The 72,089-nt window shown below is 42.1% G+C and overlaps 1 protein-coding gene across 2 annotated transcripts; it reads right to left on the reverse strand.

Annotated features, from left to right (window-relative positions):
- Positions 1–4,579: 4,579 nt before the first annotated feature.
- si:ch211-71n6.4 (para-nitrobenzyl esterase) lies at positions 4,580–44,925 on the reverse strand. Of its 2 annotated transcripts, XM_042485266.1 has the most exons (10): positions 44,832–44,925; positions 33,900–34,170; positions 31,443–31,863; positions 18,028–18,135; positions 16,569–16,765; positions 11,941–12,140; positions 11,798–11,856; positions 10,988–11,155; positions 5,213–5,271; positions 4,580–5,086 (listed from the first exon to the last, which is right to left on the reverse strand). In XM_042485266.1, exons 2-9 carry the CDS (start codon positions 34,161–34,163, stop codon positions 5,237–5,239), a joined length of 1,452 nt encoding a protein of 483 aa, XP_042341200.1. In that variant the 5' UTR covers positions 34,164–34,170; positions 44,832–44,925; the 3' UTR covers positions 4,580–5,086; positions 5,213–5,236. The 2 variants fall into 2 exon arrangements, with proteins under 2 accessions (XP_042341200.1, XP_042341192.1); XM_042485258.1 differs by having other exon boundaries at positions 4,580–5,271.
- Between the last annotated feature and the right edge of the window lie 27,164 nt (positions 44,926–72,089).

Below are 72,089 nucleotides of genomic sequence, written 5' to 3' on the forward strand. Positions count from 1 at the left end.
CCAGTAAAACCGCTGTCTAGCCAAGTAGAGCGACCTCTTCTGCCCTTGATGCCCCGCCTCATCGTGGATACCTTTCAGGACCTTGTCTTTCAGGTGAGTAGGCACGACATACCTGAAAGTCTTTCTCATTGTCACAACATCTTTTGATGTGCGATACAGAACACCCGCTTTGATGGTGAGTTGTTCCCAGTGCCGGAGAAGCCGCAAGGCTCCAGCCGGCTCATGTGGGCGTTCACGTCTCGACGGTCGTCTCTGACGTTCCACAAAGTGGAGCACCCGAACCAGGCATGGATCAGCGCGTTGCAACGATGTCAGTTTGTCTATAGGCAGAGGGCAGACATCAGACGGGTTGGAAGGCAGAAGTGACTGAGCGTGTTGTGGCAAGCAGAATGCCTGAGGGGGCAAGCAGTCCTTCTCCAGGGAGTGTTCGAGGACAGCCGACACAGCTTTTGAGGAAATAGGCGGGTGTTAGAGCACTGCCACCGCCCTGTTGGAGGCCACAGTCAAGGGACGATGCTGCAGGCGGCTGAGAGGATCACAAGACAACCGGAAAGCATCCTGCACACAGTCAAGTTCCATGGCAGCTGCTTCCTCCAGAAGAGCACCATAAGGGACCGTAGTGAGTCGGTGGAGAACACTGGGGTGCACAAAGGGCTCACGGCTGAGGGCGTCTGCCACCACATTCCTAGGACCAGGAATGTATCTGATGTCAAAGTCATATGGGGCCAGTTTCGACACCCACCTCTGTTCACAGGCGTCCAGCTTTGGTTTACTGAGAATGTAAGTGAGCGGGTTATTGTCGGTCCATACAGTGAAGTGGTGACCCCTCAGCCAATGGCTGAACTTGTCGCACACAGCCCACTTAAGTGCGAGGAATTCCAGCCTGTGTGCTGGGTAGCGAGACTGGGCATAATTCAGTGACTTGCTGGCAAACGCTATGGGCCTCGCAACATCGTCACCATCAGCCAGCTGAGAAAGCACAGCCCCGAGGCCATTGGAGAAGGCATCAACCGACAGGAGGAAGTGCTTCCTGAAGTCAGGGTGGGCGAGAGTGACATTGCTCAACAAAGCCTGCTTCAACTTCCTGAAAGCCTCACTGCATGCAGGAGTCCAATCAGCAGATGAGAGGGTCCGAGATGTAAGCCGGATCTGCTTACCCTTGGTACGCCGCAGCTTCTTCCCACCAGACGTCAGCGCGAACAGAGGCTTGCTGATACCAGAGTACCCCTCAAAAAACTGCTGATAAAAGCCAACCATCCCAAGGAAGGACCTGATCTTCGTGGGGGATGGGATGTCGGTGCCCTCCACCATTAAGTCACTCTCCTGCAAGTCCACAATAGCTTTGACTTTCTCTGGATCAGTCGAAATGCCCTCCTTCGTCACAATATGCCCCAGAAACTTCACCGAAGGCCTCATGAAGTGACACTTTTTGGGAGAAAGTTTCAGGTTGTGCGCCTTTAACCTCTCAAAAACCATCTCCAACCTCTGCAGCGCCAGCTGCTCATCGGGGGCAAAAACAAGAATATCATCAAGATAGCGCAAGAGGCTCAGAAAGTTTTGATCACCGAAGATAGTCATCATCATCCTCATAAACGTGGCTGGGCTATTGCAAAGTCCCTGTGGGAGCCTGTTGTACTCATAAAGCCCGAATGGAGAAGTGAACGCGGTGAACTTCTTGTCCTCCTCATGTACCTCCACGTTGTAATAACCAGAGGTCAGGTCCATGGTTGAAAAGAACGAATTCCCCCCCAGGGCGGCCAAGGCGTCAGCCTGGTGAGGCAAGGGATGTGCGTCACGGACTGTGCGTGCGTTCAGCCACCGAAAATCAGTGCAGAGGCGCAGGTCGCCGTTCTTTTTCCAGACAAGAACAAGGGGTGATGCGTACTCACTTGTAGACTTCCTTATGATGTCACGCTCCTCCATCTCAGTTAAAGCCACCCTCAGCTTCTCATAGTGTGATGGGGACAGTCGCCGATAGGGGAGTCTGAAAGGCTTGCTGTCACTCAGTCGGATGCGGTGGACAAAGTCTTTGGCTTTACCACAGTCCAGCCTGTGGCGAGAGAAGATGGACTCATACTTAGCCAGCAGGTCAACAAGCTTCGCCTTCCAGAAGGGAGACAGGTGAGTCGCGTCAATGTCAATGTCCTGTAGTCCAAGGTCAGAGAGCGTAGGGCTGAGGGTTGGTCGAGCAGTACAGTCAGAGTCGACAGTCAAGCTCTTCTCACTGGCTGTGTCCGATTTGTCAGCTGTCTTTGTCACAGTACACTTCACTTCCTCAGGTGAGTCAGTCACATAAAGGTAGTCTGTGTCAAAGTCTTCCAGTGCCACACAGGGTGACACATCAGCAATCTTGCAGTTGCGTCTCAAAGTCACTGGTCTGGGGGAGGGGTTAATGACTCTCACTGGAACCCATCCGTCGCCCCATAGCGGTGTCACAACACGGCCCACCATCACTGAACGTGGCACTGTTCTTGACTCACTTGGCTCGACAACCACCGTGCTGCCAGCTGAGAGACATAGATGAGCAGGTAGGCGACCCCAAACTAAGTGTTCTGTCAAGGGCTCCAGGGTCACAGCATGTTTGAGCTTAACAGTGCCAATCTTATCAGGACACTCATGACCTCTCCATGTCTCCACAGTGGTCAACAGCTGCAGCAGGCTCCCTTCCTCCACAGGGATCTGACCAGACAGAAACGTACTCCCCCCAAAGTCTCCAGAATGCTTCAGCACCCGAATGAGATGTTTCATGACATTGCTGCCAAGAATGAGATCATCACCTTGACCCTCCACGATGAGCGTCGGAACCGAGAAGCAACAGCCAAACACCCTCATCTGCAGCTCACACACGCCAACAGGGTTTGTTCTCGAACCTCCATATCCAACAAGGACAACTGAAGTAGGGGAAACAGAGTCAGGAGAAATAACATTGTTCTGCTCCAGGAGGGGGAGCACCTGAGAGCTCAAGGAACAGGCCATAGAGCCGCTGTCAAGCATAGCTCTAAGTTTCACAGTATCTTGGATCAGCACATCAGTGTGAAACAGGGTATCAGTTGCAGACAGTCTTTGTGTATTTTGAATAATCACAGTGGGGTTATCACCTGCTAAAGAGCAGAACTGTGAGTATACTGACTCAAGATCAACATCATCAGAACCTTGTGGGGACATTTCACTTGGCCCTACACTACTCCCCTGCTCATGTGGGCCAGCTAGTTTCCCTGCTGGTTGGAACCACCAGGCTGAGCAGCAGGTAAGTCAGAAGGAGGAGCTCTATGACAGGTCACAGCTTGATGTCCAGTAGCATAGCAGCGAAAACAAAGCCGCTCTCTCCTGCAGTGAGACATGGTGTCATGGTCGTCGCCCCCACAAACAGCACACGGACCCCGAGACCTGCTGCGGCCACCAGCACCTGACCTTGGCGACCTGGAAGGACGGGACGCCTCTCGCTGCAGTAGCTGCTCAAGGAGAGTGATAACATGCTCAAGTGACTGCCCTTCAGACTGTGATGTTCTGCTGGCTGTAACTGGTTGAGGGGCCGGGGCAGGGGCCCCCCCAGCAGATTGGGCGTGGCACTGCAAAACGTTTGCAGCCTGGTTGGATTGCAGGTTACCGGCCGGGTGTGAAGACTGACGCTGCTGGAGGCGCCTCTTCCGGTGGTGTTCGTCCAACCTCACCTGAACATCAGTAGCAGTCCACTCCTCCAATGGTTTGCAGCCGAAGACTAGAGACAGCTCAGTATCTGGACAGTGGGTGATAAACATGACTGTGACTTCACGGGGAGGATTGTCGAGAGTCTTCCCCTGTCTCTTCAGTCCATCTACAGCAGTGTCCATGGCTTTGTTAAGCCGAATCCAATAGTCAACAGCTGACTCAGCGGGTCGTGGTTTTGTGTCATAAAAGTCAGCAAGGGGCATGAAAGAGGTCACACAGTCACCAAAGTGCTGCTTAAGAATGTCAAATACAGGCTGTGGGCCTGACTTTAAGTCTAAGGAGGGTTGACTACGAAGCCCAATGGTCACCACATCACGTGCCCTCCCCCTTAGCTTGCCCAAAACCTCATCCACCTGGTAACACAGCTCAATGCCCCTCCTACTCAGGTAAAGCCTCATAGCATCCTCCCACTCAGAGACTGAGATCCTATCAGTGTCATCCCCCCTGAAAGGATGTGGTTCATAACTGTCATGTGTAACTGTTAAGTTAACTTTAGAAAGATCAGCTGTGGTTGACTGAGTCATGTTGGCATCATTAGTTGGAATGGACTTAAGACATGAAACAATGTTCTCACCTATACTGGTGCCTATCTGTTTCACTAGGTCACTGAGAACGTGGACATCCTGACTGGATAGTGCAGACTCCCCATCCACCCCAACATGCGCAGTGGCACATGCGCTATGCCTCCCAGGACAACTGTAAGGAGTAGATGCAACATGTCTGCCTTCACTAAACCCATCAAGAATAGGCAACTGACTGAACCACTGTCTAGAACCCCTACCAACACTTGACATGTTATGTTGATCCATTGTCACTGAAAAAGTGAAACAGAATCTCACAATCCACAGCTAAGATCCTGTTACCCCTTTTTATTTTTTTATTTTTTTTTTGACAGTTATCTCAAATGGAAAGAAAAAAATATCTTGGGGGATTTATATATTAAATGAGCCTCACTTATGATAGCGAATGACAAAAAGAGAAATATATATCCCCACTAACACACATTAAAATGCATCTTCATATCAAAAACATGTTCATTACTGCAGCACACAACGAAACTTTTTTTTTTTTTTTTTTTAATGGCACTGACAGGCCACCATATAACAAACAAACAAAAAAACACAGTCCAAACCCTGGTTCAATGCAACAAACGGGCTCAGGATACCGAGGGAATGAATGAAGAACAGGCGACGCAGATGCGTGAAGAGCCACCGGTCCCACGTCGAGCTCACGGCGTCACCATGGAGACGGACAGACGCCGGTACCACTGCAGTCACGAACGGGTCACGGCACCATTGTAGCGGTTCTTATACTCCTCTTGCGTTGTGTAATCAATGGCAAGGTAGACTTTTTCACCGTGGCGGCAGTTTATTCTCATCTGGCATGGAAATTCAGCACACAGTCAGTCCAGCTCGCCCCATACATACACATACACGGCCCGGAGGCAGCGAGGTCCGACTGTTCAACCAATCCACAAATGAACACAAAACAACACAAAGCGTACCTGGCATGGAAATTCAGCACACAGTCAGTCCAGCTCGCCCCATACATACACATACACGGCTGCAAGAGCAAGATGAAAAGAAAGTGCAAGTTAGCTAACATGTGTAACTTTAGCCATTTGCGAACAGAAATAAAAGACAAATATCGTCAACCTTTCAAAAAAAGGCTCGACCATACGGGAGCTTCATGATTCAAAAACAACTTAAAACCACTCCTCAACATCAAAATGAAAGCAATTATATAAAACAAAGACAGAGGTCACACTCATGCACCTACCCCGGAGGCAGCGAGGTCCGACTGTTGTTACCCCCCGGGGTGCACAACCCCAAACCACAGGGGTGCTGCCTCCACTTACAATTGGAAACCCCAGCTCCCGTGCTCCGCAGTGTGTTCCATATGGCAAGTGGGATCACATTATCGCTTAACTCCGTTACATTCCCCTCTACTGATCTTCACTTGCCCATACAACCAACCCAAAAGAAAAGAAAACCGAGACTGGACCGCACATCACTCAAACAACAAACATACCAGGCACCATAAACATCATTTCAAGAGGAGGGAATGGATAAAAAAATAATAATGATAATTTCAAAGGGTACAGTGCTGCTAATATCACAGATACCAAATACTCCAGTCAAAAGACTATTCCCGAAGAATTAGAATGAGGAAGGGTTGCAAAGCCTTCCGACACCCATAGGAAAAACATGCCCATATACATGTTAAACTACTTAGAAATCATGTCAGTAAAACAGCACACAAATTTACCACCTGGACATACCCATCAAGTAGTCACACACAGGTGTCAAACCATCACAGAAAAAAAAAATAAAATAAAATAAAATACATATATATATAAGAACCAGACCCTCCTCAAAATTGAAGGAACTCATAGGCAATATTTGAGCCCATAATCACCTACACATGTGTACATTATATGAAACAATACTAGCGACCAGCAAGAACTTTCTGGTGCATGTTCTGAATAAACCTGATGACTGGTCTAACAACTCTCCCATATCTTGTCCTCATTTTCTGCAAACTATCACGGGAATGGTCCTGCCCTGCCTCTGCTGCAGGAGGCAGCAAGTCAGATGAGAGAGCAAAGAGACAGAAGGTTGAGAGTCAGGTAAGTCGGCAGAGCAGTCAGCATCAACAGCAGGACCACAATGGTCAGAACTGGTCTCATCTGAACTGTCAAGTCTTTTCTCAGTGCGACTGTCAGGGTCAACTTGATCAGGTGCGTCAGATCTGGTCTGGTCATGTTCATCCACATCGGTCATAGAGGTCGACTGATCTCTGGTGGAGTCTGGAAGCTGAGAGATCCAACAGACAGTCCTGTCCTCAGGTCCACATGTAGGAAGAACTGTCGAACCATCCTGTTCAGCACCCATCACAGACTCATCCACAGCCTCATCAGTCAGGTCACTGGCAAATGAGCCACCATCTTCCGGATCAGTAGGAACAGGTAAGAAGTTCACAGGCATGATGAGGTTCCTGTGGACCACTTTCTCCTGGTTTGTCGCACAGTTCCTGAGTCTGAAGGTGTGAGTGTTATCCTGTCTCTCCACAACTGTGTACAGATGACTCTCCCAGCGATCAGCCAGCTTCCTCCGACCTCGTTGTGCTTTGTTAGCCAACAAGACTCTGTCTCCAACCTCCACTGGTGCACCCCTCACCTTGCGGTTGTATAGCTCAGTTTGCTTCTCTTGTTGTTTTGTGGTTGAAATCTGAGCAATCCTGATAGCCTCTGCCAAGTCACGCCGGAGACACTGCACATAGACATCATAATCCACCACCCGCTCATCCATGAGCACAGACTGAAACATCATGTCCACAGGCAATCTGGGAACCCTGCCGAACATGAGTAGAAAGGGTGCGAATCCTGTGGTTTCATGGACTGTCGCATTGTAGGAGAAGGTGAGTGAACGCAGAAGCTGGGGCCATTTTCGTTTGGCTCTGGGTGGGAGAGCCCTGATCATGTTACCAAGGGTGCGATTAAACCTTTCGACTGCCCCATTGCCCATGGGGTGGTAAGGTGTTGTATGAGACTTCTCCACGCCAGCGACTTGGAGCATCTCCGCAATCAGGCTCCTTCCGAAGTTCGCACCTTGGTCTGAATGCACTCGCTCTGGGAAGCCATACACACAGAAGAAGTTGTTCCAGAGTTGATGAGCGACAGCCTTGGCGGACTGGTTGGGACAGAGGTAGGCCGAGCGAGCTTGGTAAAATGGTCAGTGACAACGAGTACATCTAGAGATTTGTTGGAAGAGTCTTCAGCTGACCAAAAATCAATGCAGACCAACTCGAGAGGTCTAGAGGTCTTAACACTCTCGAGTGGCGCCCTGGCCTCAGGTTCGGGAGACTTACTGACCAAACACCGCCGACAGCGTTGCACGTATTCCTTGACATCCTTCTCCATCCCGATCCAGTAAAACCGCTGTCTAGCCAAGTAGAGCGACCTCTTCTGCCCTTGATGCCCCGCCTCATCGTGGATACCTTTCAGGACCTTGTCTTTCAGGTGAGTAGGCACGACATACCTGAAAGTCTTTCTCATTGTCACAACATCTTTTGATGTGCGATACAGAACACCCGCTTTGATGGTGAGTTGTTCCCAGTGCCAGAGAAGCCACAAGGCTCCAGCCAGCTCATGTGGGCGTTCACGTCTCGACGGTCGTCTCTGACGTTCCACAAAGTGGAGCACCCGAACCAGGCATGGATCAGCGCGTTGCAACGATGTCAGTTTGTCTATAGGCAGGTGTTCGTCCAACCTCACCTGAACATCAGTAGCAGTCCACTCCTCCAATGGTTTGCAGCCGAAGACTAGAGACAGCTCAGTATCTGGACAGTGGGTGATAAACATGACTGTGACTTCACGGGGAGGATTGTCGAGAGTCTTCCCCTGTCTCTTCAGTCCATCTACAGCAGTGTCCATGGCTTTGTTAAGCCGAATCCAATAGTCAACAGCTGACTCAGCGGGTCGTGGTTTTGTGTCATAAAAGTCAGCAAGGGGCATGAAAGAGGTCACACAGTCACCAAAGTGCTGCTTAAGAATGTCAAATACAGGCTGTGGGCCTGACTTTAAGTCTAAGGAGGGTTGACTACGAAGCCCAATGGTCACCACATCACGTGCCCTCCCCCTTAGCTTGCCCAAAACCTCATCCACCTGGTAACACAGCTCAATGCCCCTCCTACTCAGGTAAAGCCTCATAGCATCCTCCCACTCAGAGACTGAGATCCTATCAGTGTCATCCCCCCTGAAAGGATGTGGTTCATAACTGTCATGTGTAACTGTTAAGTTAACTTTAGAAAGATCAGCTGTGGTTGACTGAGTCATGTTGGCATCATTAGTTGGAATGGACTTAAGACATGAAACAATGTTCTCACCTATACTGGTGCCTATCTGTTTCACTAGGTCACTGAGAACGTGGACATCCTGACTGGATAGTGCAGACTCCCCATCCACCCCAACATGCGCAGTGGCACATGCGCTATGCCTCCCAGGACGACTGTAAGGAGTAGATGCAACATGTCTGCCTTCACTAAACCCATCAAGAATAGGCAACTGACTGAACCACTGTCTAGAACCCCTACCAACACTTGACATGTTATGTTGATCCATTGTCACTGAAAAAGTGAAACAGAATCTCACAATCCACAGCTAAGATCCTGTTACCCCTCTTTATTTTTTTATTTTTTTCACCTGTGTGTGACTACTTGATGGGTATGTCCAGGTGGTAAATTTGTGTGCTGTTTTACTGACATGATTTCTAAGTAGTTTAACATGTATATGGGCATGTTTTTCCTATGGGTGTCGGAAGGCTTTGCAACCCTTCCTCATTCTAATTCTTCGGGAATAGTCTTTTGACTGGAGTATTTGGTATCTGTGATATTAGCAGCACTGTACCCTTTGAAATTATCATTATTATTTTTTTATCCATTCCCTCCTCTTGAAATGATGTTTATGGTGCCTGGTATGTTTGTTGTTTGAGTGATGTGCGGTCCAGTCTCGGTTTTCTTTTCATTTGGGTTGGTTGTATGGGCAAGTGAAGATCAGTAGAGGGGAATGTAACGGAGTTAAGCGATAATGTGATCCCACTTGCCATATGGAACACACTGCGGAGCACGGGAGCTGGGGTTTCCAATTGTAAGTGGAGGCAGCACCCCTGTGGTTTGGGGTTGTGCACCCCGGGGGGGTAACAACAGTCGGACCTCGCTGCCTCCACTTACAATTGGAAACCCCAGCTCCCGTGCTCCGCAGTGTGTTCCATATGGCAAGTGGGATCACATTATCGCTTAACTCCGTTACACATGCACAGTTAAGTGGGGCTATGGTTGTAGTTAATGAAGACATTTAATTGGAATACAAGCACTGGGAGAGATTATATTTATTGACGGAAATATGTCTGACTCCACCACGGCAGATGTACATATGCCCCCTTTCAGCTAGTTGCTACTGGACCATTTGGTTGACCTGTGTCACATACCAAACATATTAGCAACCAGTTAAATTGGTTGCATTTTGAGCAATAAAAAACATGGATAACATTTTGGCTCTGTGCTCTAAACTTTATATCTTTGTCTTGTTTTATTTTCTTCTTCTCTTGTTTTTCTTCTTTCTTTTACAAATTTAATTCATATTAGACAGTGAGTTTGTATCCATTGCTGTGTGTTGTATTTGTGTTGTAATGTGTTTAGTCTAACTGTGAGTATGAATGCTATGATATGTGTTTTTGTAATCTTGTGCATAAAATATTGTAACAGAAAATACTGGAGATCCCAGGAAGAGTAGCTACTGTTTAAAACAGAAGCAAATGGGGCTCTTAATAAACATACAAACCAGAAAACTCCACATAGGCCTTTAAAATTGTTGTAAAGTCGTATAAACATGAGACCCCTCCTTTTACTTTAAACAACGTATTTGACTCGTAGCTTGGTCATATATGAGTGAACTGAGGCTCATTTGAGCATTTGTTTATCCCAGTCCCAACCCTGCTGATTTCACTGTAGCCCATGTAGCTCAGGGTGAATGGTAGAGAGGAGGTCATGTGACTTAGGCACTGCTTGTATCAATTTTGTCATGATGATTATTTTATTTTGTGCAAACATCTACTTCTAAATATGCAGTACAAACTGTAAAGCCCCTTGAGGCTAATTTGTGATTTGTGATGTTGGTGTATATAAATAAAATGAACATGATTTTAACTCTTTGAAACCTGGATTGACACCAGTTTCTTTTGCTGTGTTAAGACCCCTTCCATTTATTAAACCCTTTAAAACCTGAGCAAATTGGTTTGATCATTTTTAATAACATGAACAGAAAGTCAATGAGCAACAATTAGATTGAGGTGACAAGAAAATGACCTGATAATTAATTACTTATTCAAAAAGGGGAAATTTTAAAAAAAGACTATATTCGAAAAAGTCCAGAAAACTATACTTATAATCATTAATTATACTTACAAATTTAAAATACATTAAAAAATGTAAATATATAATTTTTTTCTGTTTTTAGCACATTTTTGTGATATTTTCTTGTTTGTTTTTGTTTTTTTACTTCCCTTTGTTTTGTTTATTTCAGGTAATTTTTATTGTTATTATTCACTCATTTCTAGCTATAGTTTGGCCATGTCTTCTTAGGTTGCTCATTATCTTATTCCCATGCTTTTGAAAATTAATCATTAATCAATTAATTAAACCAACTTGCTTAGGTTGCTAAGGGTTAATAATCACCAGTCGTGGATCTGTTTTACACCTGGAAAGTGCTTGATAAGTTTACCTGCAGCCCTCCAGGCCAGGTCGTTGAGGGGACAGGTGACTCTGATGTCAGACACCATGGTGGTGTAGGCCCTCTCCGGACAGCAGTCTGTGGTGGGGCAGTGGGCAGGGCTCGGATACAGTTTCAACGCCTCTATGGGGAGACTCTCACTGAAGGACTGAAGTTTCTCTGTGTGGAGCAGAGAGGTGGCAGGACAGTCAGAGACATCACTGGAGATGCATACAGATAGAATGTACGCAGTGTGTTTAAAAACCATAGGTAGCTAGCATTTTACCAAATAATAAGTAAGAACATTTTAGTGATGTAAACAGAAATATTCAAGCACTGTCTTTAGTTATAGTCTTGCATCCAAATACAAACACTGCTGCTAACTCAGAACCACATGGAAGCTCTGAGAGCCAAGTGAGGAGAAAAAGAAAATCTGGTGATCCATTATCTAAGTCAGATCTGATTTGTTGTCCTCCTTTGATTATGACTTCAGAACAGGTGAAAAAGGGGTCTTGATAGGGTATTCATATGCTGTAAAGCATCTGAGGTAAATCCTAATTTTTGATATTGGACTTATATATATATATATTATATAGTCAGTGTAAAAATGGGGTCATATAGTCTGTGACCCCATTTTTACATTGCATTGCTTGTTAGCTAAGTAATTGAACGACTGCAGTTCTGCTTCTTCTGGCATTTTCCCCAGAAGTGCCAGCAAAGATTTTTAAAGTGTGAATGAAAATGTCTTTTCATTTCATTTCGCTGATGGGTGAATTATAATTCACCCATCAGCACTGTTTTACCTTAAGTTACTAAAGTTACCTGTCACGAACCACTGGTAGTCCTCCCATGTCCACATGGAGATGTTTGCGGCCGGGGGACTGCAGAGTAGACACAGAGGACGGAGGAAAGTTGGATCACAGTAACAGAGGACAGTGATGAATCTGAACCACGCGAGCTCTCACCTGAAGTCAGCCTCCTGCTCTGTGGTCCCGATGACAAAAGGAACGTCACTGTGCTCCCCTTTGTTCTTCCACACCTCAAAAGGTGGAGCTTCAATGACGTATCCATCCACCACGGCAACAGGACCGATAAACCTCCCTTTGACAGGGAGGTCTATGAGGTCATCTGCTGCCCAGGCTGGGTACTCCTGCCATGGGATAGCCTGGGGGGAGAGTTTGGATTTTTTTAAAGGTGGTTATGAATATTTTTTGGATTAAAAGGTGCTAGGAAAATAAAGTCGGGCTGCTAATTTTATCAATTTGATGTTTTTACCCAGGTAATATCTAGGACTGTCCCAAGTCAAGGGTACTTGGGCTCTGGAGATTTGGCATGAATCAACTGCGAACAATTGGAGCTTCGATTGGTGGGGGGGTTTACACCGTAGGGACACCTTGCACCCCAGAGCTTCATCGTCAGGTGAGGGAAAGACTGTATGCTTCACAGCTTCACTGTCAGGTGAGGGAGAGACCGTACGCCTCACGGCTTCACTGACAGGTGAGGGAGAGACCATACACCTCACTGTCAGGTGAGGGAGAGATGGGATCCTGACCCCTGACAGTTTTAGCGTCAGGTGAGAAAGAGACACTGTGCGCCACAGAGCTTCGGTGTTAGGTGAGAGAGAACTTAGTGTGCCTCTGACTGTTTGTCAGCCATTGTGACACTCTGTAGTTTGTAAAGTTACAAGAACTCCGACAGTTACTCAATACCACAATCTGTGTCCAGAGTTCTAAAACAAACACTGAAATGGCATTTGTCCTCTGTGAAATAAAAAAAAAAAAAAAAGGAATATCCACATGCCTACATTGAAAACTGAAAACCTTCCCAATTAACAAATACTCATATAGCTGAATATTTGGGGTCCAGCCCCAGTGATTTTAGACACACAGTATTTTGTCCAGACTGTTTTTTTTTTTTTTTTGATTGATTATTTAATTACAATAATGTTTTTCTAACTATGTTGACTATGGAGCTGTGGAGATGCAATGACACCATGCAACAAAAAAACAAAACTACATTAAAGAAAAAAATAACATACATTAAACAATACTAGTGTTACAGTACAAACATAGAGCTGTTATAAAAAAATATAACCATCTCTATCCAACTTAAAAAAGAAACCTCTCTTGGTCTCTTGGTAACCCTAACCCTAACCCTGTATGGAACTGTGTGTGTGCATGTGTGTGTAATGTATGGCCTATGCTGTTTGGGGTTAGCCACAGGTTACATTAACAAATTACACTCTTAGCTAAATAATTAAAATAAGAGTATGTAGAAAAACTTTCAGTTTATATAAAAAAGACAATTTTTTTTCTCTCTTTATCCCTAATCAGTTGATAAATCAAAATTTTAAATTCTTTTTACTCAAGTCATCTTTCTCTTGCTCGTTTTATTTTTAAACTCCTCCGTTTTTCTTTTTCCTTTTTCAGTTAGCCACATAGTGAGTAGGCTATTTGTGGCAGCAGGATGGTGACTCAAATAAACTACAGTGTGTGTGTTCATGGTAATGAAGGAACATGTCAGCTTGTGACAGTGTAACTCACTGATGCAGTTTTAATAGTTGTTTGACAACAGTGGAGCTCTATGGCACAGTGGGAGAAGATACATCAGGATTATTACAGCCTTTAAAGGTCCTGTGTTTCGAATTTAGGGAGATATTTGGGCCGAAATGGAATATAATATCAGAAATATGTTTTCCTCGGTGTATAATTACCTGACAATAAAAAATTGTTGTGTTTTCGTCACTTTAGAATAAGCTGTTTATACCTACGTAGGGAGCAGATTTTCGTCTATGGATAGTCATGTTGCACTGCAATTTTTCAACAGTAGCCTTGAATGGACAGACCAAACACTGGCTTCAGACAGGTTCAGCCTATATTATAAAAGCCCCTCTACAATGAGCAGCGTCAGAAAAATGTTGATTTTTTTTAAAAGTTAAACTGCTTTATTCACTGTTTTAACTGGTTTAAATCACTTAATCCAAGTGTTATAGAGAATCCCAGTGATGAGTCCTAAAACCCAGAAATACATTAGCATTTCAGCACCTCTGGTTCCCTTGTCTCAAAGTCAGTGGGTTTTGGGAATGTTTTTTTTTTGGTTGGACACCTTAAGTAAAATCTGTGGTTAACACAAGCTGAAGAAACTTTCATGTTTTGGTCTACAACATAAAATATGCCGATACATATCCCACTGTGGACTTTATGTATCTTAAAAATAAGGGTTGCTAACAAGTGGCGACGTGACAGTATTGTAGTTCGTTTTAGCCTTGCATTAGCTTTTTACTTCTGGAAACTGCATTAAGGCTTCAAAAATCCTGAAAGTGTTATTAATATGTGGCAATTATCTTACTGAACAAATCATTTAAGTATCATACATTTTTGGTTACTACAGAGCTAATTTTCTGCAATGATCCTAAATCCAATTGAAATATTCCATAGGATTTTTGACGAGGGAACCAGGGCAACTTTAGCTTGGCCTACAGAAAAATATCATCCCTGGAGGACTCAATATCATAGACAACTGGACTAGCTAGAGTTTTTTTTTTAAATACATTTCACCTCTCGTCCAAGAGGCTTCCTCAGTTCCAGCAGACTAGTTAGGAATCGCAGGCTTTAAACCCTGTGTGGGTGTAAACCCTTAAAGAGTTGTTGTATGCTTAGATGTGAGCTCTGAGTTTCAGAGTCGCTGGGGTCACATGTGAGTCCTTGACCGACCTGGCCATCATGTGGGTTGTTAGGGTGAGATGGGTCCAGGTATCAATGGGTGATAAGCGGTCTGGGGAGGTCACTCAGGACTGCACTGTCAGAGGGTGATAAGTGGTGTCCTAGTCAACCTCGTCTCTTTCATTTTTTAAATCTGAAGCGAACTAATTTGAATGCTCTCAAAAACATGGGGTGAAGGCAATGAGCAACATAACAAGACATTGCTCAAAAATGGGCAAGATATTAGAAAAAGATTAAAAGAAATACCTGAAAATAAGGAAAGAAAGAAATGACCCAAATTTTGCAAATTTTCTAATAATCCTCCGTCCCTTGTAAAAATGCATTTTTAGGATTTTTCTTGTTACTTTTCACTAATTTCTCAAAGTTTGTTGGATATTTCTTGCCAAGTTTATCATTGTCTTTTTCGTCCATGTTTGCCTTTGGTTTCAAAGAGTTAATGACTGTCCATCCAGTTTGATGGAGACGGCTCCTTTCACTGTTCTTTCAAACCGCCTGTCTTCTCTGGTCAGGATATGTGCGTTACTGTCCTTGAAGGATGTAAATGGACAGCTGAGGAGCTGGCCGTTCTCTGCCGCACCGTGCGTTTGTGAAATGGTTGTTTAGTTTCACCAGTGTACAAATTGGTATATTCCTGGCTGAACTGAAACATCACAGCAGAGTGAACACCCTTTTGGTGGCTTCTGTGTGAAATAAGGAGCTTCTGTCCTCAAAAGATCTGTATAGCATCTTTGGGTATGTCTTTGACACTAACAGCAGCCACTGCTAGTTTAAGCAGCGTGCCGACTGTTTGCCCCAGTGATCTTAGGGGGCAGGGCTTAGCAATAGGTCAGTTCTGCTCATGGTAAATATACAAACACGTATTTGTTGTCATCCTTTTTAACAGACGCAGAAAAAAATTATATATACCAGCTGCATAGAAATAATTTTGAACAGCAGGGTGCCTGCCTGCGCAAGGGCAGCATCCATGATGAGTGTAGCGGCTGCAGGTGATGGACAGCTCTGCTGCAGTGCACAACATGTACAATGTATTTTAGCCATACATATTACACACTGGACCTTTAAATCAAGAATTAATCATCAAAAACCTTAACTCGTGAATAAATGTTGCTTATTTTATGGAACAAATAAAGAAAAAAAAGCCCAGTATTTCACACAAATCATTAAAAAAGATTAAAAAAAAAAAAAAAAAAAAGCAACTGGAAGCATAAAATTAAACATGCTGTTCAGGGTCTGAGAATCAATCTGAGTGGCAGCTGGAATAGCTAGTAAAGCTAGTAATAACAATATGATGACTACTCTACTTATTAAAGTGCAGTAGTCATTCTTTTAGTGACTGGGCTCGTATGTTATCTCATTTCATGAATTACATTATTCATCATTCACCCTGAGGTTATGGTGGGACATGTAGAATAGAAGCTCTTTTTTTAAATGACTAGTTTTGCTTCTCTGCAGAGGGATCTTTGATTTAATAAATCTTAATGGAGTTTCAGAGTGAAGGTGGGGAATACAGCTGTTAAGTTACAGCGGCAGATTGTAGCTGGAGTTTCACAGAGAAAAAGTTCAAATTAAAAACTTTCCATTAAGTTTAGTGTCTAATTTCTTCATTAACTCTGGCAGTAAAATTAGAAACTGTCATTCAGACGCTTTAATACCTGGATAGGACATTGTAATCCATCAAAATGTCTCATTAGATCGCAAAGATGAGCTATGAATTGGATATTTTATGAAATCCTCAAATATTAAAGGGAATATTAAAAAGAGAAGACGTACTGTGCTGTGTGATTCCTGTTTTTAGAATTGTTCTAATGACTTTAATAACACTGAAACTCCTCCAAAGTTAAGAGACAGCAGAAAAGTTGTCCGTCTCCTACCTGCAGGACCTGTTTGATGGTGAGACGTCTGAGGCAGGTCAGGTCCGTGCAGCCCGTCTTCCTCAGGAAAACCAGGTTGTTGGACTCGGCCTGCTCGAGTGTTGCATTGAAGATGTACGAGCCGCTCATGTCCACCGCTGCATGGAAGAGACCCTTCGCCAACGGAGACATCATCATGGTCCACACTGATGTCCCACCTTCCACAGGTCCAAGAATAAGAGCAGGTGAAACACTTCTGAACCAGATCAAGACAAGTCAGAGTGATGGTTGAACTCAGTGCTCTGAATCTAACTCTTCGCTTTGGTGTGGTGATGGATAAATACATCAGTTAGTGTCTTGCCATACATTTTCAAACTTTCATTGTTTAGTCCCTTTTGAACAGGAGTCTGGTATATTTTACACCTTGGTTTGACTCGTTGTCTTCGTCACATTACAGACTAGAATTGCAGTATACCTTTAAACATTCCCCCGAAAATCTGTCTTACAGTGCACATCCATGTCTATGAAAACATGGATGCTGCACACACACCTTCCACCAGCAGCACAGAGGATTTCTACAATCAGCACAGTTTTAAGAACACTGTCACCACATCAGTATCTGACAAAATGTCTTCCTTTCTGTTTCTGAGATAAGATGTTCAGCAATGGCCTGAAAAGTGATTATAGTGTCACAGTGAAGGTTTAGTCCAACCTAAACTAGACTTTTAAAATACATATAAAACAAGTTCTCTCTCTTTTTTTCCTTTATGTCATTACTGTAATTTAATTGCTATTTCCGACTCCTATTGCTCATCTGTTCATCCTGGAAGAGGGATCCCTCCTCAGTCTTTCCTCCTGAGGTTTCTACCATTTTTTTTCCGTTACAGTTTTTTTGGGGGGGAGTTTTTCCTTAGTCAATGTTAGGTTATAAGGGCAGAGGGATGCCGTACGTTGTAAAGCCCTTTGAAGGCAAACTGTGATTTGTGATAATGGGCTTTATAAATGAAACTGACTTGACTTCACTCTATTGATGACTCTATTTAATGCTGTTTTATGCACATTGGCACCATATGTATAATAAAGTACAAAAGCAATTCCCAGTGTCAATCACTTTATTTATATTATACATTTTTAGGGGGCCACCCAGCACCCTATCAGGGACCAGATTTGACCTGCAGGCCATAGAGTGAGTATCACTGCCTGAGTTAATAATGAATGAACTAATGAACTAATGAATAAACTGACTACAGCCAATAATCCAAACTATCTCTTTAACTTGACAACAGCACATAAAGGAAACATGCTCTTTCTATTTTAGAGCATAGGACCGAAAAAATAAATTGTCCCTTTGATGATAGTCAAGCTTTGCTTAAAAATTTGTCACTGCTGGTACTGTTGGAAAATATAAAAAAAAATGCAGCAGGACAGACATCAGGACCCAGTGACACATTTCATGTACTTTCTTTCACTGTTTTCATACCTGAGCTCTGTCCCATTATAGTGACTTTCCCAGGATCTCCTCCAAACACATGGATGTTCCTCTGGACCCACTTCAGAGCTGTGATCTGGTCCATGAAGCCATAGTTCCCTATTGGGGGGCAGACAGAGAGTTGGGAGGGATCGATTAGCAATGAGAACCTACTTTAATGTGGCCTTGTTTCTGGCATCCTACTTTCCCCGTCAGAAACAAAATCAGCCCGCTGCAGCCGCTCCAGCAGCTTGAACTAAATTTAACTCTGTTCAAGCTGAGGGAACGGGAAAATGGGCCATGGAAGCAGGAGAACATCACGCCATCATGTCATGCGAGGCTCACTCATTTAACGGGTCGTTTCACATCCAGGTCACAGTGGGTGTGTTTGGATTATGTAACAGAAATTACCCACTTGAGTCACAACATGCTAATTTGTGTCCCACAGAGTGTGAAAATACAAACATTAACATGGAAGAGACAACCTCAGAAATGAGCTCCATTTATCCAACTCACATTAACATTCGTTAAGTATGGACATGTTAATGGAAAGGTAAAGCCTTTCAGCATTCCATCAGACTGCTAGCAAAATGTTTACATTATAAATATTTCAACACTTTGCTTAAGTGGTAAATAGCTTATAAGAAAATGGCCACTATAGCCTTTAGCCTGTAACTTCACACAACAAACACACTGCAACAGTCCAATAGACGCTACTAAGAACTTCCAGGAGCTGCACAATTATAACTATTTTATAACCTGTGTTTTTAAGTGAGCATACAAAGGACTGTTACTTTAAAGACTGAATAGATAAAACTCAGGGCAACGACCTACACCCATCAACGTCAATACGTAGGCACAAAGTGTTGTCGCCGTCCATCATCCGTCTATGCCACTGTAGTAGTAAGAGCAAAATGTAAACAAATTGAGCCCTTGCTAGTGGCATTTATGTGTGTAAAAAAAGAGTCTTAAGGACTTCCGGTGGCGCCATGTTGTAGGAGACGGGGGGAAATCTCGCTCTCTAAAAAGTGATTGAAAACTAGCTAATTCAGGAAAAAAACCAGCAGAAATCAAATGTAAATTAAAGACAAGACCTAATAAGGAAAATGCGAACACTACATGCAGCAGCGCGACGAAGGGAGCAGCGCCAACAACAACAAAACACAATGGCAGAGACAGCGGACAAGACTGGATCATTTTAATGGAGCTACGCAAGCTAAGACAAGAGCATGGAGAGGCAGTAAACAAGAACAAGAAATCTTTGTCAAGACTTGAGGCTAATGTTAAGGAGAGAATAGCCTCGCTGGAGCAGCGTACAGTCGATGTGGAGGAAAAGTTAGGAGAAACAGAGGAAAGAGTGACACAGCTGAACCAAAAGGCTGAGTTAGAGGCTATGTCATGGTGCCTGCCTGCCTGCCTCCTCCTTCCCAGCTGCCAGTACTTTTCCACTCACCCTCCCTCTGCTCCACTCTACCTGCAAACCACGCCCACCTCTGCAGCCTGCTCACCTCACAGCTGCAGCTCATCACCAATCAACCCTGCATATAAGCCACTCCAGCACACTCACTCACTGCCAGATTGTTCTTCTGCACTATGCGAGACTTTCCAGCGTTCTTCTGCCAGATCTTCCGACGCCGACTCTGCCTGTCCCCGACCAACTCTCCTCGCCTGACTCCTCGTGTACCTACCTGCCTTCTGTCCCCGACCACGTGCTCTGTTTCGGCGTCTCGGAATCCTGACTGCTCTCCTGGTAACGTCTCCTCTGCCTGGCTTCGACAATCCTTCTGCTCTCTCCTCATCGGTACTGCTGCCATCGCGGACTGCTTTCTTGGTAACAGAACTCCTGCCTGCCCTCGACTATCCCCTCGACTATCCCTGAGCCGACGACGATCGCTCGTCGTCGGCTCGACGAGCTACGGGGCTTCCTGCTCACCAGCTGCAGCTGCTGCAAGGTTCGTCTCTTCTCCTCGTGGGATTCCCAGAGACTGTGTTTGGGCTCTCAGTCCGAAGAACGAACTTTCCACACCATTGACTTTGAGCAGATTAAACTTTGATTGTGTTGGTTTAAATAAAGTTTATAACCAACCGTCATTGAACATCAGAGTACTGCATTTGGGTCCAAAACACACCCGTTTCAGGCTAGTTGCAATGACTTGGAAGCAAGAGCAAGGCGTAAAAATGTACAGATACGTGGCATTGCAGAGGATTCTGAGAGAAACAAGATGGTAGGATTTGTTAAGGATTTCATTCGCTCGCAACTACAAGTTCCAGCAGACATGGATATCTGCATTGAAAGGGCCCACCGCTCGCTGGTCGCCAAACCGAAGGACAACATGGCCCCACCACGAGCAGTTATTGTTCGCTTCCTCGACTATCAAGTGAAGGAATTTGTCATACAGAAAGTATGGACACAAAGCATTACCGACGAGCAACGGACCATCTACTTTAATCATAAAAAACATAAAGGCATAGTCTCCCTATCCTGCGCAGCTGAGAGTGACTTTTGCTTCACTGCAGGAGGCTGCACCTCTGCTCAAAGAGATGAGGATCCAGGTGGAGGAAGAGGAGACAGAGAGGCTACAGAGGGTGATGAAACAGGGCAGCTGGACCACAGTGACAGGCAGAAAGGAGAAAAGAGGACCGCCACACATCACGGACGAGGACTTGCATGCTCTTTTTGAGTGAACTGGTTTATTAGGTTTACAAAGTATGAAGACAGAGCATGTATGGCAAAACACATTTAAAAAACAACAGTAATATTACTGAAGGATACATAAGCAACAGAGATACAGAGCTGCCTGACTAGAAAAAAAGATAAACAGGACTGAGCTAGTCAAAGGACTCATAAAATCTATAAAGACAATGAAAAAAGGTTTTGGAGAGTGAGACTTCAACTCAGTTGGAGTTTTAAGACCTTTAAAAAACATCTGGAAAGTTGCAAGAGCACTTAGTCCTAAACATCAGAGAGAATTAGCCACATCTTTCTGATTTGGGGAAATTGAAGGTCATGCTATTTTATAGTGTTTTAGTTCTTCACGAGATGCCTATTATCTCTTTTGCTGTGCTACATTTTGCACAGTTGTTTTTTATTGTTTTTATTTTACAGAGGTGCAGAGGTGGAAAATTTAGATTTAAAATTCAATGAGTAAGTTAAATAACTTTTCATATAATGTACATGCTGTTAATCACCCCATTAAGGGGAAGAATATGATGACTCAACTATAGAAAATGCAATGTTCAGTAGCTCTAACACAAGAAACACACTTAACCAAGGGGGAACACAAAAAACTGAAAAGGGAATGGGTAAATCAAGTATTTAATGCCTTATATGGTAAGAAGAGAGGCGTAGCTATACTATTAAATTAATCAGTACCATTCTCTGTTGAGAAAGATATTAAAGATAAAATGGGAAGATATGTAATGTTACTGAGCTCCATAGGCGATACAAATATATCTTTATTAAATGTATATGCTCCACCAGAAGAGAATGAGGTGTTCTTCAAACATTTAGCTAGTGTTATTACTAGTGAGGCAAATTGGATGATAATAATGGGAGGGAATTTCAACATAGTACAAAATGGGAAATTAGACAGATTTCACAGATTTGTGTGTAATTTTGGGCTGCTGGGATTTGTAGTTGTAGTACAAAAGACGGTAGATCAAAGCATGAAGTGAAGTAGCTGGGATCAGAAAGCAGAGTGATCTGTACGGAGGTGATTTGAAACTACAGCAACAAAGCTACATCAATTAAATATCAGCATAAAATGCCCACCAAAAAACGGACAGGATCAAGTGGCCAGTTTCGCCAGCAGACACTGGGAGAAACTCTCATGGAAAGCATGGCAAGGCAGTAAAGTAACTAAAACAACATTTTAAAGTGTATGTGGAAATAAATGATAATGGGGAGGTATCACCTTCAACTTAATGGGGGTGGGGGGGGTGCTGTACTAAGACGGAAAATCATGCAGACAAAGAAAGGCTTGAATGGCAAAACAAAGAAGATTAGAAAGTAAAATGGGAAAGCTTTTTGTGACTGTTTGTGAGTGCTTGGGACCATCTGTGTGTATGCTTGGGTAGTCTGTTCTGTCCTTCTGTGTTGCAGGGGCTGGGCGTGGCTTCCGGGTGCTGGAGCCTTGGGCACACTCTCTCACCTGCGCCTCATCTGCAATCATCTCCTTACACCTTAAATACTCCGGCTTCACCTCTCCTCAGCGCCAGATTATTGCCAACTACACAAGTGGTAGATCGGCCGTCTCAGTCTGAGATTCTCTCTGTGACTTTTTGATTCTCTCTAGTGTTTTTTGGATTTTAGCTCATTGTGCCTTTTTGTGTTTTCTCCAATGCCTCTCGTCTCCAAGCTCCAGCGCCTCACCACCCAGCCCCTCGCCTTTGTGTTCAGCCACCACCTTGGGTTGGGATCTTCACCACCCTCCACCTCACCAACCTTACCTGCCAATGCTGCCTGCACCATCTAAAGCCTCACCTGCCATCCGTGCCCGCATGGTCCCCAGCTCCCTTCCCCCACTACCATTCTCTTCCTCCTCATTATTCTAATTAAAGATATTGATTGTTTCTCCCTAAACCTGTCAGAGTGTTTGCTCATGGGTCCTCCCTCATCCATGGTTCCCACACCATCACAACCCTACTCTTCTTGAACTGAAAAAAGTTAGACAGGACCTTGAGGACCTATTGACTTATAAAGCAGAAGGGGCTCTTTGTTTTACAGGTCAAAAATATTATGAGATGGGTAACAGAGTCAGTAGACTATCAGCATTTCAACTTCAAAAAGCACAATCAAAAAGGAAAGTTTCATATATAGGTCACCCTCACTCCAAACAAACCGCGGTAAAACACAGAGATAGCAGAAGCCTTTGCAGAATACTATAAAAATCTGTATCATGACTCAGACTCTAATGACATAGATGGAAAACACAGATGTTTTTTTAAAAAAACTAAAGTTACCATCATTGTCAGAAGAAGAGGCATCAGACATGACACAGCCCATTTCATTACAGGAAATGTCAGATAGTATTAAAAAAATGAAAAAGTAATAAATCCCCTTGTACAGACAGGTTCATGGATGAATTCTACAAATGTTTCAAAGAGGAGGTCACACCAAATTTGTTCAAAGTCTTTAACTATGCTCTTTAATCTGGTGACCCACCGACATGGCCAGAAGCCATCATTATTAGTTATCATTATTTATTTATTATTTAGTTAATGAATCTAAATCTGTTGCAATTATGCTTTCAGGTAAATATTCAACAGAATTGGAGAAAAGGGTACATTTCAAATGGTCCAATAATTGTTTTAGACACTTGGGTATAATTATTACTTCTAATATATCACAACTTCTTGAGGCGAATTATGGGAACTCAAGGAAATCAAGAGGGATATAGCTATCGCTTAATTTGATAGGGAGAATAGAAACATTCCGATGAATATTCTACCGAGATTAATATTTTTGTTCCAGTTGTTACCTATTAAAGTTCCTAACTACCTCTTTAAAACACTGGACAAAACAATATCAAAATTTGTATGGCAAAACAAAAAAGTGAGAATTAAATATAGCACTCTCCTTTGTTCAAAAGAGAAGGGAGGTTTAAATTTACCCAACTTAAAAAAAATACTACTGGGCAGCACAACAGCGCTATTGTTATGTGGTTAACTAATGACAAAGAAGCTATCTGAGTGGAAATGGAACAGAAGTCGTGTTAAACGTTATCTTTAGAGGCACTTCTATTTCTGACAGAAAAAGCACAGAAAGGAGTGAAGATTATGAATGACTGTATTAAGGGAACAATGAAAACGTGCAATACTACAAAAAAAAATAGGAAGATCCAACTCCAATTACAAAAATAGCGAGAAATCCAGACTTTAAACCCTCCACCATGGATGCAGGTTACAACATATGGGCAGATAAAGGCTTAATTTACATTGTGCAAATGTTCACAGGACAGTACTTGAAGTCATTAGAACAACTTAAGAAGGAATTTAATTTTCTAGCACAAGATTTTCATAAATTCTTGTAAAGAAGGAGTTATCTGCAGAAACATAAAGAATGGGATAATATTTGCAGAGCACCATCCAAAATAGAAGAAGTATTTATGTATTTTGTAGATAATGAGACTGAGCAAGGGGTTATATCAAAGATTTACAAGGCGTTGCAACATGAATCTGAGGATAACAACTTAAGAGTTAAAGAAAAATGGGAACTGGAAACAAACATCATAACAGATGAAAAATGGGAGGATCCTTTTTAAGAGGGACATAAATAAACAGCCAATTGTGGAGGGAGTTTGACTGGAAAGTCAAAATGAGATATTTTAACGCCATCTATCACTTCAAGATACAGTAATACATCAGAGTTATTCTGGAGAGGATGTGGGTTGGTTGATGATTTTACACATATCTTTTGGGACTGCCCAATGCTTGTTGAATTTTGGAAAAACATACAATAATAAATAAATAACATTTTAGGCGTCAACTTGAATATGGATCCTTCATTTTTTCTTACTGGATGTAGCTCCCGACAATCATTCTGACAGAGACTTGATCTCCTTTCTGAGAATCTTGCTTTTAACAGCAAAGAAAACTATAACAGCAACCTGGTTAAAGCCACAGCCCCCCAGTTTGATATAATGGAGAAACAGACTAAAAATGCTCTCAATATGGACGAAATCACAGCAAGACTACAGTTACAAACAAATAATTTTTTAAATAAATGGAAACCCGTGATTGTCACCTCTAACACCAAAAAAACATAAAATTTATTTATTTATATATGTGTTTATATTTATATGTCTCCACACATACACATATATTTAATTATTATTATTATTTTAAATCACTTGTGCTTTAAATAAACTGAAACAAGTTTGTTAAACATATTGAATTAGTCTTAAGATTAGGATATACAAAATGGTGACATTTCTGAGTACGTTTGTAGATTTGTAGTCAGGGAGATAAATAGGTGCATGTGTGAAGAAGTATGCGTCTATATTGATATAAATATGTGTAAGTATGTGTGTGCATGAGTAAACATGTAAGCGAATATGTTTTGAGTATGAATGTATGTCCAGCTGAATGTTAATGTAAGGGAATATTCCCAAAAACTACTGATGGAAAGGAAATGTGAAAAAAAGGATAAGAAACACAGACAAGCATAATTATGTGAAAGGCATCTCCTATTGTGTGTGTTTTGTGTGTGAAGTAATTAAAAGAATAAGTTAAAAAGGTCTGAAGAAGAGGAGGAGAATGTGGACACAGTCGTGGCTGAGGAAAGAGGCCACACCAATTCTACAATGAGAGCTCAAAGTGATTGTTAGCATCTACTAGCATTTAGCACACTGATCAGTGCATCATTTCATGCTGCATTTCAATTGGTTGGTTAGCAGACATCAGTCATAACAGCAGTCACACAGTAGGTGGGTTTCCATTTCCATCCCCAACTGCGCAATTTGAAATTGTGAATATAAAATATGTCTAATGGAAACACAAAAAAACTCCCATTTATGGCAAAATTTTTACGCTACCATGAGGTGGTATTTCAGGCAATTCTAAAGAGCCATTTTTTGAAAAGCTGCAATGGAAACACTTTTTTGGCTTTTCTAGCTCACATGATGCTATGGCTATGTGCTTCTCAGTAGGAACTGGCTCCCTCATGATGCAGCAGGAGCTACAAGAGGTGTAATTGCATCGCATAACCCAAAAGTTGAGTGTGTCATCTGGAAGTTTTGAATCGACATTTCCTCTGTGAAATTATCGACTATCACCTCCCAGAAATCCCTCATACGTGGCCGCTCCCACATATAAGGGACTTGCCTTTCCATTATGGCTCCATAACTCGCCCTCGACTGGAAATAATGACGGCTAGTGTGGTGGCTGCAATAGAAATAAAGCTGCTAATGTTTTGAACGTCCATCACCATGCTTTTTGGAATATTATCACCAGAGGAGAACTCGCAGAACATCATTCTGTGGACATTTTTCGACATTTGATTGTCAGCATTTATTGCCATTCTGAAAATATTGCTAACTTTTTGAACAAATCTGTAATGGAAACCCGCCCAATAAAATGGTCATTCCAAATTTCTGACACTGTCAGGAACTCCCTGGCTGTCTTTGATCGCAAGACTGTGATAATGGCAATGGCTGAGCCTCTCTCACTGTGCGTCGTAGGACCACCGTTTTAGAGCCACGACCAAAGATATCGCCATGTTCCTGTCACAATGGTCATCTTTCATCTGCCCAGAAATCACACAGTGCGAGGCAGTAGGAGGGGGAGGAGGGATATGATTTTTTTTTTCAAAGATTATCTGTCTAATGCCCTTGTTTCAGAATATAGTGACAGATTAAGTAAAGATGACAAAAAATCATTGTATTGTCTTAAGTATCTCTTTAATTGTAATTTAACTGGACAGTTAGGTATGTTATTTGATCTATTTATTTGCCTTTATAAGTAGGGAGGGGATTGCGGGAGGGGGCAGAGGGGAGGGAAGAGAGGGAAAGGGGGAATGATTAAAAAAAATAAAAAAACATAAATCTGTAATATTGTACCTTACTAATGTGATTCTTTAAATAAAATTTGTTAAAAAAAAGTCATTTTCATAAGACTTACTGACTGTATCTTTACACCTAATCAAATTTCAACAGTTGACTTTAACAATTCAGCCCTGCACAGTTGTCATGATATGGAAGAAAACTGATTGACAAAAAAGGTTCTTATATGGGACAAACAAATGACTGCGCCTTGGTCAAGAGATGTACACGCATTGTTTAGTAACTACAGGTTTGATGAGGTATTTTTTAAAAATGAAAACAAATCAACATTTGTATGTTCAGAGATTCTGTGCTTACTTAGTATAAAGAGCAATGAGCTGGTGATAAATTGATATAAACTGCAATCATTTAGGATGATAAACATGAATATGGGACTGAGAATTATGTCTAATATAATTTAACTAAAAAGCAAAGATCCCTCTGTGCTTGGCTGAGATCTGGTATTTTACCACTTATGGTTGAAACTGGACAGTGTATGAATTTAGAATTTAGCAGATTTTAGCAGTTTCATTTTGTTTTTTTACTGCCCCTTTTTATGTGGACCTGCGCAAATTTTTGTTTAGTAAGATAAAAACAGATATTGATTGAGTACATTTGTATGATGAGATGATGATGGTTTAGGTGTTTATTTAAATATGAAACATTTAGATTAGCTCGTTGTCTAAGTAAACTGGAATTGCAGTGTTTGTCAGTTACGGCCCAAATCTCTGGAACACACTGCCTATAGACATCAGAGAAGCCACAACACTAAATATTTTTAAAAAACAAAAACACATCTCTTCACTTTAGCCTTTAACTAGTGCTTCACATTTTGCTTCACACTTACGCACTGCTGCACTTCTTTAAAACCTTGTATTATCCTTACTTTTATGCATTTTTTAAACTCTATTTAGTCTTATTTCCATGAATATTATCTCAATGGGTTTTATTTTCCATCTTATGTTATGCGTTCTGTGTGTTTAGGATTACCAAGTGGGTTTTATCCATGTGAATATGTGTTCTATGCTTATCTTATTTTATTTTAACATGCTGGTTTTCTTTTGTCTTTATGTCTTCTATGACTTTTGATGTTAAGAACTTGGTGCATGTAATGTCTTTCTTGTAAAGCATATTAGGCTCACAAGTTTATTATTATTATTATTAATAATAATATCAGGAGAAAGCATAGGAGATGAGAAAACAGTCTCTTTTTCAAGATAAACTGTAGGTTTGTCCATCCCATCCATTTTCTTCCGCTTATCCGGGGTCGGGTCGCGGGGGCAGCAGCCTAAGCAGGGAAGCCCAGACTTCCCTCTCCCCGGCCACTTCGACCAGCTCTTCCCGGGGGACCCCGAGGCGTTCCCAGGCCAGCTGTGAGACGTAGTCTCTCCAGCGTGTCCTGGGTCTTCTCCTACCGGTGGGACGTGCCCTGAACACCTCACCAGGGAGGTGTCCTGGAGGCATCCTAATTAGATGCCCGAGCCACCTCATCTGGCTCTTCTCAATGCGGAGGAGCAGCGGCTCTACTCCGAGCTCCTCCCGGATGACCGAGCTTCTCACCCTATCTCTAAGGGAGAGCCCAGCCACCCTACGGAGGAAACTCATTTCGGCCGCTTGTACCCGCGATCTTGTTCTTTCAGTCACTATCCAAAGCTCGTGACCATAGGTGAGGGTAGGAACGAAGATCGACCGGTAAATCGAGAGCTTTGCCTTTCGGCTCAGCTCCCTCTTCACCACGACAGACCGGTGCAGAGTCCGCATTACTGCAGACGCCGCACCGATCCGCCTGTCGATCTCCCGTTCCATCCTTCCCTCACTCGTGAACAAGACCCCGAGGTACTTAAACTCCTCCACTTGGGGCAGGACTTCGTCCCCAATCCGGAGGGGACACGCCACCCTTTTCCGGCTGAGAACCATGGTCTCGGATTTGGAGGTGCTGATTCTCATCCCAGCCGCTTCACACTCGGCTGCGAACCGATCCAGTGAGAGCTGAAGGTCGCGGCCCGATGAAGCCAACAGGACCACATCATCTGCAAATAGCAGAGACCCAATCCTGAGGTCACCAAACCGGACCCCCTCAACACCCTGGCTGCACCTAGAAATTCTATCCATAAAAGTTATGAACAGAATCGGTGACAAAGGGCAGCCTTGGCAGAGTCCAACCCTCACCGGAAACGAGTTCGACTTACTGCCAGCAATGCGGACCAAGCTCCGGCACCGGTCATACAGGGAACGGACAGCCCGTATCAGGCAGTCCGAAACCCCATATTCCCAGAGAACCCCCCACAGGACTCCCCGAGGGACACGGTCGAATGCCTTCACCAAGTCCACAAAGCACATGTGGACTGGTTGGGCAAACTCCCACGCACCCTCAAGGATCCTGCCAAGGGTCCAGAGCTGGTCCACAGTTCCACGGCCGGGGCGAAAACCGCATTGCTCCTCCTGAATCCGGGGTTCAACTATCCGGCGGACCCTCCTCTCTAGTACCCCCGAATAGACCTTACCAGGGAGGCTGAGGAGTGTGATCCCCCTGTACTTGGAACACACCCTCCGGTCCCCCTTCTTAAAAAGAGGGACCACCACCCCAGTCTGCCAGTCCAAGGGCACTGCCCCCGATGTCCACGCAATGTTGCAGAGTCGTGTCAGCCACGACAGCCCCACAACATCCAGGGCCTTGAGGAACTCCGGGCGGACCTCGTCCACCCCCGGGGCCCTGCCACCGAGGAGCTTTTTGACCACCTCGGTAACCTCAGCCCCAGAGATAGAGGAGCCCACCCCCGAGTCCCCAGGCCCTGCTTCCCTAACGGAAGGCGTGTCGGTGGGATTGAGGAGGTCTTCGAAGTATTCCTTCCACCAATCCACAACGTCCCGAGTCGAGGTCAGCAGCGCCCCGTCGCCACCATACACAGTGTTGACGGAGCACCGCTTCCCCCTCCTGAGATGCCGGATGGTGGTCCAGAACCTCTTCGAAGCCGTCCGGAAGTCGTTTTCCATGGCCTCGCCGAACTCCTCCCATGCCTGGATTTTCACCTCGGTGACCGCCGCTGCCACACTCCGCTTGGCCTGTCGGTACCTGTCTGCTGCCTCCGGAGTCCCACAGGCCAAGAAGGCCCGATAGGACTCCTTCTTCAGCTTGACGGCACCCCTCACCGCCGGTGTCCACCAGCGGGTTCGGGTGTTGCCGCCCCGACAGGCACCGACCACCTTACGGCCACACCACCGGTTGGCCACCTCAGCAATGGAGGCACGGAACACGGCCCACTCGGACTCAATGTCCCCAGCCTCCCCCGGGACATGGTCGAAGCTCTTCCGGAGGTGGGAGTTGAAGCTCCTTCTGACGGGAGACTCTGCCAGACGTTCCCAGCAGACCCTCACAATGCGTTTGGGTCTGCCAGGTCTGACCGGCGTCCTCCCCCACCATCAGAGCCAACTCACCACCAGGTGGTGATCGGTTGACAGCTCCGCCCCTCTCTTCATCCGAGTGTCCAAGACATACGGCCGCAAGTCCAACGATACGACTACAAAGTCGATCGTTGAACTGCGGCCTAGGGTGTCCTGATGCCAAGTGCGCATATGGACACCCTTATGCTTGAACATGGTGTTCGTTATGGACAATCTGTGGCAAGCACAGAAGTCCAATAACAAAACCCCACTCGGGTTCAGATCGGGGGGGCCATTTCTCCCGATCACGCCCCTCCAGGTCTCACTGTCGTTGCCAACGTGAGCGTTGAAGTCCCCCAGCAGAACGAGGGAGTCCCCAGAAGGAGCACTCTCCAGCACCCCCTCTAAGGACTCCAAAAAGGGTGGATACTCTGAACTGCTGTTTGGACCATAGGCACAAACAACAGTCAGGATCCGTCCCCCAACCCGAAGGCGGAGGGAGGCTACCCTCTCATTCACCGGCGTAAACTCCAACGTACAGGCACCGAGCCAGGGGGCAATAAGTATTGCCACCCCTGCCCGGCGCCTCTCACCAGTGGCAACTCCAGAGTGGAAGAGAGTCCATCCCCTCTCGAGAAGACTGGTTCCGGAGCCCAAGCCATGCGTCGAGGTGAGGCCGACTATATCTAGTTGGAACTTCTCAACCTCGCGCACCAGCTCAGGCTCCTTCCCCACCAGAGAGGTGACATTCCACGTCCCCAGAGCTAGCTTCTGCAGCCGAGGATCGGACCGCCAAGGTCCCCACCTTCGGCTGCCGCCCAGCTCACATTGCACCTGACCCCTACGGCCCCTCCTACGGGTGGTGAGCCCACGGGAAGGAGGTCCCATGTCACCTCTTCGGGCTGTGCCCGGCCGGGCCCCATGGGTAAAGGCCCGGCCACCAGGCGCTCGCCATCGAGCCCCACCCCCAGGCCTGGCTCCGGGGGGGGGCCCCGGTGACCCGCGTCCGGGCGAGGGGAACTCTGGACCACTGATTGTCATCATCATAGGGGTCTTGTGAGCTACACTTTGTCTGGTCCCTCCCCTACATTGCGTGTCCCAGTGTAGGTTTGTAAAATTTGTAAAATGTATTTTTCGTGTACAATTCATATTTTGCAAGACTATTGGTCATATATTATTTTGTAACTTAATTTATTTTACGTACTTTTTTTAAAAAAACTTTTTTATCTGTAAAACCAGATGATGACACATGCTTTGTATTGTGATGGTGTTTTTTAATCCCATACGAGAAGGGCCAGACTGGCATGACAAAGAAGTGAAAACTAACTAACTATGGAGACCAAAACCAGGCTGTAAACATGATTATTTCTGCTGTGAAGTTGAACATTTTAACATATGGTCTGTGGGGATTGACTCACTTTTGGAGCCCGCCCTAACTGGCCACTTTATGGATATAAACTCATATATACTGTATGTATTTATCCACAGTGCGCATTTCAGACTGACCTGAAGTGTTTTTTGGAGAACCTTCTCTCAGGATCTCCAGCGCCATGAAGCCGAAGGCGTTGAGTCTGTAGTTGAAGCTGACGTAGACCATCTGTGTGTCAGCGGCAAGCTTCTCTGTGGGCGAGTAGCCCGGCTCTCCTCCACTGAGTACGTGCAGGTATCCTCCGTGGATCCACACCATGACGGGCAGCTTGGCATCAGGCTGCAGCGTTGGCGTCCACACGTTGATGAAGAGGCAGTCCTCCTGGCCCATCACCCTCCCCGTGCTCGTCATTGGCCGCACCTGAGGGCACATATTGCGGAAGTGGCTTGCGTCCTTTACTCCGCCCTTGCACACCGGTGCAGCTGGAGGGGCCCAACGCAGGTTACCAACAGGGGGCGCAGCATAGGGCATGCCCTTAAAGGAGTAGGCTCCATTTTTCTAAGAAAGAGAAATTCACAAGTGACATTAACCTCTCGAAACCTGAGGCAACATCACTTTTCTTGTGCTGCTTTCAGACGCCTTTCAAGTATTTAAACCTGAGCACACTGGTGTGATTTCTTTAGGAAATGTGAAAAAAAGGCTATGAGCAACTTGGTAAGAAAAGTTTCCAAATGCAAGAAATCACTAGATTTAAAAAATGATCTTAAAAAACCTATGGAAAAATGTCTGGGGAAAAAAAGATAGGGAAAACTCTATTTAAAATGATCATAATCACATACTTAAAATTATTTTACAAAATTCTTAGAATTTTTAAACACCTTTGCCTGGGGCGTCGGTGGCTCAGTAGATAGAATGGGCGCCCCATGTACAGAGGCTGAGTCCTCACCGCAGCAGTTGTGGGTTCAACTCTGGCCTTGGCCCTTTGCTTATAAAGCAAATAAAGGCCAAAAAAGCCCAAAAAATATCTTTAAAAAAAAAACCCAAAAACCCACCTTTGCCAAGGTCATTTCCTTTTATTTTAACTCATTTTTTTAACACATTTTCATTGCTCATAACGTTCTTTCCATGGTTTTGAAAGAAATGAAGCCAATTTGCTTAGGTTTCAAAGAGTTAAATAAAGCTGTAAGAGCAAAAATACACAAACAGATGTTACAAATAGCTGTTCATAACATGTAATAGTAAAACATGTAAAAGTGATGCATGGATGTGCTTTAAGCTGATATTTACAGCAGATTTCATGCTTTTATTTGATTTTTTTTTTTTAACCTTTATTTAATCAGGAGTAGTCCCACTGAGAATCAAAACCTATTATCTGACTGAGTCCTGGCCAAATGCACACTCCCTCCTCCAGTTGACTGTAATATTATTTTGTAAGAACGGGGGAAAAAATCGTACCAAAGTATTGCAATATTTTGTGTGGCAATATTGAATCGATACATGGAAACCAAATATCAATTTTTTTATCATACAGTTTATTCATATTGCAAATACAAATTAAACTTTTGGTAGCCAACTAAAACAATAGCATCAATTGTTTTTTTTAGTCCACTAGATACATTTTGCTGCAAGAAAAATGTAAAAGTGAAAAAACATCTTTAATTTTTTTTCTTGGTAGATAAAACAAGTTTTCCTTTGGAGACATAACTTACAGATGAAAAGAGCTAATAAACTGCATTATATCACAATATGTGTCATCACTAGGGCCCGACCTATATGGGATTTTTGAGACAGATACCAATACTGATTTTATAGTAAAAAAAAAAATCACCGATTACAGATATGGCAACCGATATAGTGAATTTTTGAGCTGGAATGAAAATAGATAATTTTTATCTGGATTGTGCACTGATTTTGCACTGATCTGACTATGTAAAAGTATTTAGAGGGCTGCTTTCTTTAACAAACAACTTATTTTAAACAATTTACTTATTGAACATTACACACAAACAAAAATAAAGAATAAATAGAAAATAAACATCTGTACTGTATGTGTTCAGCATCAGTTTTTGCTGACCAATTAAATAAAGAATATAAAAACAAAATACACATCAGTACTATATGGTCTTTGCTGACCATTTAAATAAAGAAAAATACAATAAAATAAATAGTTAAATTAACATCAGTAATGTTCAGTATCAGTCAATTGCTGACTATTTCTAAATCACGCAAGCATCGCATGTCTGTAAAAAAAGTTTTCTTATCGGCACATATCGGACAAAATATACGCTGATATGCTCCGATATGTCTGTGAAAGGCTCATATCAGCTGTTAATATCGGTTGACCAATAAATCAGTCAGGCTCTAGTAATCACTGTACTCAGCATTTTGCATAATGCAAAAAATAAAATATAATTGCAATAATATTGTATCATGACTAAAGTTTTATGATAATATCTTATCGTTGGACCTCTGGTGGTTTCCTCCCCTTTTATTTTGTATATGTTATATGGTGATTCATATTTCTTTTTTAAGGACGCCTGTCCAGCCAATGGACTGTATATAAAAAAAAAACATGAGTCCATGTCTAAACTCACATGTCTTCCTCTGAACTCTCCACAGTCCGTCGACACCTCGGCAATCCCCGGCGGCAGCGTCTGGGCGATGTATCCCAGGTAGGTGGCGAGAGAGAGCAGAGCGAGCACAGCAAAGCAGATGAGGAAGATGCAGCGTCTGGAGAGCACCAGGAGCGGGCTGATGTAGTGTCTGTGACGGACGTACTGCACCTCCTCCTCGTCCTCCTCCTGCACCAGGTAGCGGTACTCAGTCCTCTCCGGGACCTCGAACGCATCCTCATTCATCTTCACTCTGAGACAGAAAACAGGAAATTCAAGTCCAGCTCACCCCGACATCAGATCAGGATAGTTTACTGAACAGATTTACTTTACCTTAATGCACAAAAGATGATTAAACGACTAATATCCCTGTATGATGCTGCTGCAGTCTTTGCATTAATGTGATAGTACTCTGTTCAGATTTTAGCTGTGTTAAAAGTTTAACAAAAAATGTACAGCTTGGACTTGATAGCATTGCCATCATGATTTTTCATAAAAGTGACTCTGGTATTAACTCAGACCTAAAAACAACAATTTAAACTGTCAGGACATTTAGGGACCAAGGTGCATGTGTGACAGGGCTGTCCGTCACCAGACTTTCCCTTTAATAATAACCTTCTTCTTTCTGAAAAAGGCTGAATGCTGAAATGCATCGAAGAATTAATATATAATCATCACTTTTAGAACCTGCCAATAAAATAATGGCATTTTTACCTTTTTCCTGAAGACCAGTGCCTTGTTTCTGTCCTGTTTTTACTAAATATGTTCATGCCCTTCACCATAGAGCACTGTCTTTTGTGCTGTTACTAGTTTCGAGAAGCTCTCCTGTTTTTTTTTTTTGCTTTTCAATAATAATAATAGCTTGATTTTTGATTTGACCCAAGGACACTTTACAAATGAAGGTAGAGAGAAATAACACAGAAAAATAGATAGTGGAAACAATGTTTGCTGGGGATAACAGAATGAACAGGAGGCCTTGGTGACAAGGTGGGTTTCCGAGAGTTTTGGGGTGAAGTGGGGGGGGCTTTGGGTTTTATTCCTGCCCCAAAGTTAAGGGGGGTAGCAACCCCCCAATCCTGAAATACTGTGGTAAGATCTGACCGTTCTGCAGTGGCAATCAAAGCCTATCCTATATTGGTATATTAACAGTAATTTAGTGAGACATTTTTTCACTGACAATTTTTGTGTGCAACATATCTGCAAACTACACAGGTAGGTCTATTATTCATTAAAAAGTACTTTAAATTAATAAGTAGCCACGCGGCCCGATGATGAAGGATGCAAAGCTATCTAACATCACAGCTGAACAATTTCGCTGTGATCCCAACATGTCCCATAACTTCAGAGTGTTGAAAAAAGTCATTTCATGAGAGACCAGGACAGCGTTTAGTGGTTGAACACACTGTCACAACATTGTTTTTCTCTTGTTCAAATATAGCAGGGTTAGCCCCTGAAACCTGCCCAATTTGCTTAATCTCTTTTAAAAGCATGAGAGAAAGGACATGATCAACTTCACACATAAATTACCCAAAATTAAGCAAGAAATTCGTAAAAAGTTACAAGAAAATTACCTCAAAATTTGTACACAAAAAAGAAAAAGGTAAAAGGTAATGGCTTGAAAGAAAAGTGCTGAAAATGTGAATGTAATTAACTTAAGATATATATTTATATTATATATCTCTCTGTCTTTCTTTTTTCTGTCTTTTAGTTTGTTTTTTTTTTACTAATTTTAACCTAAGCACTTAAACCACATTTAAGAAAAATGACAAAGAAATTTACCTTGTACCTTATTTTCTCGTCATCTCTCTTGTGGTTTGCAGTACATCTCTTTCCAAGTTGCTCGCTGCCATTTCAGCCAAGTTTTCAAAAGAAATCAAACCAATCTGTTCAGGTTTTAAAGATTTAAATGCACGAGAAAAGCATGTTCCATGTAGCTGGCATACATGGAAGGAGAGACGGAACGCGGGGAGAAAATGCAGGAACATAATTGTTGGTAAACAAAACATTGCACATTTGCACATATTAGAGCTACAGTGCTTCAACAGCTACAGAAATATATGTTCCATTATGTGGAAAGTTATCTACATATTGCTGTAAAAATGAGTTCCATTAATTTTTCCTTAACTTTCAAGGGAATTCCATGACTTTTCCAGGTTTGCCATGACTCTAACCCTCATGGTCCCCAGTCTGACTGCTGCATTTCAAAGCTGGTCGACCTGAACAGCGTACAAGGAAAGGTGTGTTTCTGTGTGTGTGGGTGTGTGTTTGTCTTTCACAATAAGCCACATAGTTTTGCTGTCAGTAAGAGGTTAGAGTCGACTGCTGCTGCTCATTAGTCATTAGTTCTGGAGGCTTTGATTGCAGGTCAAGAGGGACTAGTGAATACAATCTTGAAGATAAGAATTGTTTTAGTATTAATATGTTTACACAATGTAATAAAAAGTTGAATTGTTGTGTTAGTCTGACTAAAACTGGACTTTTAAAATACATGAAAAGATGTTAGTCAGACTGAACTCGGCCTAAACTGAATTTCTCGGAACTATGCGGTTTTAAGTCGAGCTATTCTGTACACCTCAGTCGGACTTTAACTGGACTAGGCGTTCTGTGCATGCTCCTAGCCGCCTCGCCAGCCTCCCTCTGTGGTTAGGGATAGGGACCATTTGTCATTTATGAGAGGGGAAGGGGTGCTGCATAACAGGTCAGGCATTTTCAAAAACATTTTACACTGAGGAGGGACTTTTGGCTTAGGTGAGTGACAAGTGAACTTGAAAAGGTAGTATTTTAGTAGTATCAATGAGTACTGCAGAATATGGTTGGGATGAAGTACATACACATCTGTAGCCATTAATATAATACACTATTGGTGCTAGTATCACAAGTTAATCTGCGCAGATAACGTTACCCACAGCAAGCTTTACATTACACACCAACACGTCTGTCTGTATGTGTACATTTTGTAAACAACTTACTGACGTTTGTAATATTGTAAACAGGCATCAACACGGTTACCTATGTTATCGTGTTCATCGCAATTTAATGTAAATATACATGAAATATGTAATAAATCCCACAAAGTTTGGAATCAATTGGTGATATAATGTAGCGTGGAGCATGGAGAAATCACAAAGTAGGTGTCAATCGCTGCTCAAAACACTGTGAACATCAAATCCTTTGCAAAAAGTTCTGTCATAAATCTTGTATGTGTAACATTACTGATCTGATGTCTAGATGTGAGAGCTGAATGCGTAGTCTATATGGGACTACCTAGAGGTGAAACATACTGCAGTCTGAGTAGTTTACACCCTGCTCGATCTCAGCGTGTCAGCTGTGGCAACTTGTGATCCACTCAGGTTAACTTGTGATACAACATCTGTCCACCGTATATCGTAATTTATAACCTATTGAAGGCTAAAGACGTGTATACATTTCATCCCATTTACAATCTACAGTTTTTATTGAAACTTTTTCATTTACATCAGACATGACTGTCAACTTTAATTGTTATGCAATGAGGATAATAGTAAGCACAAGTGTGATAAAATGAAATGATCAAGGGCATAGATAACGTTATCAGGGTTTTTATAAAGTGTTAGGCTATATGTATGGCCACAATATACTTAAATACGCTCATATTTTAGATGCATTGAAGTTGTATCATATGAAACATTTACTCATAAGGATATCACACTAGTACTGAGAATTGCAGGCTCCTGGCTGGCAACATTTTTCATTGACTAACGGTAACGTGTCTGATAAGAGGATGTTGTGTCATCTTTTGATATTATTAATCACCTGTTCGAATCCTATAGTGTAAGATAGATTGATAAGAAGTTAAGCTTCCTACATAAGAAGACGCAAAAAACGAGCGCAAACCAACTACTAACATTTTAGGTGTTATTTCACCGACCAAGAACACAAGAAAATGACGACTACTGCGAACAAAGCACTCGACTTACATGATTATGCTAGCTCAAAAATGGAAACTCACTGGCAAGTGCCAATCTGGCTAAAAGTCTAGATTTCAACTTCAAAGAAATCAAAGACTGCAAGGAAAAAGTAGCAACTCTAAAAAAACAAAGATGATGCTGGAAAAAAAACAAGATGCTGGAACCTCCATATTCATGGTCTGAAGGAGACTGAGGGAGAGAACACCAGAGAGAATGATCATGATCCTATCTAAAATCACACCACAGTGGTCTGAGAAGATGGAGGACATCGTTGATTCTGCACATCGCCTTGGGAGAAATGTTGACGGTAAAAAATCGACAGATCATTGTGCAATTCACCATGAAGATTCACCACGACACAACTTGGCGAGCTTCCAAGAATCACGCAGCATGCAAGGAATACGGGATCCGCTTCGCAGAGGCCTTGACCAAAGCAGATAAAGAGGCACAAGACGCATTGTGGCCGAAAATAAAAGAAGCCAGATCCTTCGGTCAGCCAGCCTTTTTCCGATGTCCCATTGGTTTCATCAGCCCCATTCATAAGCCCTATTCCAGTGCCATAACTTTAGGTAAAAATCAGTCTTGTTACAGTGCGCCTACATATATAAACAACTCTTATTTTACTAAGGGTGGATAACTTATAACTCGTTCCATCAGTGTTTATTTTGACAGCACTTTGAATATTGAATGACTGTTAACTGTTCAGACTACAGTGTTCTTTTCATGGCAGCTAAAAGCAAAAATAGTAACATCTTAATTCAATGCCACGACATCCCGCACAGCGGAGTATGCACACGTATGTGGGCGTATCAACCATTTAAACGGTTCATGCATTAGTTTGTTTATTCAGGTTGCTATTATTTAAAAAAAAAAAAAAAAAACAATTTTTAATTCAGGAAGTTTTGATTAGAGTTTTTCACTAAGGGACACTGCCTTTTCTATTTCTATTCTAGAGTAATGGATCTCTTAGATGCAAATGGAGATTTATTATCTTATGACAACTTTTGTGGTAAATATGAATTTAATTGCAATCTTAAAGATTTTAAATCTCTTTACTCATTACTTACCCTAGCCAAAAATATCTCTTTGTATTCCCAGTACCCATCTCTAACCCGTCTCCCTAACCTTGTCATAAATTAAATTAATTTCCTTGACAAAAGGTGTTCAAACAAATTTATATCTACTTTAACAAATGATCTATACCCTGCTCAAGCTGATAGAAATAAAATTAAGAATACATTTGATTAACTTTCAGTATCTAAATCGAGAACGACATTTTTAAAATACCCAGTTTCACCCAAAACAAAAGAAATACATTACAAAATAATGAATGATTTTTACCCATCTAGTGAATTTGTAAGACTAAGATTTGGATTTGAAAGCAACGAATGTGTTTTCTGTAAAAGTGACATTGAAACAACAGTGCACCTCTTTATTACATGCTCTCAAACCCAGCTGTTTTGGAAATTATTTACAGATAGGTTAAAAAGAAAAAACTCAGCGATGCCGGGCTTAGACTACAATAGTATTATCTTTGGTGTTATATTAAAAGACAAACAATTGGACTTAATGGGATCTTAGCCAAATTCTTTATTCACAAAGCCAAATATCTAAAAACCACACCCGTCTTCTCATGCTTTTTAAATGAATTTCACCTTCATATTAAGTCCCTAAAAATTATCGAATCTAAACTTGCCAAAGACCTCTATTTAGTTTTCAAAAATGATCTGACTAATGAAGCGTAACAATTACAAAATGAACGCTTTAACACTAATTTAATTACTATACTTAAATTGTATGTTGTCTTTTTCTTATTCATGGTTTCATCTCTGCAATATGATGTCTGTTCTTGTTGTATGTAAATGTATTTGCCTGACTAGTTTGTAAATTCATAGAGAAAAAAAAAGTTTTGCGATTCCTCCAACTGCGCATGTGCATGCCCCAGAGGCAAACATGGAGGGCAACAGCCTACCAAGTAATAGCAGCTCCGGAGGAACATCACAGGTAATGTCAGTCATAACGTGCTTTGCATAGCCATTATTTATTTCATAAACTCGAACCATTATGTAAAATACACATTTCTTGGAGTCACAAACTTACATGCCGATGATGTTATCTTAGTGCTATCGTTAGTGGGATAAGAAGTTGGCCAGTGCTAAGTTATTTTAGTTAGTTAGCACTGAACTGCATGATATGAAACATATAACGTTACCCAAAACATAATGCACTGACCCTATATGTTCATCACCACAGAATTAACTATCATGCCACATTTGGGATGAGTTAACGTGAACAAATATCTTTGTGATAATACGGAAGGAATGAAAATGTTGATATGGAGAAATAAACCCCAACATGGTGAATTATACTGCTTATTACACGGTTTACATTTAGTGAAATGATCAATTTGAGACATAATGTTGATCAAAATACAAATTTTATCAATTTATATTTACTGCTTGTTGTATAGATCCAGTCACTTTTCCACTGTTTTGCTTACCCTCCTAACCTTCCCGAGTGCATTTGTTTTCAACGAAGCCTTTGAGAAATCAATCCGTGGAGCGGTGGATTATCATAGCTACCTACACATTACGATGTGTGTAGTTATTTGTGTAGTCTTTGCCTTCACTTACAAGAGATTATGGTACGCGGCGGGAGACACTGATCATTCAGCCCAGAGACATTACTGTAGAGGGAAGGGAGCCTCTACTCTCCATGTAACAACTTACAAGTCATTTATCTAACGTCACAATAAGTCCAAACTAGTTAAATAAGGCAAAAACTAGCTAGGAAAATATCCAGCATTGGCCCTCTTGAACAAACAATGGCCACGGTACAATTAGAATAGAGCCCTTTTTTTAATTATTTAGTCTTTTAACTTGCAAGCTAACTAAAATAACTTCTAATCCCAGTAAGGATAGCACTAAGATAGCATCATCAGTATTTAAATGTCTTTAGCTTGCAAGTTAAAGCAATAAGTTTGTGACTCCAAGAAATGTATAATGGTGCGATTTTTGAAATAAATAATGGCTATGCAATGCACGTTATGACTGACATTACCTGTGATGTTTCCTCCGGAGCTGCTATTACTTGGTAGGCTGTTGCCCTCCATGTTTGCCTCTGGGGCATGCACATGCGCAGTTGGAGGAATCGCGAATCGATTACTCTCCCTGCGACCTGACTCTGACCTCAGCGATGTCATTTCAGCACTTTTTCGATTCGTTCCCGTAAAACCTGGATTCCTGCTTACAGTGAAGACTTTGTAGTCGTAGAAACCAGTGTTAATTTCGTTGACGAAGACTATGACAAAAAATATTCGTCAACGAACCTTTTTCACGGACGAAAACTAAATAAAAACTAAATATAAAGTCAGATATGATGACGAAGACTGTGACGAAATATAAGTGACACTTTAGTCAACGAATAAAAAACGAGACGAAAATCTTAGGGAGGGACGAACAGAGAAGAGATCCAATCAAAACTACCCGTTTTGTGGGACAAGTTAGGAAGAAATCCAATCAGAATGAATCTTTTGAGGGTAGGTTGATCTACAGATCAGCGGAGCCATTTTCAAAAGCTGCGGCAAGTGATGGGACAAAAGTTAAAAGCAGAAGAGCTAAAAAATATCAGAGCTTGGTCGAAAACAAAGAATTGGCTTCAGTTCAAACTTCATTTATTACAAAAAGGAAACAAGACCGTCTGTAAAGTGTGTGGAGCAAGAAAAACACCACCAACTTGAAGCGACATTGGGCAAGAAAGAAAAAATAACAACTTGATTCGATTCACACCCTCACAGATACAGAAGACGTCTGATGACAAAGATGACCATGGGCCAAGTGGAAATAAAGCTAGTGCTGCTAGTGCAACCCAGCAGCAGACCATCTCATCTCAAGGTTTTCAAAGTACAAAACTGAATCAAAGGAACAACAGACCAAGGAGCAGGCCATGGCTAGATGGATTGGACACACAGGTTACCACTCACAACAACTGAAGATGAGGACTTTGTGCTAATGATGGAGAGAGTAGATAGGAGACTAAAAGTTCCAAGGAAAACTAAAATGAGCAATTTGATTGAAACAGAGTATAAACATGAAAGACAAAAATTCCGAGAGAGGCCGGCTGCTGCCCGGAAAGTATGCATTGGCCTTGACTTGTGGACAAAAAAAAGGACTGACAAGTCTGACTGACAAGTCCTCAGTCGCAACACAGAGGTTATTGGACCATGTGGTGTTATTGTTGTAAATGACTGCCCCACACGCTGGTCAAGCACATTCAACAAGGTCACACGACTCCTCACAGTCAAAGATGCAGTCTCTCAAATCCCAAATGACATGGGATGGAACAGTTTGCTTACTAGTGAGTGGCAAAAGCTTTCCTCATTGCATGACCTACTGCTGCCTTTTGCGGAACACACTAAAACTCTCCAGAGTGACACCACATCTATGTCTAGTGATTCCTGCCCTCCTTGATTTGCTGAGCCACCTAACTGACTTTGCAGAAAACACTCGGTACAGAGACCTCACCACTCTTGCAGAGAAAATGAGATCAAATCTGAACCAGCATTTTGCTTGCCTCTGAGATTAAAAATCAATGAAAAGTTCTCACCACTTGCAGCAGCTGCCTGCTTTGTCAACCCAACTGTCTGTGAAATCATGTTGACGTGACTGATGGAAATATCCAGGAACTGCTGAAACAGGCAGAAGACGTGTGGTCAAATGCACTTTCCCACAAACAAGACAGGAGGACAAGTCTGAAGATGATACAGAAGAAGAGATTATTGAGGAACCAGAAGCAGCGCCATCCTCAAAGCAGTTGGCGTTTAGGTTTCTCTCAAAATGCCGCACCACAAGGCCTAAACAGAAAACCTCCACAACCAGCATCAGGCAGCAGATCATCAAGTACAAGGAAGAAGTCTCACATCCCATCACTGAGGACACAGGAACAGACTTCGGTTGCAAAAGAGTGACAGTTTTTATCACAGTTTAAAACCTTTTGCGTTAGACTTGTTAGCTATGCCAGGTATTCAGAATCACAGGTGACCTCACAAGAGGACAGCGCAACAGAGGAAGGGTCACATTGGAGCTTGTGCTTTCCTTAAAATGGACAGAAACAAACTGAACTGTTGTATTCACTGCTATTTACAGCATTTCCTGTAGTAATAATATATGCAACTTGAAAGTTACTGATCTGGTATTTCTTTTATTATTATTTACTTTCTTCTTTTGTTTAATAACTACATTTTTCTGCAGAAATTCCGGTCATTGGAAGTATCCATCAGTCTGTTATGGAATGGTATTAAGGTTTGAATATGCAATACAGACACAGATTTATTGGTAATAACAAAAAATGTCTTTTATTTTGACATTTGAACAGAACAGATTACAACTTTGTAAGTATCACCCTTTTCTTCACATCTCTTTGATTTTGCACACAGGAGTAACAGATAATGAAGAAAGGGTGATACTTACAAAGTTGTAATCTGTTCTGTTCAAATGTCAAAATAAAAGACATTTTTTGTTATTACCAATAAATCTGTGTCTGTATTGCATATTCAAACCTTAATACCATTCCATAACAGACTGATGGATACTTCCAATGACCGGAATTTCTGCAGAAAAATGTAGTCGACCAAAATCTGCAAATATTTGGACTAAAATATAGACTAAAACTAGACTAAGACTAAAAGACTTAAGACTAGACTAAGACTAAAACTCTCATGATATTTAGACGACTAAAACTTGACTAAGACTAAAAGATTACAGATGACTTAAACTAGACTAAGACTAAATGATGTGTTATTCAAAAGACTAAGACTAAATCAGAATTTGCTGTCAAAATTAACACTGGTAGAAACATGAGTTGTATTCATAAGACTTTGCACTCAGATTTTACACTCATACTCATATAAAAACAATCCAAACATGACTTAGAAATTGTTAAAATTACAAATAAGAATGATTAATTATGGATACATCTTTTTGACAGCTATCTTACACCACAGAATCCAGGCAGGGATCTTTTGTTCATGTCGTCGCTGGACAAGTAATAAGTAATGTCATAATTTTACAGCAGACACCGTCAAATGAATGAGATAGTGAGATATGAGATCTATTGATGGGCGTTATTTTTGGTCCCAACAAGAACATATTAGCCGTTGTTGGTACGAAAATATCATTACTTGTCCAGTGACGACATCCTCGCCTGGAAACTTTTAAAGTGTTTATTTCCTGCTTTGTCAGCCTGTTCTCAGAGGCCATGCCTACAAACACATCTGTCTCTATTGCCAGTTAATTCAACCACCAGTCAATCTGTAGCAATGGGCCGTTTCGTTCAGTTAGGAACATTACCAAGTGAAAACAACTATTCGACTGCTGCCCTGGTCTCACATCTGAGCTGGCTCACTCTCCAGCTCCGTGGCACGTTTTTTCTACAGTAATGTCTCTTGGTCACTCTCCCTCTCTCAGTCAGTGAACTCTGCTGCTCGTTTAAAAAGATAGTTGGATTTTTTGCAACTTCCCTCCCAAGTCTCCTTCTTGCTCAAGCACTGCGTTTCGAGGGGGTGGGGCTTGTCAAGGCAACACTGCTCAACACTGTTGACATTGTGCTATTGAAAATGGGGGCTATAATTTTGGTTCACACGACACGCAAGCGCACACACACGCGCGCATAATCAAATACTCTGCAAAGGAAATGTGTGGAACAATAGGGGACAGATTGTGAAGACAACACAGTCGAAGTGAACGTTTCACTGCTTCATTCTTCTGAGTTCCATCATGTCACACAGCAGGTGAGTCTAATGTTAAGTGTTCTTTGATGAAATATGAAATAAATATGACATAAACTACAGTCGCGTGACGCCCAGCAGCGCCTCGATGTGTTTGTCTGTCATACTGACTGAAAACTATCGAATCAAACTTCTGGCACTCCTCAGACAACTGCACAACAAGTGAAAAGTTTCATTACTCACCATGTCCCATAAACACACAACACATGGAAAAGTCAACTCCTAAAAAGTTGAGTGGACGTAGTTATTTCTCTGCTGGGCAGAGCGCGCATGTCCCTTTCTCCCTTTCTCTCTCTCTCTCTCTCTCTCTCTCTCTTTTTAACAATTAAAGGGCCGGTACACCGAGCAGGAGGACAGACACCCTCCCTCAGTGCAGTGCTGAGGGAAGGATTCAGAACAAGCTGCCCCCATAGCATCGACTTTTGGGCCATATAGGGTCAAATCATAACCACATAGGCTACATTTTGCCATACCTTCAGAATTGGAGGAAATTTCTTCTCTGGATCACTTCTGTAATTGAAGCACTTGGCCCAGATAGTGGCAGCGACTTTTGGGCCACATGTGGTATGTAACAAAATTGGAGGGAATTCTCCTCGGGATCACCTCTAAATCACACACATATATACACATACATTCATACATATTTATTAAATAATAAAATATATAATTAAAAAATATTAATTATCTATCTACCTATCTATCTATCCATGAGTCTATTAATTTAACAACCTATCTGATCCTGAGGATGAGGAATATTTAAATATTCTCTCCAATTTTGAGGTGACTGTAATTATTTTGCTGTGGGCTGCACCTGTTTGTGGCAAGCATGTGGAAAGTCACACCTCAGCCAACCCGTAGTTCCTCAGCCAATGGCCAGTAAGGGATAGAGGTTTTTTGGGGACACTTTCAGTGTGGACCACTTCAGTCTTGAACCTTGACTTTCTTACTCTGACCGGCTAACTTTGGGTAAGTGACTTTTTAACATTTTTAAATCTTGATTGTGTGTAAGTTAAGGTTAATGTCTAACATAACACTGGGTTGTACTGACAAGAAATTATTTAATGGCAACTAAATCTACGTTATGGTTGCTGTTGCAATCTAGCTAGCAGGGAAAGTTTAGCTAGGAAAATGCTGCTAACACTGCTGACGTTAGGTAAGCAAAACTCTGATTTAATTAAGTTAAAATTGTGTGGATGTGTTTATCGGTGCTTAGCCTATACTGGTGTGCTAGAATACACAGAGTAATGACAACAGAGGTTCAAAATGCTCTGGCGTCACGTGACATATGGAGGCTTCGAAAAGTTCTCAGAAGTGTCTGGCGGGTCATATGAATACATTATACGGAAAGACAAAACTCCTATTTTCACTAAATAGCAGTCAATACCCACATTGATTTACAATATACACAGAGCGCATCGTATGTAGTTTCATTATTATATTGTTTTTTTAAAGTAAAACATGCTTGTATTTGAAGATTAATGTTAACAGCTAGGGTTAGATTAGCCTGATTAATGTCACACTCGGGAGATTCACACCTTTCAGCAGCTCAAGAGTCAGAGGCAACAGAAAAGAATAGACTGAGTGCTAAATAAGGGTTAAATATGATTAAAATACAAAAAATAAAATATATTTTAAAGTACAAAATATATCAAATCTATACACACACACATATATATGTGTGTATTTTATTTATCTTTGTCTTTCTACTAACTGCAATTAATTAATTTAATTTATATCTAATACACTTAGAAACATAACACAGTTGGTATTTGCCCTTTCTTTTGTAGTGTCCTCTCAGATAGTCTCCACCATGCTTTGCTGTGCTGCATGGGGACGGTCCAGGCGTGAAGAGAAAGGGGGTACGTGTGCACATTTTCTCCACTGCCACGCAGATGAGGAAAATATTGTTGAATAGTGCCAGCAGAAGTAGTCTTACACTCACCAAAGATTACAACTACAAAAAACATGTGAGGTTATCATTATCAAAAACTGCATTAGAACATTTTACCCAAACAGAGAGCACATCATTGGGAAGCCTTGTACATGGTTTAATAAAAATAAGAAACAGGGAAAGGCTTGCAGAAGACAGGAAGCTGACATTCAGGATGAGGGTGTTGTCTTAGTGCAGGAGTCTCCAGGCTCCACTGAATCCTGTGAAGCTCTTTTGCTGAAAGAGGGAGGGAGAAAAGGACAGGAGAGAGGGTCAGACATAACTTTATAGGCCCGGGTAGGAAACCACTTTGGGAGATGAGGTGTGTTTGTTCCCCAACTTCAGTTATGAGACTTTGTTAGTTGGGTTACATATAGTGAATTACTCGCTTGGAAATTAGCTTTTGCTGTCCTAGCCTCAGCATTTGTCTATAGTGTTTCATATAAAAGGCCTACAAATATTGATCCTTTTTTAATAATTTATCAGACTTTGATCCTTTGTCAATCTGCCCATCCCTGTGTCCAAGCTTTTTCATTTGTTTAAAAAGGTCTAGGCTACTTCATTGGTCTATGTTGTCAAACTACTGTTAATATAAGAGAGTGATTTTAATACAAAGAGTAAACCATGTGAATGCATGAATTAGTCAGATCTGTGCTCCAGAGGAGAGCCTTCATCAGGCTGTGTAATATTACCCTCTACTGGATGAAATAGTTCCTCCAGCACCCAGTGCTCCTATTGTTAGTTATCAATATACAATAACAAGATTACATATATAACAACATAATAAAAAATAATATAATACAGTAGTGTAACAATTTCAGTATTTAGAATAATTCCCCATTAAGCCTAGTATATTTCATTTTTCTAAATGACTTACCCTGTGATCTCATTTAGGTGTTTCAGCTTCCCTCCCTTTGCCATCAATGGAAAATCAGCTGAGCTGAAACATAATGAAGACAAATGGAGTCAACAGAATCACAAAGCTAAAGACATTCACCCTTAAATTACTTTTTTAATGTTTTTTACATTCTGTTTAGATGTCGCAAATATGCACCCTTATATTACTCTCCATATCAGTACTGATATATCATAAAATAGCACTCTGCTATCAAGCACCAAGCTGACATGTAACTCACACTGACCTGTAAAATAAATCATACAAGCCTTTTCTCCCCTTTAAATCCCCAATCATAGATGAAATCATTAAAGAGCAGGACATTTTAAATTAACAGGCTGTTAGCTGCTAGCGATATGTGTACACTATATACAGTACAGTGTACTAACATTAGCGTTCTCTGTTAGCATAACTGTTATTGCTTCATAAATCTACTAATTTAGCGGCAGATAATCCAATATCATGCTTTCATGAATATATTTATTTAGTTAAGATATGCTGATAATATAAAAAATGATTCTTTAGATGTGTTATCCTGTTAAAGCCTATCACAAAAAGGTCTCTGCTGTAACTCTATTGCGTTGCTAGCAATTAATGCTAACTACTAATGGAACTATTGAGATGCTCCACGTTTTGCCATTGCTGTGAAAAAAACGGTCCATTGGAGCGAACAGAGATGACGCGACTCTCTCTTAAAGGACTCTGGCCTATACTACAGCGGTAACTTGGTTTGTAGTTTTGACTATTGGCAGAAAATGCTAATGTTAGCAGTATGTTAACGCAGTATCTGCTTCTGACAGTCAAAACCACAAACCCGTCTAGCTGGCCGAAGTATAACATTATTACGCCTGCACAAATTCTATTTCATTAAATCAGACTTCTGCTATATGAAACAGGATGCTGAATATATTAAGAATTACTGTGATTTATGCAGTCTGTTTTGATAAATTAAAGCTCCCTTAATGGTGCAGTTTGCATGTTTTTGTAACTGCGTATTTTCAAAAATCAGAGTTTAACTGAAATGATGCTGAATTTGGGAGGAGACCTAAGTAATAAAGCCTCTTGTAAAAGGTAATAAAAAATGTTCAATGTCTGCTAATGACGCCTTTTCATTGTTCTGATTAGGCTGCCTCTGCCTCCTTAAGATCTTAATTGTATAATATATAAATACTTATTATGTTATGTATAAACATAGACATATAGCCTAGTATGATAATGTTGCAGTTCAATGTGACTGGTTAATAATATGTCATTGTATTGGTTATTGGTTGTGTTTTTTGTTTTTTTTTTTATTGGAAATTTTGAAATATGTACTCAGCTTTGTCATGTTCACTAAAGGCTGGTTGATAATGTGTAATGTAAGACCACTGTTGTTAAATTGCTACTTTTTGAATCACAGTTATGTATTTTATCATAACATGTTATTGAATTTCCTTTCCTATGAAAATTTTGTGAATAAACATTTTAAAAAGTTACTCTTGGTTTTCTGTTTGTTTTTTGTACAGTTGTATTAGCCTATAACAGGGGTCAGAAAATGCCAAATTGGCAGTCAAAATGCTTTTATCAACTGAAGTGTGAATTATTTTTATTAACCTGTGTTCTATTAGGACATATTATATAGACTGGTAATTTGTCAGTTTGACTTAAGATCAACATTTTAAAATTTGTCTATGTTTGTTTGCCTTAGGAGTCAAAGTATAGATCATTTGGTAAAAATCTGGAATAATACTCATGGCTATGTAATTGGTTCAGTTGAGGCTTTTATGGCTATGGGCCATGTGTGCCAAATCACAGGTTGTGGTTTAGTTCAGGTTGAATTATGGTTCAGTTTAGGCTATTCTAGCTTTGGCCCAGATTTGGCCCGTAATTCATTTCCTAAACTGGGCCAGATCACAGGCGTGGTGTAGTTTAGGTTAAATTCTGGGATAAGTACGGATTTTCGTCTTATGGTCTTAACAGAACTCGGCTGTACAGATATTCCGTATCAGGCCCAGGTATCAGGCATATCACCTTTTTGTATTTGGCTTACTCCTGGTAGAAGTCTGGCTTTCTTGTAATTCAGTTATAGCTGTTGTACTGTTGGGCCAGATTTGGGCTGTCATTCACTTCCAAATGTGGACCACATCTTTGCTGTTTATTTGGCCCACAAAAAACATCTTAGTATAGTACCAAAATATTCCCAGCTCGCAATTTGGTACTAAAAATGTTCACAATGCACACAAAAACATTTTTTAAAATTTTTTTTTACATTTTCATTAAAAAAGGTCTCTAATCTCAGGCCTCAAAAACCTGTTCTGAATGTTGTTTAGAAAATGTTCTTCCTTTGTCCTCATGTAATATTTTATGAACGTTTTATAAAAGAACATTCTATGATCTGTTACCATTATAATGTTATGTTGTATTCAGAATTTAACCTTATAGAAACATTATTTGAAATGATAAACATCCTTAAAACATTTTTTGAACATTAGATGAAAATGTTTTCTTTAAAACATCTTTGTAACTGTCTCCACCTTTTTTTCTCCCCCAGTGCTTTGTTTGCAGTGTGTGTGCGTGTGTGTGTGTGTGTGTGTGTGTGTGTGTGTGTGTGCGCGTGTGTGTGTGTGCACAGCGGTAGGCGTGGCTGGCTACTCTGTTTAGGCGCACCTGTTCCTCATTCTGACAATCAACTCTGCTTTCTTATACCTGGTTGAGACTCTGCTTCAGTGCCAGATCACTGTGTTGCAGTCCGTAACCTATGTGTCCTCCTCGTGTGCTTCCTGTAGTATTTTCTCTTGTAGATTCTGGTGTGTTTTTTGGTTGCCTCTGCCCAGTGATTTTGAGAGTTGGTGAAGGTCAATGGGGGGTAAACAGTCTAAATTCTAAATTCACATCTTCAAGCCCTACTGCCATATCCAAATTACCTGTGTCTGAGGTCAGGTCGGTTGAGGGCAAGAGGTGATGGATTTTATCCCTAATAGTTTTATCATAGATTGGATTTTATCATTAAAGAAACTCATAAAGTCATCACTGCTGAGGGCCGAAGGAATACAAGGCTCTATAGAGCTGTGACTCTTGACTCAGCCTGGCTACCGTGTTGAAAAGAAACCTGGGACTGTTTTTATATTTTATTTTCCTCAATTAATGATGAGTAATAGTTTGCCCTGGCATGGCGGAGGGCCTTTCTATACGATTTAAGACTTTCCTGCCAGACTAAACGGGACTCTTCCAGGTTGGTTGAATGCCAATTTCTTTCAATTTCATATATGTGACTCTGTCTAATATATATATATATATATATATATATATATATATATATATGTGTGTAGCAGCATAGAGGTGTTTATCCGCTATCATTTGCCGCTGCTGGTAATGAGCGCTGCTGGTGGCCGTGATGAGGTGGGCTGGTATAAAAGCGACCTTCCTCCCACCAGTTCTTCCTTTTGCGCCTCCCTCCGTGACGCGCCGGAGGTCGCTTGGCCGACAGGTATGGCTGCACGCTGCTTCACCTCGCAGGTTGTTTGTGTCTGTTTGTGTGCTTACGGCATTGGTGTTGTGTTGTAGGGCGATTGCCTGTGCGCTGCTCCGTGCCCCGTGTAGGTGCTGCTGCATTTGTTGGCTGTGGTAAGTGTCTTCTCTCTCTGCGGTATGGTTGATGCTACTAATTGGCTAATGCTAGTGTGGTCACAGGTAAACGCTGGTCGCTGCCCGGAGTCCTCTCTCTCCCTCCTCCTCTCGTGTGTGTCTGTGTGTGTGCCGGCTGTGACCGAAAAGGTATGTGTGTCTGGTAGTGCGCACCGCATCATGTTCAGTCATTTAGCCATGCTAATAGTATTTTTCTTGGTTAGGTGTTAATGTAACCAGCTGATTGGGGCCGCTGCTGTTTTGTTTTGTTTTTTTGTCTCCGCTGCTGCTCGTCTCCACCGCTTCTGCTTTGCCCTGCTGCTGCTTGGCTTCCACAGCACGGCGTGAAGGCTTAATTGCTTGTTCAAACGTCCTGTGCGTGACGGCTGCTCGGCCGCACGCCAGGGGCGAAGCACAATTTTAAATATTGTATGTACAAGTGTGTGAGTGTGCAAATGTGCGGGTTACGTTCTGTTACTTTTGGATTAGTTTTATGGGTTAATTTGTATTTTTTTCTTTGGACTAACCCTGATGTTGGCTACTTATGTAATTAATTTGTTAATTAGGTTAAATTGAAAGATTTTCTATATGTAATCCGGTCATTGTTGGGTTTGGGTTTTGTTTTCTTATCTTTAGCTTTCCTTTTTTTATGATTGGTTACATTTGTTTAAGTTCTGCTTGGGCAGGTATTGATTGATATATTTTGTTGAGTTTAAGCTTGCAACCTGCCCCTTTAATTATAATTTTTGTTAGATTCTGATTTATTATTTCTTTGTTTTGTATTGTTCTGTTGCAACCCCACTAATTTGTTTAATTTCCCTTGTTTTCAGTTGCTGAAGGCTGGTGGTGGCAGTGCTGGTGTTGGTGGTGGTCTCCCCTGTCTGCTGTGTCCCTGGGAGTGGGTTTCTTCACTGAGAGTGTGTCTGTCACATGTGCCTGGTGATTTAAGTTGATTCCCTTTATTTATTTTTTTGGGTGGATCCCTCCCCTGCACTAGCTCTCGTTCATCCACTAGGCCTCAGCCCCGATTAAGTTTTTCTCCCTCCCCGCTTACCGTGTGAATGGTTGACCAGTGCTTTTAACAAGAATTATTTAATAAAATGTGTTTTAATTTTTGGAACCACGTCTCCTGCCTTTTGAATTAACGAACCTGTGTGCCTTAAGTTATAAAATTAATTCTCTGGGTGAAATTCCCAGGGTGGTGCTGTTGAGCCCCTTTTTCTGGTAATAATATTATTCTTATATTCACTCACCCTCTCTTCGCCACATATATATAGCATATATAGCTTCTTAACTATATAGGAAGATGTAAGTCCAGGTGAATGCACTAATTTCAGCACCTTAACTGGCAAGATGCAGTGAAATGCATGCTTATTATGCAAACTTATTACCGTCCGTCTCCTCCCAAGCCATGCTCAGGGATCTAAATTTGCGAAATTTGTCTGCACTGAACAAGAGACTGAATAAGTGAGATATACTAAGAGAGGTAACCACCTTAGAGTTTTACAGTTCTCTCTCCATGCTGCTCTCCACTGTTAACTTGTTGATCAGATGTATATACTAAAACAACCCATACACACCTATGTTCATCTGCTACAAAGCTGTGTACACAGCTCATCTCTACTGGAAATGGGAAAGGAGTCTATAGCCTACTTTTAGTGGGTTTACCTGTGTTTAAAAAAAAAACATACGCACTTGCTAATTTTGGTGTTAAGGGGGCATATGCGTCAGCATATAGCATGTCAGATAGTCTGGTAGCCTGTCCAGGGTGTAGCTACCCTTCCTTCCACCCAATGTCATCTGGGATAGGCTCCAGCCCCCCACATCCTCTTTCAGGAGGTCTCTTTTAGAGTGTAAAATACTGAGTAATTGTTCTGCATTCTAAATCTTACTATAGAAAAAAAGTATGAGCATCAAAATACTTTAAGTACCACAGTTGAAATGCACACACATACCCACACACACACACACATTGTGCTTCTGGCACTACCGGTTCCATCAGGTCAAAGTCAATCGTTTTTTTTTTTTAAATGGAATTTAAGTTAGATGTCTGAAATAAGATATGTGGTTAACACAAGCTGAAGAGACTTCTACAACATAAAGCATGCCATTAAATACCCCACTGTGAACTTGAGGCTTTTATATGTCTTCTAAAAGGTGGTTGTTAATTTACCATTTTCCATTTAAGCCATACAACCATGGTGTATTTTTTTTAAGCCTTATGTTAGCTTTTTTACTCCAGGTGATTATATTTTCGCTTCAAAGACCCTTGAAGTGGTGTTCATTTCTGAAATTTATATTACTGATCAAAACATTTTAGAATAATGAGCTTTTGTTTTCCTCGGACCATATTTTCTGCAATTATCAAAAATCCAGTGGAAAAATCCCATGGGCTTTTTTAAAAAAAATATCAGTGGAGCACTCTATTGATTGGTGCTTAAAGGATGAGGGAAGTGTTAACTTGTCTCAGATTACTTTCTTACATGCACTCAGCCTGAAGCTGATTGGCTCCCACAAAACATACAAATCAAAACTACCACTTAGGATAAAAAGGGAGCTCGTCAGTGTAGTTTTGATCAAACTATTAGAAGGAAATAGTGCATTTCTTCAGGGACTATTTTGAGAAGTGGATTAATCTGTATTTGGTGCTGCAGTGAGTATTTGTGTCAGCAGGACGGTGTAGGTGTATGTGCGATTGAGGTTACAACCACATAATTCCATTTTTAATTTGAGATGCATCAATACTTCTGTGTTTCAGCCTGGCATCCTCACTTTTAGCAGCCCTATGACGGAGTGGTTTGGAAACGCTGCTGTCCCCATTTTATTTTGAAAACTGCAGCACAATGTGCCAGAGTCTGGTACACTTGTGTTCACACTCATCAAATAAACTTTGGGTCAAGTGTACTCCTATTCAGGCCTGGATCATTAATGTGAAACCACACCAAACAAACTAGAGCATATGTGTTCATGTTACCCAGTTTAACCCATTGTGTTTTTAGTCATTTTTGGACAGCAATGGAGTTTATATGGCACAGAGGAAGAAGATACATTAGGATGTGATACACACACAATACTCATTAGTAGATTAATTCACTGTTGATTTGACTCCAATCACGAGATTTAAAGACAAGAAGAACCAAAAACAGATCTAATATTTAATAACAGTTCATACCCTCTGCTTCCAATTTGACTTATTTCTTCATCAAATCAATTAACCAATTTGTCAGCAAAGAATTTTCTCAGCTGAAACTCTATATTCACATAATTCTATACCCTTCTATACTATATCTGTTATCACAGATTCATTAGCAACAGCAAGAGTTCTGCTGAATCCATTTCAATGAGCTGTTTTCTAACAGCTTGAGGTGGTTTCACTTTTCATTTAACCACAAAGAAGTAAAGCCTCACCTGGCTCATTGCTCAATTATCTACTTTAGTCTGTTATTTACAATCGATTAATAGCAGCATCCATAATGAGCACTGAGACCTTGGATGTAATTCTGTCACTACCAGCTTTGAAGAAAACCACATTAGTACAAATCAATCCAGATTGATGCTGTGGACGACCTGCGTGGTCACACTTAAATGTTTTCACTAATTGTTAGACCAGGGAGATCGACTTAGAGTCCTGGAGGGCCAAGTTTCTGGCCCGTCAGCCATTTCACTTATTGACCTACAAAAAGATGCAGCATTGTCAGGGACTGTTTAAACCACAAAGGGAATAATTCCTGTGGTTTGACTGCTCCAGTGTGAGCTTAACCAATGAGACCACAGAATGAAGTCAGTTATTTGTTGCGGTTAAGCTGTAACAACAGCAGATGCATCAGCAAGGTGGACATCTCTGTGATGTTTGTTTATTTTGAGGTTAGAATCAGCATTTTAGAAGTTTCTTGTAAGTGCCAAAGGTTTGTTTGGATTCTGTCTCTTGTTGGTGGTCCATAGTACCAAGTTATAGTTTGCTGAGCCCCCTCCCCAAACAGTGATTGTCCACTGTCACAGTTTAAAAGGTCTGAGAAGTTAAGAGGGTGGTGTGGTTTTGTTTAAACCAATCCATAACCCAAAACATAAATGAGTGTTAAGGAATTAATTAATTTAGAATTTCTAAGAAGGCCAAAAAGCATATCATTATCAAATTTCATTTAGTTAAAATTCCTTTGGACTTGTTGCCGAATGAGATTTGATCCTGGATGATAGTACATCAGAGTTACCAGCTCTGACCAGCTCTTTTTTGGATTTGACTGGGAAGTTTATACACTCCAGCAACTGGAATTAAACTTCTTATCTGACATAGTGTTACATGTTCTCACTGACATTTCTGGCTTTAGTTTGGAGTACAATGGTATTTAGACCATCAGTTCATTGTAAACACTAGAGAAAACAGAAGAGATGTTTTTTGATCCAAGACATCTGGAGGATCATTCTACACTATTTGACTATAATAACTCTTTTACCCAGGTTCTTTCTCACTAATACACATGTTGCATGTTGACTGTGATGATACACCGATGGACGTCATCAGCTGAGAATGCATCCAGATTGAATTATTCACAATGTTATTATATGACACCAGACATGTAGACAACACCTGGATAGGTAACATCAGTTGAGAATGTGGCCAGACAAAACCTGCTGCATCTGCATCATAAGCTGCTGGATGGCATCAGGTTGAAATGCTGCTGGTAACAATGTAATATAATGAGCACGATGGTCCCTACAGGGTTGGCAGGAGGGGTTTCATGCGGAAGTCTGGTGTTTGCTTCCCATCTGAATGGGATGGGGTTTTTTGAACATTTTACTATGTGCTTTTTTGCTTAAACCTAACCACCCATGCCAGCATATGTGTATGCTTATGTCCATGTGCATGTGTCAAGCTCACGGTAGTGGCACCCCGTAAATTCAGGTACCTAGAGCATAATAACGAGATGCGGAAGTCCACCGTTAAGTGGGAACATTGCTTGGTATAAGAATGTGCTGAAATCTTCTAAATTCTATTTGTATGCACTCAATTTTGGACATGTCCATTTTTCACACGTTACATGCATACAGTGCCTTTTCAAAGAAGATAAAAAAAAATCAAAGGTATCAGTACCAAAACTACATGATTAGGTTTAGGACTGACTTTTGGTTTCACACAGAACATGAACAGCAGTCTCCTGGGTCAAAAATCTTGCATATGTTTGAACCATCCATTCACCCCGGTCTCGTTGTTTTGGACTATTTCACTCTTTATACTACATCAGCTGCTCTGAGTTAATAATAATAATAATAATAATAATAATAATAATAATAATAATAATAATAATAATAATAATAATAATAATAATATGTTGTTGTTGTTTTATTTACAAATACAACATACAAAGGAACTCAAAGACACTAAACAGAAGCTTTTTAAAAAGCAACATTACACACATATACACAGCAAACAAACCTACAACATACTACAAAAAAAAAAAAAAAAAAAAAAGACACTATAAACACACATATAGAAAGCCTGTTTAAAAATGTGAGTTTTCCAAGTTGAGGGGGCAGCTATGGAGAAGGCTCTCTTTCCCAAGGTTCGGTGCTTGGTTCTGTGTGTTAAAGACAGGAGGTTTGCGTTGGAGGGAATGAGTGTGACGGTGTTAGGAGGTCAGTGAGATAGGAAGGGGCGTGGTGGTTGAGGGCTTTGTGCTAGAGGAAGAGAATTTTGAATTGGATATGGTAGGGGATCAAGAGCCAGTGGAGATTTTGGAGGACAGGGGTTATATGGTCAAGGGAGTGGGTGTGGGTGAGGAGGCGTGCGGTGGAGTTTTGTATATATTTAAGTTTATTGAGAGCTTTGGAAGATGTACTATAGAGGATGCTATTGCAGTAGTCAAATCTGGATGTGATAAAGGTGTGGATAAGGGTTTCAGCAGCAGAAAAATTGACATTTTTGGACATTTTTGTGCAGAGATGGGCACCTGTAATTCTGTACTTGACTCTTTTCCTCTCTCTTGCTCTCCCTCTCTATCTCTCCATCTCCTGTCTTCCCTGGCACTATCCTCTTGAAATGATTTATTTTCCCTCCAAAGAACTTTGATTACTTCTACATGGCTGAATGACCTCTGTTATCAAGGAATGTTCTATTGTATGTGATCAATGTATCATCTTGATACTGACTACAATAAGTAAAAAAAAAAAAAAAAAAAGACCTGTGATCCCAGAATACATTAAAATTGCTGATAAAAACCACGTCGGTAACCTCTGGTTTCAAGCCACATGGAGTAGAGGCAACTTAGTGGCACTCCTGCCCACCTTTAACTTTATATCCTCCTCAGCCCTTAATACCATCACAAAACTGTGACACATTTTGCATTACCTTCTTTATCCATGTTTGACCTAATGTGGCTTCAAAGGGTGGCAAATCCAGGAAAAAAGATGACTTGGCTGGATTGGCAGCGGAGGCTATCTCCAAGCTGCTAGCCCAGCAACACGAGGCGCTAGCTGCTGACTTTAAGACCTCCTTTAGCTTGCTGGAAACTACATTCAGCCAAGTCCGGTTCATCGTTGAGGATCACGGTCGACATCTTGTATCTTTCGAGCTTGCTTTGGATAACCAAAGCCAGCGTGTTTGCGAGCTGGAAAATGCATGCTCCAGCCTATGTGAGTACAACACTAAGCTAACAGCTAAAGTCACGGACCTGGAAGGACGGAGCAGGCGGAAAAACTTACGCATCCTGGGCCTCCCTGAATCTATTTTGGGCCACACAGAATTTTTCTCCGGTTTGCTCTGCCAAGTTTTTGTCAGAGAGATGCTTTCATCCCCACCGGAGCTTGACAGAGCTCACCACTCTCTGGCAGCCAAACCGGCCCCTGGACACAGTGGCAGTACAGCAGTTCAATACAAACACTTGCTGTATATGTGAGTACATCCCTGTGCCTCAAATTCATCGTTTTAAGGACGCCAACTGCATTTTACTTGTTCTAACCAAGTTAAGTGAGTTATTGGTTTCAATTGTTCTGCATAGCAGTGCCACCGCCACTTTCGTTTTCTTAAAGGGGACAGGTTTTTTGCTTTACTTTTATTTATCTATTTTTTTTCTCTTTACTGATTATTGCTTTCAGTCTTTTTTCCCCTTTACATGGTTGTATTGGCAATTAAGTCTAACTTTTGGAGTGGTGAGTAGCCTATATCTTATGCTACATCAGTGGAGCTGAAGATGATGATTTGCCTGACAGGAAGATTTTTGTGTGTAAATAATGGACAATTTAAAGAGCTTGCTGCTATTTTCTTTGGCAGCTGCCTTGTTGTGGGGGGTGGGGGGTCTCTTAAAGCTGGTATCCCTAAAAGTGCATTTATAAGATGTTAATGTACAGTTCCTCTTAAACACTATATTTGCTTTACTTTCAAACATGATGACTGGTACCCGGAGTTTTTCTGCTATTTGTATATACCAACCTGGATTAGCAGCTAAAGCTATCGGATAGTCTTTTGAATATCTTGAGCTGGAACGTCAAGGGTTTAAATCAACCAGTTAAAAGGAGGAGGGTGTTTTCACAAATAAAAAAACTTAAAATCAGCAATCATTCTTTTACAAGAAACACATTCACAACACATTTCTCGCCTCATGTCCCGGTGGGCGGGACAGCATTTTCCCTCTACTCTCCAGGCCAAAGCCAAAGGGGTTTCAATTCTTATAAACCAAAACATCCCCTTTGAGCAATATAACACAATCTCTGATACCAATGGCTGGTATATCATTGTTTCAGGAAGATTATATAATGTAAAAGTTGTGCTTGCAAACGTTTACGCCCCTAATTCAGACAACATAGGTTTTTTTGAACATTTTTTTTTCTTTCTTGTCAGATCTCAGCTCATACTCTCTCATTCTTGGTGGGGGCCTCACTTGTTGGTTGGACCCTGTCGGTCCTCTCCCAACCCTGGTATAATGAGCAAGTCAGCTTCAATGAATAAGTCCTTCCTATCCGATTATAGTGTCTCTGAAGTATGGCGCTGTCTTCATCCAAGCAGGAGAGATTACTCCTTCTTTTCCCATGTGCACAAAACTTTTTGTAGGATTGCCTACTTTCTTATTGAAAATCAACTTCTCCCATCTGTTTGTTCCTGTGTGTATAAAAGTATTGTGATATCAGACCATGCACCTGTTGCATTATCTATAAACCTTCCCGGCCTTCCCCCCTTAAAAAATCATTGCGGCTTTTATTCAACCCTATTATCAAATAATGTCTTCGTCAAATTTATAGAGAAGCAATAGCTTTCTTTTTGCACACAAATAACACCCCTGAAACCTCCAGTTTGATTGTTGGACGCTTTAAAAGCCTATCTAAGGGGACAAATAATATCCTATACTGTGAATATGAAAAAGAAAGCTCATAAAGAACGACAACAGCTAGCCGGTCAAATTAAGGAAACCGATCAGCAGTATGCTCAACTTAGTGACCCAGAACTATATAAAAAGCGAGCAGAATTACAAACTAAATTCAACCTCCTTTCAACACTTCCAATCATCAACTTTTAAAGAGTAAAAGCCGATTTTATATTCATGGTGACAAGTCTGGAAAAATGTTAGCTAATTATTTGAGGGGATTTAAAGCAAAACAGCACATTACACAAATTCAAATGGGTAACGGCAACACTACCACAGATCATATTAAGATTAATGACACATTCAGAGATTACTATGCCAGGCTTTACACTTCGGAATTTCCTAATGATGATATCCAAATGAAGAATTTCTTAAATAGTATAAACATCCCTATGCTCTCTCCTGACAACAACAAGAGACTTGATTAGCCTATATCACCAGAGAAAATAGCTGTAGCTATCAGGAAAATCCCCAGGTCCCAACGGGTTCCCTGTAGAATTTTTAAAATCATTTTCTACATTGCTTCTATCCCAACTGTGCCTGGTTTTATCAGATTCATTTTAGCAAGGCAAACTTCCAGCATCATTCAGTGAAGCGTTTATTACTCTAATTGCAAAAAAAAAAAAATTCAAGGAAATCCTCTTATATGTCGATCTTATCCTTAATAAATTTCGATACCAAAAGTTTTTGCTCGTAAGATTTGAGAATTTTTTTACCAATGATCATATCTGAAGATTAAACTGGCTTTAATAAAAACCACCACTCCTACTTTAACATACGTCGCTTGTTTAATATTTTGTTCTCTCCCTCTGACACTGTCCCTGAATGTGTCCTTTCTCTGGATGCCAAGAAAGCTTTCGACCGTGTGAAGTGGAAGTACCTGTTAATAGTGCTAGAGAAATTCAACTTTGGCCCACATCTCATCTCGTGGATCAGATTACTGTACTTGTGCCCTCCTGCCTCTGTCCTCACTAACTCTCAACAGTCACAACCTTTTCACCTCCAATGGGGAACTCGCCAAGAATGCCCCTTAAGCCCACTACTTTTTGATTTGGCCTTAGAGCTGCTAGCGATTGTATTCCGTTGCTGTGAGGAGTTCCCAGGTATTTTGAGGATGGGAGTTGAACACAAAGTGGCCTCATACGCAAATGACCTCTTTTCTTGTCCAGCCCCAATAGCTCCCTACCCCTTGTGTTATCACTGCTCATGCACTTTAGCCAGTTCTCAGGATATAACCTAAGTTCACACAAGAGTGATTTTTTTGTTTTTTGTCAGTGAGGCAGCGCTTAAATCAGAGTATACAAATCTTCCCTTTAAAATTGTGAGAGAAGAATTTACTTACCTTGGTATCAACATCACTAGAAAACACAAGGGTCTTTTTAAAGATTTTTTTTCAAACTGTTCACTAAGGTGAAACATTGTCTAACTCAGTGGTCTCCTCTCTCCACATCCCTAGTGGGCCGAATAAATTCTATTAAAATGAATATTCTCCCTAAATATCTATATCTTTTTCAATCTTTACCAATTTTTATACCTAAATCAATTTTTGATTCATTAGACTCAATCATATTGTTTTACATATGGAAAGGCAAACACCCTTGTTTAAATAAAGTCCATCTCCAAAAGTCCAAAAGTAGAGAGGCTTAGCACTGCCTAACCTCCGTTTTTATTATTGGGCAGCTAATCTGCGGTTTATGGCTTTTCAGTCCCACTTTCATGATCAAGCTTACAGTCCATCATGAGTGACAATGAGTCCCTTTCCCCCCAAACAAAGGGCCATGCATGCTGCAGATAGGTTCACATTGGAGATTAAATGAAGCTATACAGACTGTGTCCCTCTAGCGTCAATTTTGGACATGTCCACTTTCCATTCATTATATGCATACAATGCCTTTTCAGAAAAAAAAATCGCAGGTTTCAGTACCAAAACTTCTTGATTGGATTCAGGAAAAGATCCCGATTTGAAATAAATTAAATTACACTGACTTTTGGTTCTCACACAGAACATGAACAGCAGCCTCCTGGGTGAAAGTCCTGCATTTGTTTGAACCATCCATTCGCCCCAACCTCCTTCTTTTGGACTTTTTCACTCTATACCACACCAGTTGCTCTGAGTGTCTTGTTTTGCTGTGGATGGGTTCACATTAAAGATGATTTAAGCGATGCAGACGCTGAACTCTGTGCATCGGTATCAGATGCTGAGGGGGGTGTGACAAAGTTCACATCAGTTCAGATGCTCAGAAAGGAGGTTACCATGACCACCTACCTTCTTTTTTCACAGTGTCAACTCAACAGATGTGTGGATGCCGAAGTTGGCAACAGTGATGGCATTGGGGAGCAAGATTGTTGATAGCGGTTTAACTCCTTTCAACTTGCTGTAGCATCTAGCTGTGTTATCATGGCAATTACAGGCACTGCTGATCTACTGGTATTTGAGCTCCCTAAATTTCACCCCTGACCAGCAGTAAACAAAAATCAACTTTAAAAATTGATTATCTACTTTGGGTCAATAAATAATGACATTAGAGAGCCATTTTTTTCATTTTCTTTTTTTTTTGTCATTTCCAACATGTTAAGCTAAAACCTGCCCTTTCAGCTGTGTGACGTGAACAGAGAATATTAACAGCAGCAGACTGTGGTGGATGTAGCTGGAAACTCCTCATTGTCTGAATGCAGCTTCATACTTTTCTCTTGTAAAAGTAGAACATATTGTATGAAAATATAAACAACAAAGAGTAAATTTTTAGGATATAACCATATTTTGTTTTCTGGTGTTAAACATTACAGTGTCACAGGGTATACCCACATTTAGTCATGTTTTAAAATGTCTCCCATTAATTATAAACTGTATTTATCCACAGCAGCAGCAGCATTCCCCACAGTTTCACAATTTGATGAAACCAGATTGGTGTGGAAGAAAGAAAAAAGATGAATGATTGGTTTCAGTTTCACCCAGCAAAATAATTTTAACACGTTTTCAGAACCTTGTTTACTCGCGGGGTAGAAACATTAATCTAAAGCAGCCAGCCAGGAGGCCGGAATTACACTGTGACTCATGAATGGCAGCAGACCATTTCTGAATGTGCGTGTGTGTGTGACAGCTGCAGGTTGCCTTGCTGGCAGGAATTTCAGAGCTAAATTCAGCAGAGTGACATTTGTTTTTTTTTCCCTTTATTATAAAAGAATCAAAAAGATTACAACCGCTTTCCTTTTCCAACCATTTCTCCTCGTGCCTGAGAGTTATATACTGTATAACTGAATTTACATTCAGTTCAGGCAATTTAAAGCAGAGATACTCTAAATATTCTTATGAAAACAGCAGAGATGCTCTGATGCATTCTGGGCTAAAGGAGACAGAGAGGGAACTTGTCCTTATTGTTTAAGGTGCATTCCACTTCCCTGATTTCATCTGCCTTTATTTGGCCTGGATCTGCCATCACAAAGGACATTCCATTTCAAATGTTTACATTTTTTCATGAACACCCAGCGGTGAAAAAGAAACTTCATAATATTAGGTATAGTGAGTATATCTGAGAGGCATAGGTTCAAACATCTAGTTGGCGCTGTTCACGTAGCTGTCAGTTGGTCAGGTTGACGGAGGAGAGAAGAAGAGAGGAGAGAGAGAGAGAGAGCGAGGAGGGGGGTGAGCAAGAAAGGATGGGAATTTTGAAGTGTGTCTTGAGCTGACTGTACATGCATTGGAGTTACTAAAAGTTATGAGGAAGCACAGGAGGGAGCAGCTGTGGTGGATGGAATTTGGTAAACCGCCGTTCACTGGGGGTAAACCAGATGTTACAAGGATATGCAGTGAGACAAAAGTGTCTGTTAACAGACTCTGATTTCACTGAAAACATAAGATAAATGTTCATGATACTAAGAAGCTGCTCTGTGCATAACTTCACGCGTGCAGGAAAATGTTTATGTGTTGATAGGCAACAGCTGTCATGTCCAGCGGTTGTGGAACTATCTATGTCAGTGAAGCCAAAAAAATTATTAAATAAACAAACAAATCATAATCTGTCGTTGGTTGTTACTATTAACAAATAAAAGATGCTTCTAGATCTGTTGTATAATAGCAATGTCACACTTGAGGTCATGTGTTGAGCTGTATATCATCACGGCTGTGATTACGACCAAATCACAGCTGTGGTGATATACAAGCACAACATCACTGTGATATTGCTTAATTATGTCATTTAACCAAAACCGCCAAGAATGATAACTTATACTTGTGTACCTCAAGTAGCCTACAATTTTTCTTGTGATACTTTTAGTTTTGTTGTACTAGACTACTTTTGAATGCAGTACATTAACTTGTAACAGAGTATTTTTAAGTGAAACATTCTTCCCATTCTTTCTCCCACAAGTGGATTCACTGTCTTTGTTTAGGGGACGTGTGAGAAGGTGAAAAATAATACTCATAGCCTGTTTGTAAAAGCCTAGAGAGTTCAAGGTGTGTAATGTCAAAATCTGTATTAAGGTTAAAAACATTCATTTAGAATTAACAGTTTATGAAGACTGACTAAGGGGCCATTTACATGGCAACGGTTCTTGCATGAAATGTTAAATTTTTGTTGCAGTTTGGCCTTTCGTTCACACGACAATGGTGTTTTGGGGGCCTGAAAATTGGGTTCTAGAGTGTAATCTTTTGAAAACGCCACCCATTCTGTTGCTGTGTAAACTGGCAATGCGCGGATTCTGTGTGAACAGTGACATCACGGTTACACTTCACACTTGTGTGTGGTGTTCTTCTATGATGCATAATTACAGAGTTACACCATCAGCTACTGGCCTGGCTTGCATACTACAGCCTTTTCAGTTGTTTTTACTGATATGTTGCCTTGCGTTCTCGTGATGTGGGTACCTCGCCCGGTATTGGGTCACCGGGACCCCCCCCCCGGAGCCAGACCTGGGGAGGGAGGGAGCTGGTGAGCATCTGGTGGCCGGGCCTTTGCCCATGGGGCCCGGTCGGGCTCAGCCCGAAGAAATCACATGGAGCCGCCACCATCGCAAACTGGTTCTAGGGACATGGAACGTTACCTCTCTGGCAGGGAAAGAGCCGCTGCGGGAGGTTGAGTGGTACCAACTAAGTATAGTTAGGCTCACCTCCACACACAGCACTGGTTCTGGAACCATACCCCTGAAGAGGGGCTGGACTCCAGCCTTCTCCGGAGTTGCCCAGGGTGAGAGGCGCCAGGCAGGTGTGGGGATACTCACGAACCCCTGGCTGAGCACTGCTGTGTTGGAATTTACCCCAGGGAACGAGAGGATCACTGTCTCTGACTGTTGTGTGTATGCGCCCAATGTCAGTTCAGAGTGCCCAGCCTTCTTGTAGTCTCTGGGCGGTGCCCTGGAAAGGGTGCCGACTGGGGACTCCATAGTTCTTCTGGGGGACTTCAACGCTCACATGGGCAATGACTGAGAAACCTGGAGGGGCGTGATTGGGAGGGACGGCTTGCCCGATCTAAAACCGAGTGGTGTTTTGCTATTGGACTTCTTTGCCAGTCATGGATTGTGCATAACAAACACCATGTGCGAGCATAGGGATTATTAGAAGTGTACCTGGTAGCTGTAAACTGATCACCATTTGGTGGTGAGTTGGATCAGGTGGTAGGGAAGGCTACTTGACAGACCTGGTAAACCCAAGCGTGTAGTGAGGGTGAACTGGGAACGTCTGGCAGAGGCCCCTGTCCGCGAGATCTTCAACTCACGCCTCGGGGGGAACTTTTCGTGCATCCCGTGGGAGGTTGAGGACATGAAATTTGAGTGTTCCTTATTCAAAACCTCCACTGAGGAGACGGCTGCTAGAAGCTTTGGTCAGAAGGTCATTGGTGCTTGTCGTGTTGGCAACTGAAGGGTGGAGGCCATCAAGCTGAAGAGAGAGGCCTTCTGGGCTTTGTTGGCCTGGGGGTCAATTTTTAGGATTTGGTTCGGGGAGGCCATGGAGGAGGACTTTCGGTCGGCCTCAAGGAAGTTCTGGCAAACCGTGAGACATCTCCGAAAGGGGAAGCAGGGCTTATCTCAGGCTGTCCTCAGCAGGAGAGGTGAACTGCTGACCCGGACTGGGGATATTGTTGAACGGTGAAAGGAACAGTTTGAGGAGCTCCTGAACCCTGCCTTCATGTCCTCCATGGAGGAGGCAGAATCTGAAGACTTGGGGGAACCTTCATCCATATCCCTGGCAGAGGTTGCTGAGGTAGTCAAAAAGCTCCTCATTGGCAAGGCGCCTGGTGTGGATGAGATTCACCCCGAGATGCTGAAGGCTCTGGACATTGTAGGGCTGTCTTGGCTGACACGACTGTTCAGTGTCGCTTGGAGGTCGGGTACAGTGCCGAGGAAGGTGCCCAGAAGAAGCTGAGCCGGAAGGCAAAGCTCTCGATTTACCAGTCCATCTATGTTCCAATCTTCATCTATGGTCATGAGCTCTGGATAGTAACCGAAAGAATGAGATCGCAGATACAAGCGGCTGAGATGAGCTTCCTCTGGAGGGTGGCTGGGCTCAGCCTTAGAGATAGGGTGAGGAACATCCGGGAGGAGCTCGGAGTAGAGCTGCTGCTCCTAGACGTGGTTTGGGCATCTGATCAGGATGCTTCCTGGGCACCACCCGCTGGAGGTGTTCCGGGCACGTTCTACTGGTAGGAGGCCCCAGGGTAGATCACGCTGGAGGGATTACATATCTCTTCTGGCCTGGGAACACCTTGGGATCCCCCAGAAGGAACTGGAAAGCGTTGCTGGGGAGAGGGACGCCTAAAGTCCTTTGCTTAGCCTGTTGCTCCCGCCACCCAGCCTTGGCTAAGCAAAAGAAAATGGATGGATGTGTACTTGAGGATCGTTCTTACAATATTATCATATGAGAACAGATTTTTTTTTAATGCAAAGGAAAGACTTTTCCATTTTTAGTAGGGCTGTTCTTGTCTAAATGTGGCCTAAAATCAATAAATTGGGTAAAATAGTTAAAATCGGTCATGGGTTAGAATGGTTAAAATGCTAAAAAAAAAAAAAAAAGAAAAAAAAGAGAAGTTGTTTACGTGACTTAATTTACTGTATACTTTGGTTGATTAAGGATGTAAAAGTGTTTTATCAGTGATCTTAATCTAAAATTCTGAGACTGATTGCTTCTGTCTCCACTGAGGAAGTTGCAGTATTGAATTAAGCATTAAAGTAAAGTTGTCATGATTATATTTTTCTGGGGCATAACAGAGGCAGTAGCTCAGTCTGTAAGAACCTAGCTTGGGAGTAAACTAATTTCAGCATGGACGACACCTTCTCATCTCATGTTGTTACATGTTGCCGCTTTGCAGCAGACTTCTATGTCTACATTATGCTCTAGGTATGCTGTCTGTTGTTTATGTTCCAGGATGTGGTCTGCATGTGATTATGTTCAGGCAACGACAGCACATGGCAACCAACGCCAGGACGTCAACAAACACACATGCTGGCACGGATGCTTAGGTTTAGGCAAAAGAGGCACATGGTAAGGTGTAGAACTCTGACATATCCCTCTCTCCACCAGTTATGCATGACATAAATGATTTCTGTGTGTGCCATGAAAACAACAGCAAAATAGAAAATATCAGCAGCAGAACAGCAGAGTGAAAAATCACCCCTCCTCTTCTTAGTGAAAAACACTTTATCTGTCATGGTGTATACCTGCCTGCCTGCCTCCTCCTCCTCCTCTGCTGCCAGTACTTTTCCACTCACCCTCCCTCTGCTCACCCCACCTGCAAACCACGCCCACCTCCACAGCTTGCTCACCTCACAGCTGCAACTGATCACCAATCAACCCTGCATATAAGCCACTCCAGCACACTCACTCTCTGCCAGATTGTTCTTCAGCACTATGCGAGACTCTCCAGCGATATTCTGCCAGATCTTCCGACGCCGACTCTGCCTGTCCCCGACATTCCCTCCTCGCCTGACTCCTCGTGTACCTACCTGCCTTCCGTCCCTGACCACGTGCTCTGCTTCGGCGTTTCGGAATCCTGACTGCTCTCCTGGTTACGTCTCCTCCGCCTGGCTTCGGCAATCCATCTGCTCTCTCCTCATCGGTACTGCTGCCTTCACGGACTGCTTTCCTGGTTACGGAACTCCTGCCTGCCCTCGACTATCCCTGTGCTCAACCGACGACGATCATTCACCACGTGTTGGCTCGACGGGCTACGGGGCTTCCTGCTCTCCAGCTGCAGCAACTGCAAGGTTCGTGTCTTCTCTTCGTGGGGTTCCCAAAGACTGTGTTTGGGCTCTCAGCCTGAAGAACGACCTTTCCACACCATTGACTCTGAGCAATATTGACTTTGATTGTGTTGGTTTAAATAAAGTTTATTACCAACCGTCCCTGAGCATCAGAGTACTGCATTTGGGTCCAACACTCACCCGTTACATTATCTGTGTTTTTGAGACTTTTATTATTTCTCACAAATATTTTTCTTCTCCTGATCTATTATTCCTTTTTTTAGTGTGTATAATGAATGATATTATTAATATTTCATAGTCAGGGAGAGGAGGACAGTTGGTTGTCTTTCAGCAACAAACACATTTCAGCTGTCTATTCAGTCACAAGTGAGGCTGAAAATCACTAAAACTAATATTTAATGGTTTAGTCATAATGGTTTACATCATTTTCTAAAACGTTTGGGGTCCTATACACAAGTTACAAATTATAAGGAACTGATGGATTATTAGATAATTAAATAATGGATTTAAGGAATGTGAAGATTTTTGTCGAATTGTTAATTTTTTTTTTAAATAAAAAAAAAACACTCCCTGTGCTGGCAGTAATAGTTATTATCAAATGTTATTTGGAAAGAGCACCACAATATCTGTGCAACAAACTCAGCTGTGATTCGTCTGAAGTTTTTTCAGACACCCAAGAGAAGAGCGTGTCTCGTTTGTCCAAAAATGTGTTTCCTTGCGATTCCTCTCTATTTGCATCTTTTTCTAGCATCTCTCCTCGTGTCTGACATAGTAGCAAGTGACTGGGATACAATGAAAGCTCTAATAAGAGTCAGATTCAAAACTTTATGTGGTGGTTTTGTGCTGTTTAGATTGCTTGTGACTGTGTGTCTGTGTGCTTGTGTCAGTTACCCATCATACCGTTTCCATTGTCCTTTGCATTTCTGGTAATCACCACAAGACTCTCTAGCTCTTTGTAATCTCTCCCCCCCTCGCACCTGTGGTGTTGGGATCACCATAGTTAAAGATTCACAATCCCCAAATTGACTGTAAGAATTCCACCATTTCGGGTTGGAGTCTTCATTGTCTTTTCCTTTTGTCTTCGCTCTGCCTCACCTGCCCTTAATCGTTCAGTTCCCCCTCTCCCTGCTCCTCCAGATTTATCCTCAGTGCCATCTGAATATCATGACCTCGCCACGGTTTTCAGCAAAGATCTTGCCCTGTCCCCGGAGTCTCTCTGCCCACTAGCCGGTTATACAATCTTTGCCGTCCCGAAAAAGATGCTGTGGAAACCTACATTCAAGAATCCCTTAATGCAGGTCTCATTCACCCCTCCTCCTCGCTGGGCGCTAGATTCTTCTTTGTTAAAAAGAAAGATTCTTCGCTACGTCCCTGTATTGATTTCTGTGGCCTGAATGACATTACAGTTAAAAACAAATACCCACTTCCTTTCATTGACCCGTCATTTGAGCCCCTTTGTCACGCTCAAATCTTCAGTAAATTGGATCTATGTAATGCGTACCACCTGATTCGGATCAAAGAAGGCGACGAAGAAGACCTCATTTAACATGCCCCTTGGCCATTTTGAGTATTTGGTCATGCCATTTGGTCTTACTAATGTCCCTGCTGTATTCCAGGCTCTCATTAACGACATTCTTCGAGACATGCTCAACCGCTTTGTGTTTGTCTATCTTGATGATATTTTGATCTTCTCTCGCTCTTTGGAGGAACACAGACATCATGTAAGGGTGGTGCTACTGAGGCTGTTGGAAAATCGGCTCTATGTTAAACCGGAAAAGTGCGACTTCCATTCCCCCTCGGTCAGTTTTCTGGGTTACAACAACTGCAACCTGATCCAACCAAGATTCAAGTGGTGCTAGAGTTGCCCACTCCATCCTCTTGTAAGGAGTTACAGCGGTTCCTGGGGTTTGCAAATTTTTACCGGAGGTTTATCCACAGCTACAGCAAGGTGGCCACCCCTCTCACCCGTCTCACCTCTGTCAATGCCCCCGACAACTGGTCGAGGGAGGCAGAAAACGCTTTTGTGAAACTCAAGTCTCTGTTTACTATTCGCCCTGTTCTCATCCATTCCAATCCTTCTCTACAGTTTGTGGTGGAGGTGGACGTGTCAAACAATGGAGTGGGGGCGGTCCTTTCTCAGCAAAACCCGAGTACCCAGAAGCTGCATCACTGTGCTTTCTTCTCACAATGCCTTTCTTCCACCAAGAGGAACTACAGTGTGGCAACAGGGAACTGCTGGCAGCGGTTTTGGTGCTGCAGGAATGGAGGCATTGGCTGGAGGGAAGACCACAAGAACCTCGCCTACCTGCATTCAGAAAGACGTCTCAATCCCAGGCAGGCCCGCTGGTCCCTCTTCCTCGGTTGTTTCAACTTCACCCTCTCCTATTGACCTGGTACACGGAATACCAAACCGGGCTCCTTCTCGAGAATTCACTCCCCTCCTTCTGCTTCTGGTGATGCTGAGCCCATCATCCCTAACTCCTGTGTGGTGGAGGCAGCCTCATGGGAGATTGAAGCCATGGTAAGGCAGTCTCAACACAACCAGCCGGATCAGGGAAGAGGACCTCGCAACTGTCTGTTTGTCCCTGAGACCGCTCGCTCCCAAGTCCTGCAGTGGGGCCATTCCTCCAAGCTCGCCTTTCAGCCGGGATCCAACAACACTCTCCTCTTCCTTCGTCTCATATTGCAGTGGAATTCGTCACTGGTTTGCCCTCCTCTAATGGTAACACCGTGATACTATTGTTGATCGTTTTTCTAAGTCTGTACATTACGTGCCATTAACTAAATTACCTTCTGCTCTTGAAACCGCTAATTTACTTGCTGAACATGTCTTCAGACTACATGGCTTACCTGTGGATATAGTTTCAGATTGCGATCCACAGTTCTCCTCCCAGGTGTGGAAGGCGTTCTGCAAATCCGTGGGTGCAGCAGCCAGCCTCTCCTCTGGCTATCATCCTCAAACCAATGCCCAGACAGAGCGGGGCAAATCAGAACCTGGAAGTGGCTCTGTGTTGTGTTGCTGCACACCATCCGGTTTCATGGAGCACCTTCTTACCTTGGATCAAATATGCCCACAACTCCTGCTCGGCCACGGATATGTTGCCATTCATGGCATGTCTCGGATATCAACCACCTTTGTTTCCCGATCAGGAGGAGGGGGTGGCTGATCATCTTCAGCGAATCAGGGTTGTGTGGCGAACGATCCGTGCAGCCCTCCGCCGTTCACGGGCAGGAGAGCAGTGGAGGTCCGCCAAGCGCTTGTTCCTCTTGGCGGACCTCCACTGCTCTCCTGCCCCCAAGTACCATTTGGGACAACAAGGGTGGCTTTCTGCTCATGATTAAAAATAAAATATTAATCCCTCTGCTGTCAGGTTGAAGCTTCCTGCTTCCATGAACATTCACCAGGTGTTTCATGTGTCTTTGCTTAAGCCTGTGTCTTCCAGTGCCCTCAGCCCTCCGGCTGTTCCCCCTCTGCCCCCCCGGCTCATCGATGGCCATCTGGCCTTTGCGGTCTCCCGCATCCTGGATGCTTGGCCCCGTGGTCATGGGTTTCAGCACCTTGTGGAATGGAAGGGTTATGGTATGGAGGAGTGTTCCTGGGTTTCTTGGGGCCTTATTCTGGATGAGGACCTCATCAGTGACTTTTACCACCTGCACCCTCTTAAGCCTGGTGGGCCTCCGGGTGGCCGCCGTTGGGGGGTACTGTGGTGGTTTTGTATGGTTTGGAGTGCTTGTGAATGTGTGTCTGTGTGCTTGGTGTGTCTCTTCCTCTTCTGCTGTGTTTCAGGGGCTGGGTGTGGCTTCCAGGTGCTAGAGCTCGCAGCATGCTTCCTCACCTGCTCCTCATTGGCAATCAGCGCCCTGCTGCATACATACCTTGGCTTCTCCCCTGTTCGGGGCCAGATTGTCTTTCCACCTCACAAGTGGTATATAGGCCGACTCTTATGAGAATTGATTCCTGTATAAATTTGTGTTCACTTTGATTAAAAAAAAACATGTTGATTTTAACAAATATAATTAGTGCAAACTGTTGCAGCAATTTTTGAATTTTTTTTAGTAGGTATTCATTTTTACAGTGTAAATGCAACAAACGGCACTGAATGACAAAGACTTCAAGTCACAATTTTCAACAAAAAATATAATTTCTCTCTAGAAAATGACATAAAATGACATAACATAGCCTGTTAGTCCTTTCAACACATGGAGTTTTCTGTTCCTTAAAATTTCCTATAGTGGGGTCATGTTAATCTGTTTTTCTATGCTGAAATATTATCTGACCTCATATATGTTGCTGTAACCTGAATAAATATTTTCATTTAGCAAAAATGGGAGCAAAAAAAAAAAAAAAGAAGCCTAAAATGTGCACAGCTAGGTGCCTTCCTCATGACAGGACATCAAAGTCAGGTAATGAGGCAGGACTGACCTTAAGGCCCTCATAATGTTAGTTATTGCTGCACGTTACTGCAAAA

Source organism: Plectropomus leopardus, chromosome 1 (genome assembly GCF_008729295.1).
Source record: "Plectropomus leopardus isolate mb chromosome 1, YSFRI_Pleo_2.0, whole genome shotgun sequence".
NCBI lineage: Eukaryota > Metazoa > Chordata > Actinopteri > Perciformes > Serranidae > Plectropomus > Plectropomus leopardus.

Excerpts from the sequence above, each read along its gene's own strand:
- si:ch211-71n6.4 (XM_042485266.1), bottom strand. The coding sequence starts at position 34,163 with ATGAATGAGGATGCGTTCGAGGTCCCGGAGAGGACTGAGTACCGCTAC. Across the intron at positions 11,857-11,940 it reads GAGCAGGAGGCTGACTTCAG|TCCCCCGGCCGCAAACATCT; the intron begins GTGAGAGCTCGC and ends TCTACTCTGCAG. Across the intron at positions 5,272-10,987 it reads CCTGGCCTGGAGGGCTGCAG|CCGTGTATGTGTATGTATGG; the intron begins GTAAACTTATCA and ends TTGCTCTTGCAG.